We start from the raw sequence: 66,863 nt of genomic DNA, 5'->3' as shown, positions 1-66,863 counted from the left end.
CCAGGTGCACCACCCCCTTTTAAAAAAGATTTATTTATTTATTTTTAGAGAGAGATTTTTTTTTATTCTCACAGTTAGAAATACATTTGCTTTAATTAATTTATTTATTTATAATTTCAAGTTTTTATTTAAATTCTAGTTAGGTAACATATAGTGTAATATTGGTTTCAGGTATGGAATTTAGGGATTCATCACTTACATATAACACCCAGTGCTCATCACAAGTGCCTCCTCTGACATAAGCTCCAAAGTCTTGCTCCCTCGCTTTCCTCAGGTCTCTGCTCAAGAGACAGCTTGTTGGCGAGGACTTCCCTGACTTCCTATCCTGCCTCCCACTCTGTATTTCCTTCTGCTCTATTGTTCTCCATAGCCCTTGTAAGCCCTGACCTAGGAGGTATTCACTAGCTTAATTATTTGTTATCTGTCTTTTTGCCACTAGAGTATGAATTTAATGAGGACTTTGTTTTGTTCGCTCTTCAATCCTCCACATTTAGAGCAATACATGGCACATAGTAGGTCATCAGTTAATATTTGTTGAATGAATAAATACACAATCTCTAGTGTCTTCTGCCTCTTCCATTGTGTGATTTGATTTACTAAAGTAACAACTTAAAATATCTTAGACATCCGTAGGCAAAATGTACTTCAAGCTCAGTAAGTGGCTAACACGTGAATTCTAATTACTGTCTCTCTTGTTAGAAGCCAACAATATTGATCATGTTCAGAAAAGCCAGGCATGTGTTTAGGCCTTTTCTAATTAAAATATCTTGTTTTTAAAAACTATTAGATTAGCCACTGGAGGGAGCTCATGCTTTTTTTTAAAAAACAAGAAAATTCTATCATTTGGCAAAACGACCACATGCAAACTCAACAGCAAAGTTCTTTTCAAGGTTAATATAATTTTTCATTGTTCTTTATTTTCCCCCCTCTTTCATCTTTAGTGTTAGTTTTGCCCAGAATTTCACCTATCCTTCCTTCTTTTTGGACAATGAGACCAGTCGGGTCCGCCCTTGGATAAATCTATCAACCCTGGGCCCAACACAGACTAGCTCCACCATCTTTTTCTGCTTTTTTTTTTTCTCTGAAACAACCACAGCCAAGTTCTTATGTCAGAATGTTCCTCAAGAACCATCTAATGGTTTTTATTTTTATGTCTTTATACTTGAAACTTCCAAGGGTGATAACATTTTAGTTGGTTTCGAAAGATATTCAGTGATTTTGTGATAGTGGGGAAATAGCTCCTTTGAAGATAAATCACTGTACATTATATCAATATTTAATCTCATCAGGGCGCCTGGGTGGCTCAGTTGGTTGGGCAACTGCCTTCGGCTCAGGTCATGATCCTGGAGTCCTGGGATCGAGTCCCACATCGGGCTCCCCGCTCAGCGGGGAGTCTGCTTCTCCCTCTGACCCCCTTCCCTCCTGTGCTCTCTATCTCTCATTCTCTCTCTCTCTCTCAAATAAATAAATAAAATCTTTAAAAAATATTTAATCTCATAAAGGGGAAAGAAACAAAAGCTGGCTCTTATCCTTTTGGCAGATATCTTGGGTGTGCCAGATAAAACCAAGGCAGTCATTGCCTTATTCTCTAAGATCTGCTGTGACTGCTGGATTAATTTAGACAATGTAAAGACTATGAATGTGGTTGAGTCTGGGGTTCCTGCTTTTCATTGTCAGAGGAACCCATTAGGAAAATTCCCATCTTGGACCCAAGATGTCGTGTACCACTTTATAGTTTTTCTATCACATGAGAAATACAATAGGCTATGGCTAGTTTTTTGTTTTGTTGTAGCAAGGTGTATAAACATTTTGGGGTCCCTTTCAAGAAGACAAGTTGCAATAAGGGGAGAGACATGTCATATGTATACATTCTCTTTGCTGATTAATTATCCTTGCTTTTCTTTTCTTTCTCTAAATATTAGGAAAAATCAAATCCTCTGTGGCCCAAATGATACGAAGGTTGTGGTGAGATATCCTCAAGGATCTACAACCTCAGGATCTTATTTATTTTAGGAAATAAATCAAAGTGATGAGAACACTTTTCTCCTTTCCTGTTGAGGAAGGTCATTGAAAGATGAGACTGCCAGGGGACCTGTGAGCTAGACCTGGGAGATCAGAGGCTCCTCGCTCCCTCGCCTGTCCTCGAATGTGGGTTCCACTTTCTTTCTAGCTCCCAGAGGCTGCTCCAAGGGCATAGTCTTGAGATAATGGTGTGATGTTTGAGGACACCTACACAGTGTATGTGACTGAGCTCAGTTAAGGCCTCTTGATAAACTTTTAGGATTTGGTGGGACGGTGTGGGATCCATTCATCTTGCTGTGGCCCAAGACAAACCTAGTGTGTAAGTTCCCTTTGCTTATTAAAACGGCTACCTATCAACCTGGAGTGGCCTGCCTCTTTTGTTGGTCTCTCCCTGACCTCTGCGTGAAGGGGGCTGGGTTTGGATTACACCAGGGATGCTCCAGGGAGAGTTGTGAACCTATACCTCCCCCAGAATGTTCTTCTCAGTTATAAAAGGAATAGCATTGCCTCTGTTGTCTGCCCCCTTCCCCCACCAACCTGAGAGATTCACAGAAAGTAACTGGACAATTGAAAACTCTCACCTTCAGGTAGAGGAATGAAGCAATGTAGAAGTACCTAGACATTACTTAGCATTGTATTTGATAGGAAATAAAGAAATAATGAAGTTCTTTCGGAGTCTTCTAATTTCCATCACGTTGCTATCAAAATAACCGAAGACAAAAGAACCTAAGACCAGAGAAGTCATCTTCTCATATTTTGGCAGTCCTAGATTAGTTCCCTCAGCAGTTTATTTTCAAATATAAATATGTTTAAAGGAGTACAGAGAGCATCTTTGTAAAATGCGGCCAGGTGAAGCCATCGGGTAGCCATTAAGCAAAAACTATGGTGTACTGGACAGAATAGTGAACACTGAATGCTTTGCAAGAAACTTTAGAGATCATAGTCCCTCATGCTTCAGTTTACAGATGAGTAAACTGCTACTCAGAGAGGCCATGAGACTTGTCAGAACTACTTGGCCAATGTGTGGCAGACCAGTATTATCTTCATTTCCAGAATCTTGGTTGTACTTCATCTGTAAGCGTTCTCCCAGTGTGAAAAGTCTGTGTTTGGGGCTGTAAGAGAGAATAATAAAGATAATACAGCTAACACTTAGTGCTCAAAATAAAAAGTATATGTAACCTGTGCCATTTGGGTTCTCTGGGAAGCAGGCATGGAGACAGAATCGGATGTGCCGGAGGTTTACGGGAGGTAACCCTTACAAAAATAAAATAGGGAGGCAGCAGAATTGGGCAGAGACCGCCTCAGACTGTGAGGCAGATCTGACGAAGTCTTAGTCGACCTAGTGGGGAGCTCCCAGTTAAAGACTGCCCAGAAGGGGAGCCCTGCACTTGGCAGACATGGCCATGCCCTAGTATTCTTTCTGTACTCAGTAGTTGGCTAGAAGCTGTCCAGAAAGACCTTGGCCTGAAACCTGATGTGAGCCAAGCTGCGGCTAACTGGCCTGCTTGCAGCTGAACAGCAAGCTCTTTGTTGCACGGTGATTCGAGCAGCAGACCTCCGTGGCTGCCATATAACCCAAGTGGCCTTCTGGAGTTACCTTCAATATCCAAATAGGGTGACGCAAGCCTTTATTCACCAATGAGAAATCCAAAACCTTTCCCGGTATTTCCAGAGTCCTGTGAAGGCTCACATTAACACCGAAAGTCACACAGCATGTTTTAAAGCAGGTCATTCCACCACAGGAAATTTCCCACTGCTCTTCTTTACCTTTACTCCAGCCGGCTGTGCTCCTTCCCATCTCCCTCTCCTTCCTCTCTTTTTGCTGCCCCAGGATCCCCAACACCCTCCCCAGCTGTCAGAGATAATTCCTGTTTCCTTGTTTTTCAGAGAAATTTTGCTCACTCTTGCTTTGATTTCCATTCCATAAAAACTCCTATGCCAATCTGGCCCTAATCCAAGGCTCCAAACCAGAGAGATCTATCTGGCCTTGAAGTAAATTCTGCTGTTGGTAATATTATTGAAATGATTGATCACACTTTTACTGAGTGTAAACTGAGTAGCAGTTTACTCATCTGTAAACTGAAGCATGAGGGATTATGATCTCTAAAGTTTCTTGCAAAGCATTCAGTGTTCACTATTCTGTCCAGTACACCATAGTTTTTGCTTAATAGCTACCTGATGGCTTCACCTGGCCACATTTTACAATGATGCTCCCTGTACTCCTTTATACTTTTAAGTAACAAAATTTTTTCCTGTTATATGGTTTATTTTCACATTTCTCCTCTCATAATTATAGATTTTGGTGTTACGTTCCTCTTGCTGGAGAAAGTTCAGGTTGTCTGATGGTTAAGAAAGGCTGTTGTAGGCAGCTGGGCCTAACTGTCCTGTGCTCTACACAGAAGGCAGAGGCCAAGGCCTTGTTCCCTCGAGATGGGGATACCAGCAACTCCCCCGCCTTTTTAAAGCAAAACAAATTCTTTATGAAAACAGTCAACTTGCAACAGTGTAATAAAATACTATATTTAAAGAATGAAATTTCTTTATTGATTTAGCAAGCTTTTTAAAAAGATTTATTTATTTTAGAGAAAGAGAGAGCATGAGTGGGGGGAGGGGCAGGGGGAGAGGGGAGAGAGAGAGAGAGAGAGAGAAGCAGACTCCCCACTGAGTACGCAGCCTGACACAGGGCTTGATCCTGAGCCGAAATCAAGAGTCCAGTGCTTAACCGACTGGGTCATCCAGGTGCCCCTCATATAGCAAGCTTTTAAAGAAAGCAGATTGTTGGGGCGCATAGGTGGCTCAGTCAAGCGTCTGCCTTCGGCTCAGGTCATGATCCCAGGGTCTTGGGATCGAGCGCCGCGTCGGGCTCCCTGCTCAGCGGGGAGTCTGCTTCTCCCCTCTCCCTCTGCCTCTTCCCTCTGCTGCTCTCTCTCTCTCTGTCAAATAAATAAAGTCTTAAAAAAAAAAGAAAGCAAATAGTTATGGATAATTTGACATCTATCCCTCTAATCTTTTTTCAGTTTTGTCCAGTTCATAATGTTATTCACAGACTTAGATTTGATGGCTCTTTTGTGATTTACTTCCTTCCTTAAAATGTAGGGTCAAAAATCCTCCTGGGAACTTTAAAATAACTTGGTATCAAAATGCCTCAAGTGATCTTGGCCCAGTGACTACCAAGAAGCTAATTAACTCCTCATCAGCAAGGAAGGTTGCTTTTTCCCCCTATCACTTAATTTCATCTTCTCTCTATACAGGCCAAAAAAGAAAGGATCTGTAATTGCAACCTCCCCCTGTATCTTCCTTTCTGTGAAGCAAGCAATTTTCTGTTTTCCCAGGAGTGATAAAGAAATCTCAAACAGCTTTCCCAACGAACTGACCTAGAGATCACTGACATTTAAATTCACAAGTACAGCTTACAGATTAAATATTTTACTGATTTCTTTGCCAATTGTTCTAATACAAAAACTTTGATACAAACTGCTTTCTGGTATAGCAAAATAATTTAAATTTTAAATCAGGGAACAATTCTTACTGTTAAAGTTTACGACAGGGTAGTCATAGTGGAAGGATTTCAGTGTGTCCAGGAACATTCTGGGATGGAGTCCTGGGTGGATTGGGAAAGCAAGATTTGAATCATGAATTGGGTGGGAGTCAGATGGGGGTGAGGGGTGAGGGGAGCCGATGAATAAAAGAGCATCAGCAAAGCTGAAGGCAGAAGTGAGCATGGTAAGTTTAAATGATAGTGGTAAGAGTAGTTGAGATTGATTTGGGAAAGGCCTGGAAGATAATTTAGGGTGAAGCATATGTCATTTAAGTAAAAAAAAAAAATACATATTAAGTACTTCCGAAGTGCCGGACCCTGTGGATGCAGTGGTGAACAAAGTTTTCTGTAGTCAAGAAACTTAAATTAGTGTTTGTGGTAGGGTGGGGCCAGGCAATAACCACATAAATATTTTTAAAGGTAATTTCAGATTGTGATGAAGTTTGACTGACTTATCAGATTGTGATAAAAGAGAATGAAACAGATTATAGTTCCCAGATCTTTAAAATTGTGTGTCCTTCTAGATAAAATTATAACAGGCATCCTCTGCATGTGTGTTTTATTCTTTTGTTAGGTTATGTTTGCATTCTTAGTATTAACTTGCATATGAATTTCTTAGTAGGAATCTTTTAAAGCCACTTGCCCATTTTGTGAAGGTTGGCTCAGTAAGCACTCTATTTTATAATCCTCATAATCCCGGTTCTTGTTCGGAGTTAGCTAGACAAGATCGTGCCCACATGAGTGGCGATCCATTATTGCTATGCTGGAAGTGACTGAGTGAGGGCATGTATCAATGCCTTCCATCCAAAAAGTGGATGTCTCACTTTTTCCACAGGAAATCTCCACGTGACACATGACCACCTGACAAATGCTCTTGAGCGAAGCTGCCAATATCAACTGCTGGGTTCAGATTTAGAGAAAATCTTTAGCTCTTTCTTGTTTTTTTTTTTTTTTAGGAAAAATGTTATGAATATTGTCATTTCATCCATTCCAGAGGGTGTACACGCCTGACTTTGGAAAGCATTACAAAAGAGAGGGTCCCAGGATGGCTATTTCATTAAGATTGAGAAGGGACCGAGACCCTGGGACGTGACATTTGAGCTGAAGCTCAAACAATGAGGCAGGAACAGTCACACAAAGAAGAAGGCACAGGCGATCAGGGAAGCAGAAGCTATCTGAGCATGACGGGGATAAAAGGTTTACTATAGAATCAGATCTCACACAGATGAGGAAGGATCTTTGGAAGTAAAAGTCTGGGAGCATATTCAGGGAATTGGAGAAAGAGTCACTGATCAATCCTTCAGGAGCACTGGTACAGCTAGACAAATCAGAGCTTGTGAGAAAATCCAAGAAGCCCAACCCGTCCAGTGAGACTGCTCGGGGCCCATGGGAAGCTGTCACTTTTGTGTAACCCCTGCTTCTGTGGGTGCACTTCCAAGTATCCGCTGGAGGGTTTGGGACCATTGTTAGTCATAAGGCCAGCAGTCATCGAAGATGAAGGGAACACAGAGGAGAGCAAGGGCAAGCTGGAATCCCCTGGATGCCACTGTGTCTGTCATTATATCTAATCAAGAGTAATGGCCATCCCCTCACTTGCATCTTCCAAATCTCACACAAGTGCCTCTTTGGTTAATTCTGACTTAGAACTACATGGGGAGGAAGATTCCTGGAAAGAGAGTTCCCAGGTTAACCAAGTTGATACAGCACAACCCAGCACGACAGGGAACAGCATGTGCAAGGGCCATGAGAAGAAAATGAACTCAGTGTGCTTGAGAGATGGAAAGGTGAGGCTGAGGCTCAGTAAGCAAAGGGGAGGGTGGAGGGAGATGGTCAGAAAAGCAGGCGGAGCCTAAAGTCATATAGGGCTCTGTAGGCCCTGGTATGTTGGATTTAATTATAAATTACAGTATTTTAAGCAAAGGGGTGGTATCCTAGGAGCTGTGCTTTGAAAGGATCATTCTGGCCATCAGAATGGTAAGGAAGCAAGAGAAAAGTTGATTAAAAGAGACAGGAGGGAAAATAGGAGGCTATTATAGTCCAGGAAAAGGACAATCAATAATGGTCTGGACTATGAGTATAAAAATATAGATACAGAGAACTTGTCAGGTGAGCTTTTTGCCTCATTTTTCCAACATACTTTTTTCAGTCCTGGGAATGTCTCTCTGTGTATGAGATGTGGAACTCTCTGTTGCAAGGAAGGTACAGCAGAAGCGAGTGGTCACAGAAGGCTGGGACTGACATTGAGTACTTTCTATGCATCAGATCTATGCTGGGCCCATTCCTCACAACAATCCTGAATGAGCGAACTGGTGCACGGGGAGGTTAAACAGTATACTTGAACCAAGGTCATATAGATAATAAGTGGTGGGCTTCTGATCTTAACCCAGGTATCTCAGAATCCAGAATCTTAGTTCTTTCCACGGCATCCTGTAGTCTCTCAGGTTAAGGCCCTTGCAGGGAGTCATGTCCATTGTCAGCAGCTGCTACCTGCCCAAACTTCACACCTTTCTGGCTGTCTCTAAAGTGTACCTCAAATGGACAAGGCTGATTATTCTTTGTACATTTTCAACCTTCTTAGTCCACACTGCATAATATCTCCAACTTAGTTTCCTGGACCCTTAAAGAACTTATCCTATGTTTAGATCTCCACTAAAACTACTTGAGGCTTTATAATATTTAAATATATATATACTTTCAGGGCACCTGAATGGCTCAGTGGTTGAGCATCTGCCTTTGGCTCAGGTCATGATCCCAGGGTCCTGGGATTGAGCCCCACATTGGGCTCCCTGCTCAGCAGAGAGCCTGCTTCTCCCTCTCCCCCCACTTGTGCTCTCTGTCTGTCTCTCTGTCAAATAAATAAATGAACAATCTTTAAAAAAAATAAATATATATACTTTCAGAATATGGAAAAGAGGGCATCTTTTGTTTCCTGGGTATATATCTCATTGGAATAGCATTATCTTTCAGGATTAGGAAATAAATTGCATTCTATATAACTCTTCATTGTTGTCATATTTTCAATTGAAGTTTTTCTTCTGTTCCCAAAGAGCTCTTTACAGGGCTTCCATGGGCGCCTGGGTGTCAGTAGTTTAAGCAGCTGCCTTCAGCTCAGGTCATTATCCCAGGGGCCTGGGATCGAGTTCCACATCAGACTCCCCACTCAGTGGGGAGTCTGCTTCTCCCTCTCCCTCTGAACCTCCTCCCTGCTTGTGCTCTCTCTGTCTCAAATAAATGAATAAAATCTTAAAAAAACAAATGAATAAATAAACAAACAAATAAATAAAAATATGTCTTTCTCTCGATTATACCCTATCTTAGATGGAAGAAAGTGAATAAGGACATGTAAGAATTACTGTTAAATGTGTAATAGTTGAGGTACATATTTAAGACACTAAAACATATCAGTATTCGTTTTCTGATCAATGGTCTATTTATTGATACTATTGTCTTTTAATAAAGAAAATATTTGAAAGTACAAGTTATATATGCCAAAACTGCTTTGAACTTATTAATTATTGCTTAGAGAGTATACATGTATATATATAAGTAATGAATGATTATCATGTCATATGTGTCATAGGTACTTAGTCAAAGATGTGGTCTCTGGTTATTTGTTATGTACTATCCACTTTACCTGTGAGACACACGGTAACTGGGTCACAGACTCTCAAACTATGGAATGTTTGGAGTTTTCAGGGGTTACATATTGAAGGAGCTAGAGTTTCACGATTAGACAAGATGCTGTTTGGATGGGATCACCTCTAGGCAGCATTAAAAATCACATGCAGTGTAAGAAGTGACAAAATCTGGCAAAGTAGGTGTAAGTTTAAATTCTGGCCAAAGATGTTCTCTCCTACACAATTCACTGAGCCTCCTCTTCAAGAGGGTTTCCAAGCCCTGTTGAAGCTAACTGGGCACCGGCCATGTCTCCACTAACAGGATTTGCTGCTCCCTCCAGCTCTTGGTATCTTAATACCCACACTTCCTCGTGAGACGTGGTGTGGTAATTGATAATCACAATACTTTACAAACTGAAACAGATTAAATGGACAATGAAATTTATATTTACTTACAATGAGTTTTCAAAAGGCACTTGGTGGCTTTCTTGTCAGACATAGAAAACTGAGGCTTGTCAGAAATGGTACTGAAGGAATTTTTGTACTGGGTGGGGAAAGGTTGGACAATAAAGCTCCTTCCTACTGTAAGATTCTATGATTCTTGGTATCCTGCACTACTTTCTGAAAACAGTTCAGAATATCCTGTGTTTTAAACATTTTCTTCCTATTTGTTGGAAAGGCTAAGTTAACATCCTGTCATAAGGCAAGAATGTTGCATCACCTCTTATTCCTGTAGTGACAATGGCCTGAAGATAATGAGTAAAAGAGGTTACCAGGGGTTAGACAATATGGTGTAGCCAATATAGCCAATTCCTGTTCTGAGGAGATGGTCTGGTTGCCCTCCTACCTGTAAAAACTGCAACTGAGGAATTATTCAAAACCTAGTTCACAGTCTACTAGGCATGGTGACAGAGTCAAGGAAATTAACTGTGGCCCCCTGCCCTCAAGGAGCTGACAATCTGATTGGAGAAATAGAATAAGCATGCAAAAAAAGTATTAGAAAACAGTTAAGTGCTCACCTGTGTGATACAGAACACAAGTGAAACTGGAGTTTTAAGATAATTCAAATGTCCAGAAAGTTTTCTTTAAGAGACAGGATTAAACTGAGCCAAAGACTGGGTCAAACTAGGATGAATTGGGAGAAGAAGGCATTCCTGTGGAGTACTGGGGAAAAAGTGAAGAAGAGTGGACAGGCCCAGGTGAATGAGGACATGACCTGTGTAGCAGAGACAGTGAAGAACAGGCTTGATGGAAGCAAAGGTGAATAGTAAGAAGTACAATGGTGAGCCTGGAGAGGCAAGATGGAGTCCCATGTCCTCCAAAGCTGGATATAAGGTTCTGAAAGCCAAGTGCTAGTGTTCTTCAATGGTGGTCCCCAGAAACAACCAGCATGGGTCTCTCAGATACACTGTGAGGTCTGTAGGCAGATTTGAACACAGATGCTGGATGGCCATGGCAGCTTGGTGAGGTCCAGCTCGATTCCAAACTGCTTGGCTTCCTAGCATGTGGACAGGCTGGGGCTTGCTGACACATGCCTCAGCATATTCTCTGGAGGCTTGAATTTGTGGCCTGGGAAGTACAGGACTGCTCTTCCAGCCAGCTGTTGTGTGTGGAATGTGACTGTACAGGATGTGATCGTGTGCGCATTTGTCCGGATGTGGGTGTTAGGATTGTGGTCTCCAGCGTGATGAAATTCAGTTGGTTAGAGGTGGAAGAAGAAAGTCAAACTATAGCCTTTAACAATTCCTAGCATTTGGATTTTAAAAGCAACTTTCTAGCTTTAATTACAATTTCACAACGATGCTTAAACTTCTCTAGTCAAAAAAAAAACTTATGTATTAAGATGTCATCCCCTTTTGGAATTATTTCAGTATAATTAAAAAGAAGCTTTTTAACACATAGCACTTGTTAGTAAAGTGGTTGCTTATGTGGTCTTCTTTTGATGAGGATGTTGAGATTTTTTAACTTTAAAACTTTCTTGCTTTTTTGATATCTTTTCCCTTTCTTCTGCTTTTTCTTTTGGCTGACCTGTGAGGAGAAAGAAAACAAGAGTAATGTTCCTTTATCTTACCATTTTTCCTTCCTTATATTATATTTGGACTCTCCAGACTGTGTGTGTGGTTTTTTTTTTTTTTTAATCTTCAAAAATGGTTTAAAGTTGCCTCCCTCTCAAAGGGGCTCCTTTTGATTCTCTCTACTTTACTGACTTTGAGGAGGAGGACATTAGCCTCCTAATGGTCTTCTTTTGTTTATTCTCCTGGCTTATTATTGCCCTTACTTCAACTCTGCTTGTCCAAACTACAACCTTCTGAGGCTAGTACTATTATCATCCCACTCTTTACAGAGGAGGAGACTGGGGCTTGGAGAAGGTGGCTTGCCCAAAGTTGCACAGCTATATGTGGCAGAACCACTAGACCATCAGACTCCAGAAGCCAAGCTCCTGGCTTTGTCCTGGGCTGCTTTTCTACCTCAGTCTCTTCATTCCCTTCACACAAACTCCAGCCACATTACTTGCGGCTCTCTGAAGTGAGTAAGCTCTCATGATGCCATGCTTCTTTTTTGTGCTGTCCTTACTCTCTTGGTGAACTACTTATCCTTCAAGACCCTAATCATATGAAAAGTCTTCCTTAACACTTTCTCCCTGCCCCTCCTTCTGGCAAGGAAAAGGATTACTCCTTCTATGATCTTCAAGATTCTGGTACATATCTTTATATTTCTCACATTGTACTATAACTGTTAGCACATCTGCTACAGCAGGAAGGGACCCATAGCTTATTACCTTTCCATCTTCAGTGTCTTCCTTTCAATTCAATACATATATATTTTATTGAATAAGAAAGGTAAGCTCCCTCTCCTCATGGAAAACACTTCTGGTGGGGGATATAGACAAGTGATACTATATGCAGAAATACAATTATACTTCATGGTGATGACATTATTCTAGAAAGTAGGAGCACAATAATATAAAAAAATGTATTCTTAAAGTAACTACATAGATTCTTTGTCTTTGAAAGTTAATTTCTAAAAGAAAGAAAATTTTGTTTGTTCTGGTCACTGACCTGTTTTTCCCACTTTTGAATCAATTGTTTCACATCTGTTGAATCTGGGTTTAGACATGTTTGAACCCCATTCTTCATTGTTGCACTGCCAAAGAAATAGCACGAGATTTTTTTTTTTTTACTTTCAATACTTTCAATGCCTCATCTTACCCCCAGAATTCAATCCCCCAATTAGAATGTATTTGTGTCATCACAATAAGCATCTGAGACTTCCAGTCTTCCTTCCTGCCTTTTTGTTTTATTAGTGAGTGAGGGGACTTAGATAAATTTCTAGAACACACACCCTAAATTATTTAAATTAAAAAAAATCACATGAGCATTTCCAACATCATTAAATATTCTTTGAAAATACACAGTTTTTAAAAAGATTTTATTTATTTATTTGACAGAGAGAGAGAAACAGAGAGAGAGAGCACAAGCAGGGGGAACGGCAGGCAGAGGGAGAGGGAGAAGCAGGCTCCCTGAGGAGCAGGGAGCCCGATGTGGGGCTCGATCCCAGGACCCTGGGATCATGACCTGAGCCAAGGCAGTCGCTTAACCAACTGAGCCACCCAGGCGCCCTGAAAATACACATTTAATGGCTACATAATATTCCGCTGGAAGGCTACATGAGATTTTATCTAATTAGTCCCTGACTGTTACATTTCTAAGACACCAATGTTTTTATTATTATAAAAATAATTAAAGCAATATTTATTATTATAAAAAAATTAAAAATCCAATAGGTACATGCAATGAGAGAGGCTTATAGCTAAAGATAATATTAGTTCTGCTGTGGTGAAAATAGCCATTTATGTTTAAGTGAAGAAGCAAAATAGAAAAGTTGTCAATATACCTTTTTTTTTTCAGAAAATATGAAAATCAGCATGAGGTCTGCTAAACTTTATTTTTTTTTTTAAGATTTATTTATTTGACAGAGAAACACAGTGAGGGAGGGAACACAAGCAGGGGGAGTGGGAGAGGGAGAAGCAGACTTCCTGCGGAGCAGGGAGCCCGATGTGGGGCTCGATCCCAGGACCCTGGGATCATGACCTGAGCCGAAGGCAGATGCTTAACCGACTGAGCCACCCAGGCGCCCCTCTGATAAACTTTCTAATGAAATTCCTTAAAACATAAAATTTTTTTTAAGACATGATTAACAGACTGGTTGACTATTTTAAATTACTTATAGCAGACTGTCCAGGAATAATTAAAAATTTTTTTCTTTAATTTTTCTGTATAATCTGAAAGTAAGAATAGCCATTCTATAGATCAGCCTTAATTTAGGTTTCAAAAGATTGAAACTAGCAATTCTAATCTTTGAAAAGGTTATTATTTTTAAGCTTTTATTTAAATTCCAGTTAACATACAGTGTAATATTAGTTTCAGGTGTACCATGTAGTGATTCAACACTTCCATATAACACCCCATGAAAGTTATTATTAAAGACACAATACTGCCATAGTTACATTTCGATTTCAATAGCAAAAAATTGGAAATAATCTACACTTCTACACTTAGGCATTGCTCATATAGATTATGGTACACCCATATGACGGAATATAATTTGGCCATTAGGAATGACATTATTAGAAAAAATGATATTACAGAAGATTTACTGACGTGGGGAAATGTTCATGATATAGTGTTAATGAAAAAGCGGACTATTTAAAAAGAGTATGTAACATATACTTTTATTTTTATGTTTATATACATTATGTATGTATATGTACATATATGTTGTATCTATATATGTACACAAATGCAAACAAGGGAGATTTGGAAGACTATAGGCCAAGGGGTGACCAGTATTTGTCACTGGTGGTAGAAGTATAAATGATTTCTATTTTCTTCTTTTGAGTTATCTGCATTAAATATTTCTACACACTTGGTGATATATTATCCTTGGTTTAATGTGTACCAGAAATTGCTTGTTGTTTAGAAGAAAAAAAGTAGACCACATTTATGGAGGGGCAACCATCTGAATTTTAAGTGTCTATATGGGGAGGGTCCTAAGGGTAATATCACACATAAATTTAATGTTCCTGCCAATATGGTACATGCGTGTTGGATGAGTTTTTACTTACATGATTTCAGTTTTCTCACAATAAGAGCTTGGGGCAAATTGTTTAAGGTCCTTTAAGAATTTTGACTGGATTGTTCTTTGGCTGGTGGTGATGCAGGAACAGCGTCTATTCCTCATTGTTGGGGTTCCTAAGGGAAAGAAAAACAGTAGAGAAAAAGGGAAGGAAAAGAAAAAAACATTGATTTAAGGCAATGTCTCAATTTAGGTGATCCGTCAAAATAATACATTTGACTTAGTCATGATTATTACTGTCATTTACTGAGTATGTTTGTTGGGGAAGGTGATAAAAAAATAAAGTTACCACCAATTGACCTGTGAGCTGGACCTGGGCCCTTGAAGACTTCTCTTCCTCTCCCCTGTCCTTACAGTGTGGGTTCCACTTGCCTTTCTGGCTCCCAGAGGCTGCTCCTCGGACATAGCCTTGAGATGGTGACATGATGTTGAAAATACCAACCCTGAATACATGACTAAGGCCAGTTAGGGCCTCTTTATAAGTTTTTAAGATTTGGTGGGCAGGAGATCCCCCTCAAATGGGGATCCATTTGTTTTGCTGCTGCTCAAGACAAGTCCATATGTAAGTTTCCTTTGCTATTATTAAAACTGCCACCTACCAACCTGGAGTCACCTCTTTTTTGGTCTCTCCCTGCCCTGTGAGTAAAAGGGCCAGTTTTAGATTACACCAGAAAAGCTCCTGAAAAAAGTTGTGAACCTACACTGTTAATCATTACCACAAACTTTTGAAAGAGGTATTATCTCCATTTTACAGATAAAGAAGCTAAGGTTCAAAGAAGTTATATAAAGAACAAGGTCATTCAGCATTTAGGGGGCAGGTGCAGGGTTTCAGCTCAGGTTTTTTTGAGTCCAAATGCACTGCTCTTAACTATCATATCTTACAATCGTAGGAAAGGAGATTTTCACAGTATATAATAAATGCCTATCACAGGTCAGACACACAGACACTGATTTATGTGTGCAATGTGGGCCACAATTTCTTAAACAACTTCCAAAACCATTTATTATCTGGCCTTAGTGTAATGGAGTTGGTGTGGCTTTGGACAGAAAGCTCTACTTATAATAACCAATTACAACCACCAACCTCATTCTCCCCACTGCCTTGTTTTTTGATAGTACTTTAAACTCTTAAAACCTCTTTGAAATACACTATCTTCATTCCTTAATTCTTTTTTTTTAAAGACTTATTTATTTATTTTATTTGACAGAGAGAGACACAGTGAGAGAGGGAACACAAGGAGGGGGAGCAGAAGAGGGAGAAGCAGGCCTCCTGCTGAGCAGGGAGCCCGATGCAGGGCTCGATCCCAGAACCCTGGGATCATGACCTGAGCCGAAGGCAGAAGCTTAACAACTGAGACACCCAGGTGCCCTCATTCCTTAATTCTTTAATTCATTCAACATATATTAATTCAGCGCTTACTATATGCCACACGTGTGATTGGTAGAAAAAGCGTAACTATAAAGTCTCCATTTTACAGCTGAGGAGACTGAAATCTAGAAAAGTTCGTTAATTTGCCCACAGGTGGTTAGAAAACAGATTTGGGATCTCTCTGATTATTGGACCCTTAATTGGTTAACCACAGGGACATACTTATCAAGAAACAATATCAGGGTTACAAAAATAATTTAAGAGACAAACTCTTTGATCTCATTACCACCCAGTTCAGCAAACATTTACTGAACACTTACTACATGCCAGGAATTCACATACTTAGAAGATTTATGTTTGACTTAGCAGGTCTTAGATATGAACTTTGGATAATGAACTACATCACCGAGAAGTTTTTATGAATGACATATCACTTTCTGACGCATGCAATCAACTTTATTGGGCAAATCAAGACACTTTTATAGCAATTCACATTTCTGACTTTACTAACCTAATATAACTCAGAACCCCTTACCTTGACCTCCAATCAGAGTCAGGAAGATGATACTCAACAAAAGAGGAACACCACCTTTCTTCATAGTGGTAGAATGGAGTTCTACTTAATCACTCCTGTATTGGATTTCACGCCTGAAGATTTCTTTAGAGAACATGCTCTTGCGAATCATATTTATTTGGGAAATCCATTTCCCTCCTAAACTCTGATTGGCTGTTGTTCTTAGCTGACTTTCCTAAACTGACCACAAACCTAACTGTGCTGGGGGAAACCCTACTCTCAGATCCAAGGGAATTTCTGCATGTTTTATTTCCATTTCATATAAATGGGTAGTTTACAGTAAGGATGTGAAATTAGCATCATTGGCAGCCTTTAGCACACTCACAGCTACTCACCTGGGTGAAGAATGGGTTATATAATGAATATAATATTATACAATATGGGTTGGAGATGTTGTTTCTGGATGGAAAATACTAAAGTCCAGAAAAATAATACATTTTTCCCAATTTTCTTACTATTTACAAAATATCCTTCTGTGTAATATAGTTACAATTATTTTTTCTCTATTGTCTACCCAACAATCTTAAACAATCAGCATCTTAATTTCCTCATGGACCAGGTCATTTTCTACTGTAAACTCATTTTTTAAAAAGATTTTATTTATTTATTTGAGAGAGAGAGATTGTGCATGCGCACACATGTTTGGGGACAGAGGGAGAGGGAGAAGCAGACTCCCCACTGAGCAGGGAGCCTGACATGGGGCTTGATCCCACGACCCTGGGATCATGACCCGAGCCAAAGGCAGACGCTCAACTGACTGAGCCACCCAGAAGCCCCCATTTTGTTTTTTATATCACTGCTGCTACAGTTTATTATTATTATTATTTTTTAAAGATTTTATTCATTTATTTGAGAGAGAAAGAGAGAGCACATGAGAGGGGGAAGGGTCAGAGGGAGAAGCAGACTCCCCGCCGAGCAGGGAGCCCGATGCGGGACTTGATCCAGGGACTCCAGGATCATGACCTGAGCTGAAGGCAGTCACTTAACCAACTGAGCCACCCAGGAGCCCTATTTTTTTTTTAAGTGGTTAGACTAGTTAGTATAGGGATCAGTTGAAAAAAGACAAACGGGACTATATCAAACTTAGAAATTTTATACATCAAAGAAAACGATAGACAGTAAAAAAGGAACTTACAGAATGGAAGAAAATAATTTCAAATCACCTGATGAGGAGTTAATATCCCAAACATAAAAGGAACTTCTATGACATAACAACAAAAACCCTAAATAACTGGATTAAAAAGTGGGCAAAGACTTGAATAGACATTGCTCTAAACAGAATTTACAAATGGCCCATAAACACATGAAAAGATGCTCAACATAAAAAAAAAAAGATGCTCAACATCATTAATCGTTAGGGAAATGCAAATCAAAACCACAGCAGGTATCACCTCATACCCATCAGGATGCCACTATCAAAAAAAGCAGAAAACCACAAGTGTTGCATAGGATGTAGAGAAGTTGGAACTCTTGTACACTGTTGGTTGGAATGTAAAATGGTGCAGCCATTATGGAAAACAATATGGAGGTTCCTTAAAAAATTAAAAATGGAATTACCATTTGATCTAGCAATCCCACTTCCAGGAATATGTCCAAAGGAATCCATAGCAGGATCTTGAAGAGATATTTGCACACACATGTTCATTTGACATTATTCAGAATAGTTAAGAGGCACAGCAACCCTAATGTCCATTGACATTTGAATAGATAAATAAAATATAGTATATACATGCAGTAGATTATGTTCTATTTTTTAAACATTTTTTAAAGATTTTATTTATGTATTTGAGAGAGAGTGAGAGTGAGAAGCAGAATCCCTGTTGAGCAGAGACCCTGACACAGGGCTCAATCCTAGGACCCTGAGATCATGACCTGAGCCGAAGGCAGCTGCTTAACTGATTGAGCCACACCGGTGCCACAGATTATGTTCTCCTAAAAAAGGAAATCTTGTCACATGCTACAAAATGGATGAACCTTGAGGATATTATGCTAAGTGAAATAAGTCAGTCACAAAAGGACAAATACTCATATGAAATATCTGAAGTCAAATCTCAGAAACTGAAAGTGGGAAACTGGTTGCAAAGGGCTGGGGGAAAAGAGTGAGGTGAAATTAATCTTTAGTGGGTGTAGGGTTTCAGTGTTACAAGATTTAAAAATTTTTGAGATCTGTTGTACAACAGTGTGAATATACTAAACACTACTGAACTGTACACTTCAAAATGGTTAAGATGGTAAATTTGAAGTTATGTATTTTTTTAAACCACAATAATAAAATAAAAAAGGAGTAAGGGATCTGTTACATGTAATGGAGACCCAAATTAAAAGTGACTAAAACAGAAGTGTATTTCTCCCTGACAAAAGCGGGTAGACTAGGGCTTATACGGTAGTTCGGCTTCATGGAAATCTCACAGGCTCCTTCTATCATTTGCTTTATTGCCACCTCTAGGTTGGTGTCTCCATGCACATGGCTGAAGGGGGCTTGCCACCATGGCCACTTTCTAAGGACAGGATGGTGGGAAAGCAGAGAAAGGGCATGTTCCTCATTTTTAGACCTATCCTGTAAGTTGCACTCATCGCTTTCCAGCACCTTCTGTGGGCCAGAACTTATTCGCATGGCCACAACAAACTGCATGGGAAGTCAGGAAATGTGATGTTTGTTCTGGTTGATCCACTAAGATTTGGAGGTTTCAGTACTGCGAAACAACATTTCTTTTTTTGTTTTGTTTTGTTTTAATTTAAATTCCAGTTAACATACAGTGTGATATTACTTTCCGGTGTACAGTATAGTGATTCCACTATTCCATACAACACCTGGGGCTCATCATAAGTGCACTCCTTAATCCGCATCACCTATTCAACCCATCCCTCACCCACCTTCCTCTGGTAACCATTAGTTTGTTCTCTCTAGTTGAGCCTGTTTCTCAGTTTGCCTCTCTTTCTTTTTTCTCCCTTTGCTCATTTGTTGTTTAAATTCCACATATGAGTGAAATCATATGGTATTTATCTTTCTCTGACTTATTTAGTTTAGCATTATATTCTCTAGTTCCATCCATGTTGTTGCAAATGGCAACATTTCATTCTTTTTTATGGCCGAATAATATTCCATAGTATACATATACCTCATTTTCTTTATTCATCAATTGATGGACGCTTGAACTCAAGACAACATTTTTTTTTCCTTCAGCAAATGTATTTTTTAAAATTAACATATAATGTATTATTTGTTTCAGGGGTACAGGTCTGTGATTCATCAGTCTTACACAATTCACAGCACTTGCCATAGCACATACCCTCCCCAGTCAGGACATTTCTTAACTTTTTTTTTTTTTTTTTTTTTGGTTACTGACTCTCCTGAGATTAAATTGAATTCTAAATTAAATTAAATTTCTCCCTAAAGAGAACGATTAAATATTAATAAATAAGATTTTGTAGGATTGAACTTTAGTAGGCCACTAATCAGTGTATTAACTAAGATTTTTTAATCTCCCCAAGGACCAGTTTTTGTCCCCTGAGAGCAATCTCCAATTCTCAGTGGGGTGAGGACACTGAGAATGCATGCTATAGGATAATGGGGAACATAATAGCATTTTCTGTAACATGGTGCACATTTTTGGGCCAATGCAGAATACTCTTTAAAGAAAACTGTGGTGACCTTTGATACAGCTTGCTCGCTTGGTTATGCTTAAGTTTGGTGATGACTGCAGCCATGCATAGGGTGGAGCTGGGTTTAGGTCCCAGCTTTGCTACTTAACGACTGTGCAAAATACTTCTGCAAGCCTCAGTTCCCTCTTCTGATAAAACTATTACTGTCCCCACAGGTTGTTCAAATTAAAGGCAACAATTCATAGTCAACTGCAAAGTACCACAAAGCTAGAGATCATTCTTTCTAGCAAAGAAAGGGAGATGGAATTTTCTTAGAATAAATACTAAGGTCCAGCATGGCCTGCCTTTGTCCACCTTTCCAAGCTCTTCCTGCATAACTCTGGTCCAACACCCTTTCTTCCCTCTGTTCCTCAAAGGGACACATGCCTCCTTCCCACCGCAGTTTTTGCTCATGCGCTTCCCTGCCTGGAATCCTGTGCCTGTTCTGCCTTCTTACCCTACTAGTAATCCTAACCACCTTACAATCCAAGTTGGCATTTCCCCCGGGAAGACTTTCCTGACCCCCAGACTCGGTCAGGATCCCACATATGCTCTCTCAGCACCGCGTGCTGACATCGAAGGCAACGTTACCCTTGCCTGCAATCCTATGGTCCAATCTCCTTCCACCGCAAGAACAGGGAAGGCTTTCGAGGATCCACGCAAGCGCACAGGACTGAGGGAAAGCTTGAGGGAACCAAGGCTCCCGGCCCGCTTCGACACTGCGCGTGCGTAGCGCTACCTGGGGGGGCGGACCAGCTGACCTCCCTGGGGGCTGAGAGGCGCGCACTGCGCATGCCCAGCTAGCCCGCTTCCAGAACTTTCAGTGCGGAGGCTACGGGCACCGCTCGCGCATCTGGTGCCGCTGCTGGGTTCTCCTGCTGTTCGTGCTGAATCGGCCAGAGGAACACATTGGGAGAAAGGTAGTGGCTGTACCCCTTCGGGACCTCTCCTCCCTGCCCCCTGTCTGGCCGACAGCCTGCTGCCCCGAGAGGCTGCGTTTCTTCGGGGCGGGGGGCGGGGAGGACGCCGGGAACGGGGCCTGTTTTGCAGTTTCCACACGAGGCTTGGGTTGACGCCGGAAGGGTTTGGTTACCGGGTGTGGGGCTACCGGGCGAGGCTTCGGAGGGTCCTACGACTGCAGTTTGTGGTGACTGGGAGAAGGCCTTTTGGACAAGAGAAAAGAGGCACTGGGGTCAGTTAGGAGCCACGGAAGGCCCACCTTGTTTATTACACAGAAGGGGCTACTTTCCTCTGCTAACAAGCTGCATGGGAGGGCTCGTCTGGAGGCGCGGCTGAGTGGCCGGGACGACTCTGTACTAAGCGTGCGCGGGCTGGCGTGACCTGTAGAAATAGACGAAGGCTGGGGCCGCTCCCGGCACCCCAGCGGTGCAGTCACTTGTTTCCCAGGCCGCCTTTTGGAAGTTGTCTTGAAAGCTCTGAGAAAAAACATTTTCCTGTCTGGGCAGGACAGAAAATCCCATCGAAGTGTCATTTATGGCCAGATAGGGCTTTTAGGGGAAAGAGAAACCCAGCGAGAGGATATTGCAGGCATTTCTCTCAGTCCTGGGGAAGGAGCCAAGGATTATCAGCATTTTGGAATCAACGATAAATTCTGTTTCCCTTTGGACATGGTCTTAACCTGTTTTGCTTCCAACAGTTCCTATTCCCCAAGGAACCAAATGCTGATGTAACCCTCAAGAGCCTTGCAGAGGCATGATTATGTTTTCATATGTGCTCCCGGACTTTCCCCTTTCGTCCTTTTTGGTTATGGAATTAGTGTGGTCTGTTTAATTATATACAGTTTTACAGACTGTCACAGTGAAGATAAGTCTTCCTTTTACTTGTGAAAGGGGAAGTTTCTTTCAAAATGAAATCCCCAGGCCTGTTTGAATTTCTTACAGGGTGGACTTCCCCTTCTCTCAGCAGCTATTGCTAGTATTAAAGAATGCTGACTTGAAAAGGGTTTATTTCTTGAAAGTCTCAGAAGCCCCTACTTAGCTTTCTGATTTTTATTTTTTCTTCTTTTTCCCCTATACAGGGAGTTCTTTCTTCCTTCCAAAATATGGTAAGGTGTCTGCAGGCAAATCATAGTTGTGTCCACATCTCAGATAACAAAGAGAAAGGAACAAATTCTTCCTTTACTGATCTTATATCAGGCCTCCTGGCTTATATTTTTTTATCTAAAGTTGAAGGACTAGGTTAAATCTGTTAATAAACTATCCTGAGAGGAAATGTTAGAACATCATTGAAGGAGATAGCAGGAGGGAGGAATGAAGCAGGGGAAATCGGACCGGGAGAGGAACCATGAGAGATGATGGACTCTGAAAAACAAACTGAGGGTTCTAGAGGGGAGGGTCATGGGGGGATGGGTTAGCCTGGTGATGGGTATTAAAGAGGGCACGTCGTGCATGGAGCACTGGGTGTTATACGCAAACAGTGAATCATGGAACACTACATCAAAAACTAATGATGTGATGTATGGTGATTAACATAACAAAAAATTAAAAAAAATAAAGGACAGCTGTGGCTGAATGCTGGCGGTAACACATTTTTGCTCTTTTATTGTCTGATGACATGTTACCATAGTTATTAAGCTGCTGCCTAATTTGAAGAAAAATTATCCTGAAGAGGGAGAAAATATTTTTGTTTAAAAACCCATATTTATTTAAAGTGATTTACATTAAAATTCCTTATCTAGGTAACTTTACAAGAAAAAAGTCCATGCTCTTGAGACCCTTAATTTACTGCTTATCATTCATTTATTTCATTTACCAAGCTTTTATTACAATTCTAGACGCTATGGACACAAATATGAACAATAATCTCTGCCGTGAAAGAGCTCACAGTTTAGTGGGGGGAAAGTGGCATTCAAAGTAGTGATTACTGTAGAGGAAGTGGTATAATAAAGGATTGCACTCAGTTATTAGAGGTACATAAAAAGTCAGCTCTGGTTGAATTAGGTCTGGAAGGGAGAGTTGGTTGGAATTTATTACTAGAAGAAGGTGGATGGGGAGGCATTTTGTGCAGGAAGCATGAGAAAAACGATGCCAAAATTTGGAAACTGTAAGAACTGTGGTAAGGGTGAAGGGTACAGTGATAAAATTGGAGTGGTGAGAAATGAGGCTAGGAATATAGCAGCAACCAGAGGGTGAAGGGCCTTGTAAATCCTTATGCGGTGAGCAAACCTTCAAGAATTTTGACCAAAGGAGTGAGGTGAGGAGATTCACAAACACATAGGTACACCTATATCCACATCTGACCCTTGTCACTAAAAAATATTTTTAAATAATCTTATTTTACACAAACATTATGTTTACATAGTCTATATATTTAAAAATGTTTTTTTATATTTGTAGTCTATTCTCTGAGCACTGGAGTTGTTTCTCTTGGAATTGTTTATATTTCATTAATTTGAAAAAACCTCTTATTTTTTCAAAGATTTTACTTCCTTGGGATAGTTTCCTTTTTTGGAAATATAGAGACAAGGGTTAAAAACATTTTTATATCTCCTATAACATTTTGACTGATTACTTGCCAGAACGATTAGATTAATTTTGTAATGCCCCCATCTGATGTACCAGTTTCCCAATTCCTTTGTCGTTTGTATTTACTTTTATTTAATGTGTGAAACTTGGCACCTGAGATCAGTGTTTATTTAGTTTCTTATTGACCTTTTAGTTTGTCTTGTCTTAATACCTGCATCTTCTGTCTTTTCAAGATCACTTGTCAAGTGGAGTCAAGAGTATTAACTTTATAAATGTATGTCAATTCTTCACATATTCTGAATAGGAAGCTTTAATCCATTTTCAGTTGAAGTATCTGCTTTTTTAATTTCGTTGTTTTCTTAATTTTTATTGAAGTATATTGCATGTTCTTTTTTTTTAATATGTTAGTCACCATACAGTACATCATTAGTTTTTGATGTAGTGTTCCATGATTCATTGTTTGCATGTAACACCCAGTGCTCCATGCAATTCATGCCCTCCTTAATACCCATCACCGGGTTCACCCATCCCCCCACCTCCCTCCCCTCTGAATGAAGTATATTGCATGTTCTAAGCTGAATTGTGTCCTCTCAAAATGGATATGTTGAAGTTCTAACCACCAGTACCTCAGAATGTGACTGTATTTGGGGACAGGGTCTTTAAAGAGGTAACTGAGTTAAAATGAGGTCATTAGGGTGGACCCTAATCCATTATGACTGATGTCCTTATGAGAACAGTTAGGACACAGACATACACAGAGAAGACCATGTGAAGACACAGGGAGAAGAGGGCCACCAACAAGCCAAGGAGAGAGGTCTCACAAAGAAACCAACTCTGTTGATTCCTTGATCTTGGAGTTTTAGTCTCCAGAATTGTGAGAAAATAAATTTGTTGCTAAAGTTGCTCAATCTGTGGTATTTTGTGTGATAGCCTTAGTAACTAATGCAACCTATATACAGGGGAAACATATGTATATATATAGAAACCTGCACCAGCATCATGACTCTGGATTTTCACTGTCACTGGCATGACGGTATCATTCCCTTCTTCCCCAAAGATATATCACAAATGAGTTTGCCTATTTTTGAACTATATAAATGGCATTATATATGTTCTATTTAGTGTCTCGTCCTTATGACTAAATGTTTTTGAGATTCATCCATGTCATGATGGAGTAGTTTCATTTTAATTGCTCTCTTGAATTCTGTTGTATGACCTACCACAAAGTATATATTCAGCTAATGGATATTTTGATTTTTTCCCCTTTTGGGCTAAACTGAAAGTTGCTGTTATGAATGTTGTGTGTATCTTTTGGTGCATATATATATATATGCGTGTTTCTGTTTAGTGTATTAGGAGTGGAATTGCTGGTTCATAGAGTCTATGTATATTCAACTTAATTTATGCTGTTTATGCTTCCACCAGCAGTGAATGAGAGTTTCATTGACCCTACATTGCCATGTGTATTTAATATCATTAGGCTCATTGCCTTTTTATTTTAATTTTTTGCTCTTGAATGTTTAGAAGTTTTTCATTTTTACATAATACTGATTTCTATTTATTTCTGTAATGTATAGGTTTTTTTTCTTTTCCTTTTTTTTCTTTTCTTTTTTAAAGATTTTATTTATTTGATAGAGTGAGAGAACACAGGCAGGGGGAGAGGCAGGGAGAGGGAGAAGCAGGCTTCCCGCCAAGCAGGGAGCCTGATGTGGAACCTGATCCCAGGACCCTGAGATATGACCTGAGCTGAAGGCAGACGATTAACTGACTGAGCCACCCAGGCGCTCTCTTCTCTTCTCTTCTCTTTTCTCGCTCCACACCCAGCCTGGGGCTTGTACTCACAACCCTGAGATCAAGAGCCGCATGCTCTGCTGACTGAGCCAGCTAGGTGCCCCTGTAGTTTATAGGTAATCTATAATTGATTATTTCAAACGATAAATTATTGTCTGATATTGTATATTTTATTTTCAAGTTTTTATCTAAATTCCAGTTAACATGTAGTGTAATATTAGTTTCAGGAGTAGATTTTAGTGATTTATCACTTACATATAATACCAGTGCTCATTACAAGTGCCCTCCTTAATACCCATCATCCATTTAACCCATCCCCCTGCCCACCTCCCTTCCAGCAACCCTCAGTTTGTTCTGTATAGTTAAGAGTCTGTTCTGTGGTTTACCTCTCTTCCCCACCCCATGTTCATATGTTGTTTCTTAAATTCCACATGTGAGTGAAATCATATGGTATTTGTCTTTTTCTGACTTATTTTGCTTAGCATAATACACTCCAGCTCCATCTACGTTGTTACAAATAATAAGATGTCATTCTTTTTTATGACTGAGTAATATCCCACTATTTATATATGTATGTATGTATACCATAATTTCTTTATCCATTCATTAGTGAACATTTGGGCTCTTTCTATTATTTGGCTATTGTCAACAAAACTAAAAGGCAACCTTCAGAATGGGAGAAGATATTTGCAGATGACATATTTGATAAAAGGTTAGTATCCAAAATCTATAAAGAACTTATTGAACTCAACACCCCAAAAACAATCATTAAGAAATGGGCAGAAGACATAAATAGACATTTTTCCAAAGAAGACATACAGATGGCTAGCAGATACATGAAAAGATGGTAAACATCACTCATCATCAGAGAAATACAAGTCAAAACTTCAATGAGATATCACCTCACATCTGGCAGAATGGCTAAAATTAACGCAGGAAACAACAGATGATGAGGATGCGGAGAAAGGGGAGCCCTCTTATACTCTTGATGGGATTGCAAACTTGTGCAGGCACTGTGGAAAACAGTATGGAGGTTCCTTAAGAAGTTAAAAATAGAATCATCCTTTGGTCCAGCATTGCACTACTAGATATTTACCAAAGGATACAAATATGTGGATTTGAAGGGATACATGAACCCCAATGTTTATAGTAGCATTATCAACGGAAGCCAAATTATGGATTTAAGTTTCTTGACCTCCAAATTAATATCTAAGTCTCCCACTAAAGTTTGTTAGTGATTTTTCTCCAGTTGCCATCAGATAGTGGCTGGGTCTGGAGTCATCTGAAGGCTTGGCTGTGCTGGATGACTAAAATAGCATCACAGGCCACCTCCATGGGGCCTCTTTCCCCAGCTGTATAGCCCAGGTATTAATTGGCCCCTGAAGACTTCTCCATGTGGGCTCTCTAATCAGCAGTATAGCTGAGGCAGTGACAGTTCCTCCACCTCCTCCACCTTCACCCTCCATCCTTTCTTCTCCTTTTCCTTTTGCTCTTCGTCCTCTCTCTTCTTCACTGTGTACTTTTACATTTTTCTGTATGTCTTCATACTACTTCAGTTTACTGTCTAGTGTTCTTTCATTTTAGCCTGAAGGACTCCGTTTAACATTTCTTGTAGGCAAGTCTAATGGTATCAAACTCCTTTAACTTCTGTTTATCTGGAAATGTCTTCATTTCTTTTTCATTCTCAAAAGGTAGTTTTGCCAGATACAGAATTTTTGGTTGACAAATTTTTTTTTTCCTTTCTGCATCTTAAATATGTAATCCTATTCTTTCTGGCCTCCATCATTTCTGATGAGAAATTGGCTGTTAATCTTACTGAAGATCTTTTCTATTTGAGGAGTCCCTTCTCTCTTGAATCCTCTTCAGAATTTTCACTTTGTCTCTGAGGTTTTTTTTATTATATTATGTTAATCACCATACATTACATCATTAGTTTATGATGTAGTGTTCCATGATTCACCGTTTGTGTATAACACCCAGTGCTCCATTCAATACGTGCCGTCTTTAATACCCATCACCAGGCTAACCCAACCCTCCACTCCCTCCCCTCTAGAACCCTCAGTTTGTTTCTCAGAGTGCATAGTCTCTCATGGTTCGTCTCCCCCTTCAATTCCTCCTCTTCACTTTTCCCTTCCTGCTATCTTCTTCCTTTCTTTTTTTTTTAATATATATTATTTGTTTAAGAGGTACAGGTCTGTGATTCATCAGTCTTACACAATTCACAGCACTCACCATAGCACATACCCTCCCCAATGTCTATCACGCAGCCACCCCATCCCTCCCACCCCCCACCACTCCAGCAACCCTCAGTTTGTTTCCTGAGATTAAGAATTCCTCATATCAGCGAGGTCATATGATACCTGGCTTTCTCTGATTGACTTATTTCACTCAGCATAACACCCTCCAGTTCCATCCACGTCGTTGCAAATGGCACGATCTCATTCGTTTTGATGGCTGCATAATATTCCATTGTATGTATATACCACATCTTCGTTATCCATTCATCTGTTGATGGACAGCTTGGCTCTTTCCACAGTTTGGCTATTGTGGACATTGCTGCTATAAACATCAGGGTGCAGGTGCCCCTTTGGATCCCTACATTTGTATCTTTGGGGTAAATACCCAGTAGTGCAATTGCTGGGTTGTACGGTGGCTCTATTTTCAACTTTTTGTGGAACGTCCATACTGTTTTCCAGAGTGGTTGCAGCGGCTTGCATTCCCACCAGCAGTGTAGGAGGGTTCCCCTTTCTCTGCATCCTCGCCAACATCTGTCGTTTCCTGACTTGTTAATTTTAGCCATTCTGACTGGTGTGAGGTGGTATCTCATTGAGGTTTTGATTTGGATTTCCCTGATGCCAAGTGATGCTGAACACTTTTTCATGTGTCTGTTGGCTATTTGGATGTCTTCTGTGGAAAAATGTTCATGTCTTCTGCCCATTTCTTTTTTTTTTAATTTTTTATTATGTTAATCACTATACATTACACATTACATTATTAGATTTTGAGGTAGTGTTCCATGATTCATTGTTGGTGCATAACACCCAGTGCTCCATGCAGAATGTGCCCTCTTTAATACCCATCACCAGGCTAACCCATCCTCCCACACACCCCCCCCCCGAACGCTCAGTTTGTTTTTCAGAGTCCATCTTCTCTGATGGTTCGTCTCCCGCTCCGATATCCCCCCCTTCATTCTTCCCCTCCTACTATCTTCTTTTTTTTTTCTTAACATATATTACATTATTTGTTTCAGAGGTACAGATCTGTAATTCAACAGTCTTGCACAATTCACAGCGCTCACTATAGCACACAAACTCCCCAGTGTCTATCACCCAGCCACCCCATCCCTTCACCCCCCCACACACTTCAGCAACCCTCAGTTTGTTTCCTGAGATTAAGAATTCCTCATATCAGTGAGGTCATATGATACATGTCTTTGATCGATTGACTTCGCTCAGCATAACGCCCTCCAGTTCCATCCACGTCGTTGCAAATGGCAAGATCTCATTCCTTTTGAGGCTGCATAATATTCCATTGTGTGTGTGTGTGTGTGTGTGTATATATATATATATGTATATATATACCACATCTTCGTTATCCATTCATCTGTCGATGGACATCTTGGCTCTTTCCACAGTTTGGGTACTGTGGACATTGCTGCTATAAACATCGGGATGCACGTACCCCTTTGGATTCCTACATTTGTATCTTTAGGGTAAATACCCAGTGCAATTGCTGGATCGTATGGTAGCTCTATTTTCAACTTTTTGAGGATCCTCCATACTGTTTTCCAGAGTGGCTGCACCAGCTTGCATTCGCACCAATAGTGTAGAAGGGTTCCCCTTTCTCCACATCCCCACCAACACCTGTCATTTCCTGACTTGTTAACTTTAGCCATTCTGACTGGTGTGAGGTGGTATCTCACTGAGGTTTTGATTTCGATTTCCCTGATGCCAAGTGATGTTGAACACTTTTTCATGTGTCGTTGGCCATTTGGATGTCTTCTTTGGAAAAATGTCTGTTCATGTCTTCTGCCCATTTCTTGATTGGATTATTTGTTCTTTGGGTGTTGAGTTTGATAAGTTCTTTATAGATTTTGGATACTAGCCCTTTATCTGATATGTCATTTGCAAATATTTTCTCCCATTCTGTCAGTTGTCTTTTGGTTTTGTGGACTGTTTCTTTTGCTGTGCAAAAGCTTTTTATCTTGATGAAATCCCAATAGTTCATTTTTGCCCTTGCTTCCCTTTTGGCGATATTTCTAGGAAGAAGTTGTTGTGGCTGAGGTCGAAGAGGTTGCTGCCTGTGTTCTCCTTTAGGATTTTGATGGACTCCTGTCTCACGTTTAGGTCTTTCAACCATTTGGAGTCTATTTTTGTGTGTGGTGTAAGGAAATGGTCCAGTTTCATTCTTCTGCATGTGGCTGTCCAATTTTCCCAACACCATTTGTTGAAGAGACTGTCTTTTTTCCATTGGACATTCTTTCCTGCTTTGTCAAAGATGAGTTGACCATAGAGTTGAGGGTCCATTTCTGGGCTCTCTAGTCTGTTCCAGTGATCTGTGTGTCTGTTTTTGTGCCAGTACCATACTGTTCTGATGATGACAGCTTTGTAATAGAGCTGGGTCCGGAATTGTGATGCCGCCAGCTTTGCTTTTCTTTTTCAACATTCCTCTGGCTTTTCCGGGTCTCTTCTGGTTCCATACAAATTTTAGGATTATTTGTTCCGTTTCTTTGAAAAAAGTGGATGGTATTTTGGTGGGGATTGCGTTGAATGTGTAGATTGCTCTAGGTAGCATTGACATCTTCACAATGTTTGTTCTTCCAATCCATGAGCATGGAACATTTTTCCATTTCTTTGTGTCTTCCTCAATTTCTTTCATGAGTATTTTATAGTTTTCTGAGTACAGATCCTTTGCCTCTTTGGTTAGATTTATTGCTAGGTATCTTATGGTTTTGGGTGCAGTTGTAAATGGGATTGACTCCTTAATTTGTCTCTCTTCTGTCTTGTTGGTGTATAGGAATGCCACTGATTTCTCTGCATCGATTTTATATTCTGCCACTTTATTGAATTCCTGTATGAGTTCTAGCAGTTTTGGGGTGGAGTCTTTTGGGTTTTCCACATACAGTATCATATCATCTACAGACAGTGAGAGTTTGACTTCCTCTTTGCCGATTTGGATGCCTTTGATTTCTTTTTGTTGTCTGATTGCTGTGGCTAGGACTTCTAATACTATGTTGAATAGCAGTGGTGAGAGTGGACATCCCTGCCGCATTCCTGACCTTAGGGGGAAAGCTCTCAGCTTTTCCCCATTGAGAATGATATTCGCTGTAGGTTTTTCCTAGATGGCTTTTATGATATTGAGGTATGTATCCTCTATTCCTAATACTCTGAAGAGTTTTGATGAAGAAAGGATGCTGTACTTTGTCAAATGCTTTTTCTGCATCTACTGAGAGGATCATATGATTCTTGTTCTTTCTTTTGTTAATATATTGTATCACGTTGATTGATTTGAGGATGTTGAACCAACCTTGCAGCCCAGGGATAAATCCCACTTGGTCATGGTGAATAATCCTTTTAATGTACTGTTGGATCCTATTGGCTAGTATTTTGGTGAGAATTTTTGCATCCATGTTCCTCAAGGATATTGGTCTGTAATTCTCCTTTTTGATGGGGTCTTTGTCTGGTTTTGGGATCAAGGTAATGGTGGCCTCATAAAATGAGTTTGGAAGTTTCCCTTCCATTTCTATTTTTTGGAACAGTTTCAGGAGAATAGGTATTAATTCTTCTTTAAATGCTTGGTAGAATTCCCCTGGGAAGCCATCTGGCCCTGGGCTTTTGTTTGTTGGGAGATTTTTGATGACTGCTTCAATTTCCTTAGTGGCTATAGGTCTGTTCAGGTTTTCTTTCTTCCTGGTTCAATTTTCGTAGTTGATACATCTCTAGGAACACATCCATTTCTTCCAGGTTATCTAATTTGCTGGCATATAGTTGCTCATAATATGTTCTTATAATTGTTTGTATGTCTTTGGTGTTGGTTGTGATCTCTCCTCTTTCATTCATGATTTTGTTGATTTGGGTCATTTCTCTTTTCTTTTTGATAAGTCTGGCTAGGGGTTTATCAGTCTTGTTAATTCTTTCAAAGAACCAGCTCCTAGTTTCGTTGATCTGTTCTACTGTTCTTTTGGTTTCTAGTTCATTGATTTCTGCTCTGATCTTTTATTATTTCTCTTCTCCTGCTGGGTTTAGGCTTTATTTGCTGTTTTTTCTCTAGCTCCTTTTTTTTTTTTAAGATTTTGTTTATTTATTTGACAGAGAGACACAGCGAGAGAGAGAACACTTTCTAGCTCCTTTAGGTGTAGGGTTAGGTTGTGTATTTGAGACCTTTCTTGTTTCTTGAGAAAGGCTTGTATTGCTATATACTTTTCTCTTAGGACTGCCTTTGCTGTATCCCAAAGGTTTTGAACAGTTGTGTTTTCATTTTCATTGGTTTCCATGAATTTTTTTAATTCTTCTTTAATTTCCTGGTTGACCCATTCATTCCTTAGTAGGATGCTCTTTAGCCTCCATGTATTTGAGTTCTTTCCGACTTTCCTCTTGTGATTGAGTTCTAGTTTCAAAGCACTGTGGTCTGAAAATATGCAGGGAATAATCCCAGTCTTTTGGTACCGGTTGAGACCTGATTTGTGACCTAGGATGTGATCTATTCTGGAGAATGTTGTATGGGCACTAGAGAAGAATGTGTATTCCGTTGCTTTGGGATGGAATGTTCTGAATATGTCTGTGAAGTCCATTTGGTCCAGTGTGTCATTTAAAGTCTTTATTTTCTTGTTGATCTTTTGCTTAGATGATCTGTCCATTTCAGTCAGGGGGGTGTTAAAGTCCCCCACTATTACTGTATTGTTGTCAATGTGTTTCTTTGCTTTTGTTATTAATTGCCTTATATAATTGGTTGCTCCTCTGTTAGGGGCATAGATATTTACAATTGTTAGATCTTCTTGTTGGATAGACCCTTTAAGTAGGATATAGTGTCCTTCCTCGTCTCTTATTACAGTTTTTGTTTTAAAATCTAATTTGTCTGATAATAAGGATTGCCACCCCAGCTTTCTTTTGGTGTCCATTAGCATGGTAAATGGTTTTCAACCCCCTCACTTTCAATCTGGGGGTGTCTTTGAGTCTAAAATGAGTCTCTTGCAGACAACATATCGATGGGTCTTGTTTTTTAATCCAATCTGATAGCCTGTGTCTTTTGATTGGGGCATTTAGCCCATTTACATTCAGGGTAACTGTTGAAAGGTATGAATTTAGTGCCATTGTATTGCCCATAAGGTGACTGTTACTGTATGTTGTCTGTGTTCCTTTCTGGTCTCTGCTGCTTTTAGGGTCTCTCTTTGCTTAGAGGACCCCTTTCAATATTTCTTGGAGGGCTGGTTTCGTGTTTGCAAATTCCTTTAGTTTTTGTTTGTCCTGGAAGATTTTTATCTCTCCTTCAATTTTCAGTGACAGCCTAGGTAGATGTAGTATTCTTGGCTGCGTATTTTTCTCGTTTAGTGCTCTGAAGATATCATGCCAGTCCTTTCTCACCTGCCAGGTCTCTGTGGATAGGTCTGTTGCCAATCTAATGTTTCTACCATTGTAGGTTACATGTCTCTTCTCCCGAGCTGCTTTCAGGATTTTCTCTTTGTCTCTGAGACTCGTAAGTTTTACTATTAGATGTCGGGGTGTTGACCTATTTTTATTGATTTTGAGAGGGATTCTCTGTGCCTCCTGGATTTTGATGCCTTTTCCTTCCCCACATTAGGGAAGTTCTCTGCTATAATTTGCTCCAATATACCTTCTGCCCCTCTCTCTCTTTCTTCTTCTTCTGGGATCCCAATTATTTTAATGTTTCGTCTTACCGTATCGCTTATCTCTTGAATTCTGCCCTCGTGATCCAGTAGTTGTTTCTCTCTTTTTCTCAGCTTCTTTATTTTCCCTCATTTGGTCTTCTATATCGCTGATTCTCTCTTCTGCCTCATTTATCCTAGCAGTTAGTGTCCCCATTTTTTATTGCACTTCATTTATAGCCTTTTTGATTGTGATTTGGTTAGATTTTCGTTCTTTTATTTCTCCCGGAAGGGTTTCTCTAATAACTTCTATGCTTTTTTCAAGCCCAGCTAGTATCTTTAAAATCATGATTCTGAACTCTAGGTCCGACATCATACTAATGTCTGTATTGAGTAGGTCCCTGGCAGACGGTACTACCTCTTGGTCTTTTTACTTAGGTTTTTTTTTTCGTCTTGTCATTTTGTCCAGAGGAGAATAGATGACAAGAGAACAAAATGGTAACAGGTTAACAACGTCTCCAGCAAATATACTCTAAACATATCGGAAAAGACCTGAAACCAGGGGAAAAGAAAGGGAAAGAAAGAAAAAAGAAAGAGGAAAAACATAAAAACAAACAAAAACAGAACAAAACAAAAAAAACCAATATGATCAAATATGATCAGGCTACTGCATAGATCAGTGCCACACACTAGATTTTGGGTTTATTTTGGTCTGTTAGAAGAAAGTGCCTCCTAAAATTTTAAAGAAAGAAAGATTTATATATGTCCAAAATAAGGGTTGATACAATGAAGGGTTGGAAGATGACTGTAAAGATGAAAATTATAAAAGATTTTATAAAAGGAATTGATAAGAAGTTGTTTGAAAAAAGAAGGAAGAAGGTTTAAAAAAAAAAAGAATGTGATCAGGCAGGAGACTAGAACAAAGCCATACAGTAGTGATTTAGGGTATATTTTGATCTGTTAGAAGAAACTATCTCAAAATTTTAAAGAGAGAACGACATATATGCCAAAAATAAAGGTATCTACTATGAAGGGATAGAATATGACTACAAATGAAAAATAAAAAAGTTTTTTTTTCCAAAAAGGAATTGATAAGATGGTTGAAAAAGGGAAAAAGAAAAATTTTAAAAAAAGTTAAAAAAAATTAACTTTGAAAAACTAATGAATCATGGTAAAAAAGCCATGAATTCTATGTGCAGTATTCCCCTAGCCCTGGAGTTCTCCTGTTCTCCTTGATCGGTAAACTTGGTCTTGGCTGGCTGTTCTTGCTGATCTTCTGGGGGAGGGGCCTGTTGCCGTGGTTCCCAAATGTCTTTGCTGGAGGTGGAATTGCCCCGCCCTTGCCGGTTGGGGCTAAGCAGTCTGCTCGGGTTTGCTCTCGGGAGCTTTTGTTCCCTGCAAGCTTTCCGTACAGCTTTGGAGGACAAGAGTGAAAATGGTGACCTCCCAATCTCCACCTGGAGGAGCCGAGAACTTTGGGCCCAGCTCCTCTGCGTCCCCAGAGAAAAGCAGTCAGTCACTCCCGTGTCCCCGGTTCCCGCCCGCACTCCGTGCTCACCTGGCCTGTGACCAAGCATTTTTGTCTCTGGCACCCGACCCCGTGTGGAGTCTCCAAACCCAGCAGATCCCTGTGGTGTGTTCCTACACCGCTCCTTCTGGGGGAGGAAGGGGAGTCTCCCTGGATCTGCCACTTGTTGGGTCCCTGCTGGAGGAGCAGTGGCCCCACTGGGCCGCATATCACGGTTTATGGCAACCCCGAGCTGAGAGCCCGCACCTCGGCTCTGTCCCTGCAGCCAGCTTCCCTGCTCTGATACCTGGGAGCTCTGCCGCACTCAGGTGTCTTTCTGTGACCCCAAGGGTCCTGAGACCACACTGTCCCGTGAGGGTTCCACCCCCCGCTTAGCCCCTGGAGCGACGTCCCTCAGCAGAGCAGACTTCTAAAAGTTCCGCTTTTGTGCTGGGAGGCTCTATCACTTGCCAGAAGCGGCCAACGGAGGCCCCTTCCCCCGCCGTCTATTCTCCCGAATATCGCCTCAAATTCACTTCTCCGCACGTTTTACTTTCCAGTAAGTGGTCGCTTTTCTGTTAAGAGAGTTGTTGCTATTCTTCTCTTCCATCTCCTGTTGAGTTCGTAGGTGTTCAGAATGGTTTGATCCCTATTCAGCTGAATTCCTGAGACCAGATGAAATCCAGGTCTTCTACTCCTCCGCCATCTTGCTCCGCCCCTCCATTCAAAAAAAATTTTTTTTTAAAAAGGGATTGATAAAATGTTGGTTGAAAAGGGGAAAAAGAAAAATTCAAAAAAATTAAAAAAATTAACTTTGAAAGACTAAAGAATGGGGGGGGGGGAAGCCATGAATTCCATGTGTAGTATTTCCCTAGTGCTGGAGTTGTGCCGTTCTCATTGATCGGTAAACTCGGTCTTGGCTGGCTGTTCTTGCTGATCTTCTGGCTGAACGGCCTGTTGCCGTGGTTCCTAGATGTCTTTGCTGGAGGCAGAATTGCTCTGCCCTTGCCGGTCCGGGCTAAGTAATCTGCTCGGGTTTGCTCTTGGGAGCTTTTGTTCCCTGCAAGCTTTCAGTACAGCTTTGGAGGAGAGTGAAAATGGCGGCTTCCCAATCTCTGCCCCAGAGGAGCCAGAACTCGGGTCTCCACCCCTCAGTGAGCCCCTAGAGAAAAGCAATCACTCTTCTCTCCCCAGGCTCCGGCCGCACTCTGTGCTCACCCGGCCTGTGACCGAACATTTCTGTTTCTGGCACCTGACCCCGTCTGGGGTCTCCAAACCCAGCAGATCCATGTGGTACGCTCCCGCGCCACTCCTCCCCGGGGGAGGAAGGGGAGTCTCCCCGGATCTGCCGCTTGTTGGGTCCCTGCTGGAAGAGCAGTGGCCCGACTGGGCCGCGGATTACGGTTTATGGCAACCCCTGAGCTGAGAGCCCACTCCTCGGCTCCGTCTCTGCAGCCGGCTTCCCTGCTCTGATACCTGGGAGCTCTGCCGCACTCAGGCACCCCCGGTCTTTCTGTGACCCTGAGGGTCCTGAGACCACACTGTCCCGTGAGGGTTCCACCCCCTGCTTAGCCCCTGGAGCGACGTCCCTCAGCAGAGCCGACTTCTAAAAGTTCTGCTTTTGTGCTCCGCTGCTTTGTCACTTGCCAGTAGTGGCTTACAGAGGCTCCCACTGGCTCTCTTCCCGAATATCACCTCGGATTCACTTCTCTGCAGTCCTACCTTCCAGAAAGTGTTCGCTTTTTTGTTCAGAGAGTTGTTGCTAATCTTTTCTTTGATCTCCTCTTGAGTTCGTAGGTGTTCAGAATGGTTTGATCCCTATTCAGCTGAATTCCTGGGACCAGACGAAATTTAGGTCTCTTACTCCTCCACCATCTTGCTAGGCAGAATGTCTCTGAGTTTTGATCATATAGCTATCCTGTGGCTCTTTGGGTTTATCCTCTTTGTAGTTCAGTGAACTTCTTGGATGTGTGGATTCATGTAGTCCATCATATTTGGGATATTTTCTGTCATTATTTTTGCAGGTATTCTCTCAGCTTTTTTATTTTTTTCTGGGACTTGCATTATGAGTATATTGGTTCATTTGATGGTATTATAAGTCCCTTAGGCTCTGTTCACTTTTCTTCATTTTTTTTCTTTCTGCTCCGCAGACTTAATAATTTGAGTGTCCTATTTTCAAGTTGCTGATTCTTTGGCTGGCTCACAACTGCTGATGAATCCCTCCAGTGAATTTTTCATTTCGGTTTTTTACTTAGCAGCTCCAGAATTTCTATTTGGTTCTTTTTTATAATTTGTGTCTATTTATTGATGTCATTTTGTTCACACATCATATTCCCAGTTTCTTTCTATTCTTTGTACATGGTTTCCTTTAGCTCTTTGAGCATATTTAATGCAGTTGATTTAATATCTTTGTCTAGTAAGTCCAGTGAATGGGCTTCCTCAGGAATGATTTTCTGTCACTTCTTTCCCTTTGATTGGGCTGTATTTTTCTGTTTCATTGTATGGTTTGTGAGTTTTTGTTGCTGAAAACTGGACATTGACTATTGTGGTAACTCTAGAAATCTGATTCAGTCTTCAGGGATTGTTGATTTTGCTTGTTGACTGCTGGAACCATCCATTGGTGACTTTCCCAAGTATTTTTGTAAAGTAGGTATTCTTTGTTGTGTGTGGCTAATGAAGTTTTCATTTCATTGTCTCTGTGGTCAGCCAATGACTTGACATATCTCTATAAATATAGGTCAAGAAAAGTGGAATGACACAAAGCCTGCTTATGTGTGTTAGGATAAAATTTATTTGAAGTAAATTTCAGATAGTTATCTTTGAGACCTGAATCAGAGTTGAATTCCAAAAGTTACTTTTGTATATCTTCTCTTAAAATGAGCACATTACATCTCAGGCTTTGCAATATATACTTAATTCTTACCTGAAATACGTAAAGATTTTGTTCCCTTTTCTACATATCCATGTTTACAACCTACTTAAACCATCCCCTTCTAATCTCACCACTCAACGGTACTTCAAGTTAGAATTAAATGGTGTTATTTTGGAAAATGCGCTTATTTTCTACCTTTTAGAGTCCCAGGAGATCTGCAAGTCATGAAATAGAGGAAATAGCAATGGAAAAAAGTTACCTTTTGGGAACTAAAAGCCTCTTTTGTATTGTACTCTAGTACCACAAAAATCAAACTTGATTTTAAAATAAAACATTATCTCACACCTGTGTCCTGTATTTACATTGTCATCTCACTTGATTTGACCCCCCCACAAGCTTGGTGCTCAGAAAACAGGTAATAGTGGTGTCTGGGTGGCTCAGCCAGTTAAGTGTCTGCCTTTGGCTCAGTTCATGAGCCCAGGGTCCTGGGATGGAGCCCCATGTCACGCTCCCTGCTCGGCAGGAGTCTGCTTGTCCTTTTCCCTCTGCCCCTCCCCCCTCCACTCATGTGCACGTCAGTGCCCTCTAACTCAGTCTTGCTCTCTCTCAAATAAATAAAATCTCTTTAAAAAAAGGCAGATAATAAACTTTGTGATGAAGAAAGTGAGGTCCAAAAATTCAGTCACTTTTTTTTTTCAGGGACATACATGTAGTAAAAGCAGAGTTAACAATCAACTGTAGTTCTTTCTTAAACCATTTTCTCAACTTAGGCTTCCCAGATCACTAAATAGGTATCCTCTTAATTTCACTCAAGCCATTCCTGACCTGCAGTTATTTTGGCTCTCTAGCACTCATCCCCACAATCTTTCTGGTTACAGACTTTGCGGCCACAGGGTTTCTTCTCATTGGAGCTGGAGGGAAATTTCTTTTAAGTGCTTTTATGAAAGAATGCCTAGGGTTGCAAGTAGCTATGGTTCCAGTTTTCCCAAGAAAATTAAATTAACTTCCTTGAGACAGAAAGACTGCAGAGTTAAGAGGAGAGGAGAAAAAGGCAAAGACCTGAGGATGTTTGAACTTTTCAGTCCTGCTGTCCCTGACACAGGCTCTCCACCGCCCCTCTCCCAGCTTTCTGCAGTTTAGTTACATGCAAGATAATTCCCTGTTTTTGCTTAAACTGGCTTAAGTAGGGTTTCTGTATCTTGCAACTGAAAGAACCCTAATAAAACCATGTTCTTCATACATTTTTTTCCTGTACAATTAAAAAAAAGGCGGGGGCAGTTTAGGACCCTTTCTCTTGCACTTTTTCCTTTTTAGGCATTGAGCATCCTAACTTCTACACATGTGTATGTATAGAATGTTATTGTGAATGGGGGAGAGATGTGGAAGGATCTCAACATTGGTTACAATAAAAGGAGAGATGAATTTTTTCTTTATAAATTTTTTCATTGTTTCACGTTATTTTCTGACAGTTTTAATAAGGAAGGGGTGCCTGGGTGGCTCAGTCTGTTAAGTGTCTAACTTTTGGTTCTGGCTCAGGTGGTGATCAGGGTCATGGGATTAAGGCTCGCATCAGGCTCTGTGCTCAGTGCAGAGTCTGCTGGAGATTCTCTCTCCCTTTTCCTCTGCCCCTCTCCATCTTGAGCACACACGTGTGTGTGCTCTCTCCAAATCAATGAATGTAATTGTTAAAAAGTTTTTTAATAAAGAAAATAAAGCATTTAAAATAAAATGTACTTCTTTTGAGTTCAGATGTGCCTGTTATGTTTGTAGCAAATGCTAATGTATAGCATTAATAACAGTTTATTCTAAACCCTTTTCATCTTATTTTCTGAGACTCTGTCAGTCATGAGGATTGTATATGCTTTATTTTTTTGTAGTTCTCAGTTACAAAAATAGTTATTGTTTTTCAAATTACAGAATTGAATGTGCATTTTCAAACTATATTTGCCACTCACTGCGAGATTCAGTGTACTTCTGGTAGGAATTGTGGTAGTGCTCCCAGTTGAAAATTGTGCTCTAACATTTTCAATTCATGTTATGATGTCTGCCATTGTGGATATGTTCTATTTTACTTTTTTCTTTGGTTTTGTGGTATTTGTTAATTAGACTTTGTGGTTTCTTGCGTGTCATTTGTTGAAAGTAATTTGTTCTTTGTTTTTGAGTGATTTAGTTAGAGGTAGACATGATACTAGTACTCATATTGCTGTTTACTAAAAATGTATAATTCCAATTTAGTTTTTGTTTACTTAGTCCAAAAATATATATAGTGTATACTTTTAATGTGTGAGGTCTGTGACTTGAGATTTTGATGTTTCTAGTATTTTTTTTCTCAGTCCTTCTTTCTCTCCAAGCTAAATAATTATCTTAGTGTCACAGGTGTGTTAAGCTATGTATAGAAATCTGCATGTGTACAGGGATGGTGTATGTCTATAATGCTGATTTTGCGATGCTTGCTCCCTGGCTAAGCTGAAGTTCTGCATGCTCCTTAATAAGAGTTTCACTTAGATTACTTTGAACAGACAGCTACACATTCTGCTTCCTTTGTCAAATCTTCTCTGAATACACTACAGTTGTAGGTCATCCATCCTTTTCATGAATAATTTTACACTTATTTCAGCATTTATAATGTTGACTGTCTTACCCTATTCCCATTAGTGTTCCTTCTGGGTAATGACTGAGCATTGACAAGACTAGAGACAACATGTATCCATATAAATTTCATTTATTTGTAGTGATTACCCATCATCAGGAGATATAATTGCTCTTCAAGACCTAAATTCATAAGCAATATGTTTACTATAATTTCTTATAACTTGTAATTGAAAATTTCGTTATGGATTGTTGAAGTGAATAAACAAGGAGGTTGTTACATTGATGTTGCTTGGAAGCCTATGCAACCAAACCAAAATCTGAGCCAGAGTCAATGCACTTGAATCTGAGAAAATGAACCTTAAGAACAATTAATCACAGACAGGCAACGAGGCTTTCCCAAATAAGGCAGTTGCAAAAGCCAATCAGATAATTTCCTTGATTTGTCTCTATGTGTTCTCTATAAAAACCTCTCTCTGAGCTCCTGTCTATGGAGTGTTCCTAACCATTTTGGTTTGGTGCTGCCCAGTTTGAATTGATGTATGCCCAGATCAACTCTTAACAATTTCAGTGTGCCTCAGTTTGCCTTTTAGCAGGATTATTCTTGTTGATTGCCCAGAAGTCTTCCAAGCTCCTCTCTAGAACTACTAAGGTGGAGCTAAGTAGATCACATATTATTTCCTCCCTACTTATGGTTGACTTCATTGCTGCATGGAATTTTCTTTTTTTTTTCTAAAAAATTTTATTTATTTGAAGGGGGGGACAAGCAGGGGGAGGGGCAGATGGAGAGGGAGAGGGGAAGCAGACTCCCTGCTGATTGGGGAGCCCGTTGCAGGGCTTGATCCCAGGACACCGAGATCACGACCTGAGCTGAGGTCAAAGGCTTAACTGACTGAGCCACCCAGGTGTCCCTGAAATTTTCTTATAATATCATTGACAAGATGAGAAGTTCTATTACCTACACAGTGTAGAGTGGTATATTCATGGTTTAGTCTCAATTTTATCCTTTATTCCATTTAGGCAAGTTATAACTTTGATTTCTGTTCATTTCACTCTCATGATTGCAAGAATATAAGCATTGTTTAATTTTATCTTTAATACTTTACCTTGTTTTATATCCTTATAGGGTTTTTTTAAATATTTATTTATTTGACAGAGAGAGAGAGACATCGAGAGAGGGAACACAAGCAGGGGCAGAGAGAGAGGGAGAAAGCTGGCTTCCTGCTGAGCAGGGAGCCTGATGCGGGGCTCAATCCCAGGACCCTGGGATCATGACCTGAGCCGAAGGCAGACGCTTAACGACTGAGCTACCCAGGTGCCCCTATCCTTATAGGGTTTTAGTGATATTTACGTGGTCGTCTGATTTAACACCTATTTCTACTAATTATATTCAACACAATACTATTATTTCCAACATATTAGAATTCTTTTTTGATCAGTTTTATTTACACATATGACTTCCACTTATGTGAATGTTGGTATTTATTATCTTTTGTTGGTGGTGACATTTGTTTTATATATATGTTTTGTTTTTTCAGCTGGATTATAATTTTGAGGTCAGGCACCATGTCTTGATTGTCTTTGCGCCATTGGATCTTGAAGTTAGTAGGTGCCTAGTAATTATTAAGTTGAACTTAATTGCAATTGAGAATATTCTAGGCATATTTCTCTTTCACCTCATATAATGATTTAAAGGAGGTCTTTAATTTCTAACCACAGAGAAGTTTTTGCCTCAGTGGTCCTAGAGGTAAAAAGGGGGGATGTCATTTTGATTAATAAAATAGGCCAGGTGGTCTTGGAAATTTTAGCAATACCTTGGAAATAACCATTGATGTCTCCTTTAGGACCCAGATCTTTGAGGTCAGTTTAGGTTTCTTAAATAAATCCCCACACTGACCAAGTATTTTCAAGTAATAAAATTGGTATCCCTATGGCTGAGATGAATGCTCTGCAAACTGTTAATGGTCGAGGTTATAGAACTCTTGAGAATCTAGTAGAAACTATGAATACATGTATATTAATTTTCCTTATAATTTTAGGGAAGTTGTTGATCCCTAAATATGGCACGTCCCAAGATAATCAGGAATAACAGCCTTGCAGATTCTATAATTCTTCTTAAATTCAGATTGATGTTAAGCTTTTTTCAACTCCCCTTTTTGTTTTCTCCCCCTTTCCCATTCTAAAGTTAACTAAGGGAGTTTCCTGCATCTGAGTCTAGGAAATGAGATAGCCATGCTATTCTGGCTTTAATTAGATTTGAGTGTCCTGGGAAAATGTTGTATAACATGTAAACATGGTCTTCTCTATGTCAAGTGAAAATAACACAAGTTTTTTTTGAAAGATCTTTCAGGATGAAACTTGGGGTGGGAGAGATTTTCCCTTCCTCTGAACAGCTGTTGCTGCTATTAGAACATTAAACTTAGCTTTGAAACATTTTTATTTTTTAAAGTCATTTACGCCCCTGCTTAAAACCTTAATTCTCTTCCCACGGGGTTTTCATAGTCCAGTAAACAGTTTGCCAATGCACATGTTTCATATTGTAATGGAAGAAGGTCATCATTCCCTCTGTGCTTGTATGGTGAATCAACAAAACTAGTAAGCATCTCTTTATTTTCAAGTTTACTTTCTCCTAAGATTCAAGAAGTACCTAAGGCCTTTGGAAAGTTGTCCTGTCCTTGGAGTGAGTACTAGTTTCCAAAGGATTCTAGCTATGGCAAATGCCAGTAACTTGTTTATTCATTCAGTGAGTATTGAGCATTATTATGTGTCTAGTACTCTTGTAGGTACCAACAATAAGTGGCAAATAAGACAGGTACAGTTTCTGCTCGCATAGACATTTATGCGGATAAAGAACAAAGGCATGAAAAAATATGTAATATATTTAGAGATGGTGATAGATCAAGAATGATAGAAGTAGTGCTATTTTTTTTTCTTTTTTTTTTTTTAAAGATTTTATTTATTTATTTGAGAGAGAGAATGAGAGCCAGAGAGCACGAGAGGGAAGAGGGTCAGAGGGAGAAGCAGACTCCCCGCCGAACAGGGAGCCCGACGCGGGACTCGATCCCGGGACTCCAGGATCATGACCCGAGCCGAAGGCAGTCGCCCAACCAACTGAGCCACCCAGGCGCCCAGAAGTAGTGCTATTTTCAATAGGTTGGTGAGGAAAGCTTTCTCTGAGAAGGTATATTTGAGTAGAGACCTGGATAAAGTGAAGGAATAAGTTATGGGAATGTGTTTACTGCGCTTGAGAAGCAATAGGAGGCTGTATAGCTGGAATGGAAACATGGGAGGGAGAATGATCCGAATGAGGTGGGAGAATTATGTAGAACTTTACAGACTATATGCTATTGGAAGGCTGAGACCAGGGGATCCATAATCTCATTTATATTTTAAAAGTACTACCCTGGCTGTTGTGTAGAGAATAAATGATAGCAGGCAAGAGGGTAAGCAGGGAGACTAATAATGAAATACTATTATTTGGTGACCTGAAATATATCCAGTAGTGGTTTAATGATTTTTTAATACAAGCAATTAAATTATAGTCTAGCATTGGACAAAGAAGTTTTGGTATATATATATATATATACACACACATACATATGTATACACATGTACATATACATACATATATATACATGTACATATATGTATATGTATATATATATGGCTCTCTTCAGTTCAGATTTTTCTCAGAGATGGGTAACTTCAGGGTCACTGAGAACATAAATCCTAGCCCTTTAAGATTAACACTTAGTGTCTTTGACAGTTGGTTTTCATTTGCTTAATTTTTTTTCTTATTAGTGAAAATATTCTTTGTAGAAAATATTGAAAATAAAGTAAAAAGTGAAAACCATCTATAATTCTTTTATCTAGATATAGTATTTTAGCTGACTCTTGACAGTTATTTTGCTCACATTTCTGGAGGATTTCTATTTCTGCTTATATAGGTGAGAAAACAGAGGTTCAGGCAGACTTTAATTACTTGTTCAGAATTACCAGAGTAATTACTTTCATATTCTTAGTGCTTTATTGAGGTTCTTAGCCAGCCCCTGAATGTCATGAAAATGGTGTTATCAAGTTCTAGATATGAACAGTGAATAACTAAATACTGTGACAAAGAAAATTAAGAGACACAATTACAATCATTTTTTCCCTTATCCTTAAGGCCAGTGTTCTCAGATGATGTTGCAGTTTATAAGATCATTGTGGACCATGTATTTCCCTAGAAAAAAGAGATTCTCCCTCTCAGATTTATAACATGACTATACAGGAGCACCTGGGTGGCTCAGTCGGTTGGAAGACCAACTCTTGATTTCGGCTCAGGTCAATGATCTCAGGGTCCTGGGCCTGAGCCTCACATAGGGCTCCCTGCTTACTCAGGGGTGTGTGGGGGATCTGCTTCTATCTCTCTCTCCCTCTACCCCTCCCCATACTCGTGTGTGCATACACGTGCTCTCTGTCTTCTCAAATAAAATCTTAAAAAAAATGCAACAGGTTTCTGTTGATTTTGTATTCTGTGACTTTACTGAATTCATGTATCAATTTTAGCAGTTTTTTCATGGAGTCTTTCCAGTTTTTGGTATAGAGTATTATGTTATCTACAAATAGTGAAAGTTTGACTTCTTCCTTGCCAATTTGGATGCCTTTTATTTCTTTTTGTTGTCTGATTGCTGTGGCTAGGACTTCTAGTACTGTGTTGAATAAAAGTGGTGAGAGTGGACATCCCTGTCTTGTTCCTGACCATAGAAGAAAAGCTTTTAGTTTTTCCCCATGGAGGATGATCTTAGCTGTGGGTTTTTCATATAAGGCCTTTATTATGTTAAGGTATGTTCCTTCTGACTCTACTTTGTTGAGGGTTTTTATCTTGAGTAGAGGTATTTTGTCAAATGCTTTTTCTGCATCTATCAGAATGTTCATATAGTTCTTTTTATTTTGTGGTGTATCACATGGATTGATTTGCAGATTTTTTGTTTTTTAATTAGGCTCCACCCCTAGCGTGGAGCCCAGTGTGGGGCTTGAACCCATGACTCTGAGATCAAGACCTGAGCAGAGATCAAGAGTTGGATGCTTAACTGACTGAGCCACCCAGGCACCCTGATTGATTTGCAAATATTGCAACACCCTCGCAATCCAGGAATACGTCCCACTTGATCGTGTCGAATGATTTTTTTAATGTATTGTTGGATTTGGTTTGCTAGTATTTTATTGAGAATTTTTGCATCTGCGTTCATCAGGGATATTGGCCTGTAATTCTTTTTTTAGTGATGTCTTTTTTTTTTTTTTTTTAAAGATTTTATTTATTAGAGAGAGAGAGAGAGCGTGCTCATGTGCACAAAAGAGCGGGGTGAGGGGCAGAGGGAGAAGCAGACTCCTGAGCAGGGAGCCTGATGTAGGGCTCAATCCCTGAACTTTGGGATCATGACCTGAGCCGAAGGCAGATGCTTACCGAACTGAGCCACCCAGGTACCCTCTTTAGTGATGTCTTTATTTGGTTTTGGTATCAGGATATTGTTGGCCTTACAGAATGAATTTGGAAGTTTTCCTTTGTTTTCTATTTTTTTGGGGTAGTTTGAGAAAAATAGGTATTCTTCTTTACATGTTTTGTAGAATTCGCCTATGAAGGTATCTGGACTTCTGTTAGTTGGGAGATTTTTGATTACTGATTCAGTTTCCTTGCAGGTTATGGATTTGTTTCTTCCTGTTTCAGTTTTGGTAGTTTATGGATGTCTAGTTATTTATACATTTTTTTCTGGGTTGTCCAATGTGTTGGCATACAGTTTGCATAATATTTTCTTATAATTGTATTTCTGTTGGTTGTTATTTGTCCTCTCTCATTTGTGATTTTATTTGGGTCCTTTCTCTTTTCTTTTTGATAAGTCTCGTTAGAGGTTTATCAATTTTATTAAATTTTCCAAAGAAGCAGCTCCTTATTTCATTAATCTGTTCTCTATTGTTTTTTTAATTCCTATAATCATTTATTTCTGCTCTAGTCTGTTATTTCTTTTTACTGACATTAGGCTTCATTTGTTGTTCTTTTTCTATCTCCTTTAGGTGTAAGGTTAGGCTTTTTATTTTTATTTGAGGTTTTTCTTGCTTCTTGAGGTAAGCCTCTATTGCTATATACTTACCTCTTAGGACCACTTTTGCTGCATCCCTAAGGTTTTGCACTTTGTATTTTCATTTGTTTCCATTTATTTTTTTATTTCTTTTTTGATTTCTTGGTTGACCCATTCATTGGTAGCATGTTGTTTAATCTCCATGTATTTGTGGTCTTTCATGTATTCAAAAAAATTAAAATTTGTAGATACAGATTAAAGAACAAATTCTTATGTACTCACCACCTAAGCTAGCCATCTAAGTTTGCCATCTATTAAAAAATAGAACTTTACCATAATTCAGAAGCCTCCTATGTGTCCCTCCCTCACTGCATTCCTTTCTCACCTTCTGAAGTAGTTAACCATCCTGAATTTAATGGACATCATTCCTTTGTTTTTTATTGTTTTCATCATATATGTCTTCACTCCTAAATCCAATGTTTAATGCCTGTTTTAAAATTTCATCATAGAGTTATGCTGCATATATTTTTCTGTGACATGCTTCTTTTGTGCAAGATTATTTTTGAGATTCATCCATGTTGATGTATGGAGTTATATTTTATTTCCACTGTTGTATTCCATGGAATTAATATACTCTAATTTATTTCTCCATTCTATTTATGGACATTTGGACTGTGTCCAGAGTTTTGCTGTTATAAACAGTGTTGCCATAACTTTCTCTGGCATATGTCATATGCAAGAATATATCTATGGTGTATTTATAGTAGTAGAACTACTAGGATATAGAGTGTGCACATGTTAAATTTTATAAGATAGTACCAGCATGGCTTCAAAAGTAGTTAAAGCTATTTCCTCTTTCACCAGCAGTAGAGTGGTATTCCTCATTGCTGTAGAACCTTCCTGTTACTTGGCATTTGTCCACCTTAAAGAGTTTTGCCAGTCTGGTGGTGTCAAGTGGTATCCCAAAATGATTTGAATGTAGATGTCCCTGATTACTAGTGATGTTAAATATTTTTTATATTCAACTTGTGCATTATGTATTTTCTTCTTTCTTCGTTTCTATTTCCCGTTTTTCATTTAGTTTTTTATCCTTTCCTATTTGATTCATAGGAATTCTTTATATATTCTAGATGCTACTAATTTGCCAACTATAAATGCATTGCAAATATTTTCTTAGTGACTAATTGGATATGGGAGGTGAGAGAGAAGGCATATAGAATTACTCCCAGGTTTCTGGTTTGGGGAACTGAGTGGTTGCTAGTATTGTTAAACTAGGACATCGAATATAGGAGGAGAACTAGATCTGGAGGAGGGGAATTTGAGATATTTTGGAGTTTGATGTTTCTGTGGGATATTCAGATGTCTATGAGACATCTCCATATGAGGGTCTGAAGCTCAGGCGAAATCTGTTAGGCTATATCAGTCCAAAGGAGTCTTGTATGATGGGCCTTTCAGAATACTGCAGTTGGAAGGAATATGATAATTCTCAAACTCATTTGTCTTCTACCCATTGGATACTTCTATGAAATACATGTCCCAGTCAAATGACCCACTGGACACTTCATTTTAGTTATTATTTTATTACTTTTTTGATCTGCTAACAGTTATATAATCTATCTTAACATCTCCAAGAGAGCACAGCATTTTTATTTTGAAACACATCCAGCATATTTGTCTTACATAACATGCAGAGTATATATCTAGATTTTAAGATTTTTCATTGCACAGTCATGTGTGGTATTTAGTTACAGAAGTTACTCCATAAACACTGAAAACAAGAAATATATATATCTAAGAATCCTATTTTATGTAGCTTTTCGTTAAAAATAGTATTTTCACATACATTTTCAGGTATTTCTAGGTTCTTCTATGTATTTGGAGTTTCATATATATATATATATATAACCACTGGAAGAATATGGGCCCCTTGGGAGGATAGCAGTAGAAGCTCGTGGAGTAAAGTTCTTTCTTAAAAAAGGAGATTGTATTATGGGTACTTTGTGAAGTTCTGAGAACTCTGATAAGTCCAGAGGTGGAAATATCCCTTAATAATGGTTAGAAGATAGGACAGGTGAGGAAAGTGTCAGTAGTAGGGCTAGGATCTGGTACATTCACTGAAAATGTAGTACCTCAGCATAGCTTATAGTGCCAGGACAGGGTGATGAACCATCCACCTCCCTCAAGGAGTAGTAGCAGCTAATTTGGTGACAGTGGTTGGTCACCTTTTAAGAGAACTGCAATCCAGGGACAATAATGGCTTGCATATATTGTGTGCAGGGAAATGATGGCAGAGGTAGTCTCTTTCTGGTCTGTCTTTATCAGTATTACAGTGATTATCCTTCTCTGTTCAAGGAGATGTTTTAGATCTGTAAGAAAAGAAAGGAGGTGTAAAAGTGTGATACTCAACTTTGGCTTCAGCCTGGGTTCTGCTTGGAACATTCTGAGTCCCCAGGTAAAATATTTGGTGAGCTTTCTTGCTGCTATATCATCATTGTGGATTACAGGGGCTGCTTTTTTAAGGCCAGGAAAGGCTTGGGGGAAATTCAGTAGCTTTGCTTGAATAGTCAAAGCTCTGCCACAAGGTTGACATTTCTAGATAGGTAGGTTAACCTTTAATACCACACAAGATGAGATCTCAGTATAAAATAAATAGAGGTAGAGGCAGGCATGATGGTAAACACCTTCAACCAAGGCCACAGGAAAGCTCAATGCAAATATTTCTGACTTCCCAAAATTGACATTTCTTAAAGAACAGTTCTGCAAAGAGCAGCAAACCTACCTTTCCTTGCTAATTGCTCTCAATAAAATCTTGATTTTCTTAGACTCTGGATTCAGACATCTTTTCTCCCCATTCTTTTTCAGTGTGGCACTGTAGAAGTAAGAAAGGGTGAAAATATTTAAAACAGTCTTGGGCCAATAAAACAGATGAAATATAGATTTTAGATCAGACGTTTATGTTTCATTCTAGATATTTCCCTTTGTTATACAGAGGTCTTAGAATCATTACAGATCTTTTAATGATTTTGTGATCATGCTTACATATTTAATATATGATTATGATTAGGGAAGTGATATTCAGACGGCATTTTACTCACATGATCTCAACACGTGGACAAGATTGACTTGCAGGAATCACTTCAAGTTTTTCTAAGGACTTTAGATTTACAGATCCATCACTAATCTTGATACAGGTACAGCGTGTAGTTCTAGAGAGAGGTATTCCTGTAGGAAAAAGAGGTACAGAGAGCAGGGGAGGTTAGTGCAGTTTTCAATTTAGGCATTGAAAGGGGAATTGGTTACTGCTTAGCAGAACCAATATCCCCATATCATTTGAGTCCGTCGGAGAAAGAATAATACCATTTTAACACAGCTCTGAATGATTAATTAGTTGGTTATATGAAAGAATGGAATTGCAACTTGTGAAATGTAAATTCATACCCTTGAATGGTTTGAATGGTTAATTAAGCTGAGTTGACTAAGGAGGTATCTGTGTCATCCTCTCTTTCCTCATTCCCTTACATTTTTTCTGTATTCTGTTACGCTTCCTCTTCTGCTCCTCCTCTGTTTTAGTCCATTTGCTTTTCTGACTGTACACTCTGTGGCCAGAGGGAATCTCTGCTTATTTACCCTTCATTTATAGGCAGGCTGTAAAACTTTTGCGAATACACTCTTCCTATTATAGAATTTATACCCAGTTCTATTTCTGACCTTACAAATTAAATATCCCTTCGTGTTCCTTACCTTGAGTTCCAGTCAGAGTCAGAAAGATAAGGCAGAAAATAAGAACAGCACTTTGGTTCATGATGCTGTGACTGGAGGTTCCTCTGCAGTAGGCTCAGAAAGTCTAAGCAATTGAGTGTCTCAGAAAGTGTGGGGCTAGGATGCAGTATTTATTTGCAAAGGCACTTTCCCTCTCTAACTCTGATTGGATAACATTATAGTTGACTCAGCAAAACCTGCTGTCTGTTCCTTGGGGAAGTCCCATGTTGCAGAATCAAAGATATTGTTAGTATTTATTGTGACTCTGAGTTGTGGAATTTCCCTCCACCTTCTTTTTTCACTAAGAGTGAGTTAGGTTTCACTTTCCAAAATATGAATGGTTTCTTGAAAAACAGAAGTTTATTGCATGTAAGTTTTTTTAATGAAAAACATTTTAATGAACCTTTTTAAATGAAACTTTGATTCTCATCTTTTGCTTCCTGCAAAATAAAGATGTCAACTTAATCCTCAAGTCAGAGTCCTAAATACAGTTTTTTTTCAAGATTTTGTTTAAATTCCAGTTAGTTAACATAGTGTAATATTAGTTTCAGGTGTAGAATTTACTGATTCAATACTTACATACAACACCCGCTGCTCATCACAAGTGCCCTCCTTAATCCCTATCACCTTTTTAACCCACCCCCCTGCTCATCTCTCCTCTAGCAATCCTCAGTTTGTTAGTCTCTGTAGTTAAGAGTCTGTTTCTTGTTTTGCCTCTCTTTTTCCCCCATGTCCATTTGTTTTGTTTCTTAAATTCCACATATAAGTGAAATCATATGGTATTTGTCTTTCTCTGACTGATTTTGCTTAGCATAATACCGTTTAGCGCTGTCCACACCATTGCAGATGGCAAGATTTCATTTTTTTTTATGGCTGAGTAACACAGTTTTAAAATGAGTATATCTATGCTGTGTTTTGAATCTATTTTAATTTGCAGCATTAAGTCATGAATATAAATATATTTATTCCTTTATGGGTTCCAGGGATGTCATATATTTTTTCTTTTTATCTCTACAGTAACCTGTAAGAAAATGGGAACGCTGTTATCTTCATTTTATATATGGAAGAAAATTGTTAGGTCATACAAAGGTTGTTATCTATCTAATCTACTTACTATGCTTTTTCTCAACATTTGTCTTAAACTTTTGTAATTACTTTCAGAGGCTAAGAAATTTTTTTTTTAAAGATTTCATTTATTTATTTGACAGAGTAAGAGGGAGAGTGCGCACGAGTGGCAGGGAGGGGCAGAGGGAGAAGCCGACTCCCAGCTGAGCAGGGAGCCCATGTGGGGCTCTACCCCAGGGCTCTGAGATCATGACCCGAGCTGAAGGCAGACGCCTAACCGACTGAGCCACCGAGGCACCCCAGAGGCTAAGAAAAATTTTAAAAGTTCTTTAGTAATAGCAATTTTTCATCCTTTGTAGGTAGATCTAATTTTTGGAAGTAATTTAGCCAAGCATTGTCTTTTGATCAAATACTATAATTAATAGGTTTGGTCGTCTTGGACAAGGTCAAAGATCTGGAACTGGCAAGTTTCAAAGAATTCCAGAAATGTTTTGAACAGTCATGACATCATTAGAATAACTGAATAGTCTTCTACATATAACTGTTGTGAGGGAAAACACTACTTATTTGGATATCTGGTTTGTTAGTGTTGGTAAGCAATTTTTGTGTATTTCAGAAAAGTCCCTGAATGAAACATCATAAGGTAATATCTAGAATGGCATAAAAAAGGATTAATAGCTATGATAAGATTATTGCAAAAAACAAAGTATTTCCTTTTTGAAGAAAATTTATTTCTGTTTTTTTTTTTTTAAATTTTAAAAGATTTTATTTATTTGAGAGAGGGAGGGAGGGAGGGAGAGGGAGAGTGCTCGTGCACAAGCAGGGGGAGCGCAGACAGAGGGAGAGGGAGGAAGCAGGCTCCCTGCTGAAAAGAGAGCCTACCAACAGCATGGGGCTCAATCCCAGGACCCTGGTATCATGACCTGAGCTGAAGGCAGACACTTAATCGACTGAGCCATCCAGGTGCCCCTGAACTGAAGGCAAACGTTTAACTGTCTGAGCCACCCAAGTGCCCTGAGCATCTTTTTGTGCGTTTGCTCACCATTTGTATGTGTTCTTTGGAGAAATGTCTGTTGATGTCTTCTGCCTATTTTATTTATTTATTATTTTTTAAAAAGATTATAGAGAGAAATTACTGCCTGTGTTCTCTTCTAGGATTTTTATGGTTTCAGGTCTCACCTTTAGGTTCTCAATCTGTTTTGAGTTTATTTTTGTATATGGTGTAAGAAAGTGGCCTACTTTCACTCTTTTGCATGTAGCTGTCCAATTTTCCCATCACCATTTGTTGAAGAGACTCTTTTTCCCATTGCATATTCTTTCCTCCTCTGCTGAAGATTAATTGACCATATAATTGTTGGTTTATTTCTGGGTGTTCTGTTCTATTGATGTGTGTGTCTTTGTGCTGTACTATTCTGTTTCAATTACCACAGCTTTGTAATATAACTTATATATTATAAGTTATATAATATAACTGAAGTCTGGAATTGTGAAGTTATATAATATAACTGAAGTCTGGAATTGTGATGCCACCAGTTTTCTTCTGCTTTTTCAAAATTGGTTTGGCTTTTTTGGGGTCTTTTGTGGTTCCATACAAATTTTAGGATTATTTTTTCCAGTTCTATGAAAATACTAGTATATTGATAGGGAGTGTATTAAATGTGTAGATTGTTCTGGGTAGTATAGACATTTTAATGGTATTTTTTCTTACAGTCCATGAGCATGGAATGTCTTTTTGTCGTCTTGAATTTCTTTCGTCAGTGTTTTATAGTTTTCGAGTACAGATCTTTAATCTCCTAAGTTTCTTAGAAATTTTATTTTTGGTGCAGTTGTAATTGGGATTGTTTTCTTAATTTCATTTTCTGCTGCTTGATTATTAGTGTATAGGAATGCAACAGATTACAGTGATTTTGTATCCTGAATTCATTTATCAGCTGTAGTCATATTTTGGTGGTGTCTTTAGGATTTTCTATCTATAGTACCACATCATCTGCAAACAGTGAAAGCTTTACTTCTTCCTTGCCAATTTGGGGGCCTCTTATTTCTTTTTGTTGTCTGATTACTGTGGCTAGGACTTCCAGTACTATGTTGAATAAAATTGATGAGAGTACACATCCTGGTCTTGTTTCTTTCTTTCTTTTTTTCTCTTGTTTCTGACATTATAGGGAAACGCTCTCAGTTTTTCATCATACGTATGACGTTGGCTGTAGATTTTTCATGTTAGGCTTGTATTATATCGAGGTATGTTCTCTCTAGACTGGTTTTGTTGAGGGTTCTCTTATGAATGGTTGTTGTACTATGTCATATGGTTCTTTTCCTTCATCTTATTGATGTGTGATGTATCCCATTGATTTGTGAATATTGATCCACACTTGCATCTCATGAATAGATCCAACTTGATCATGGTGAATAATTGTTTTAATGTATTGTTAGATTTGGCTTGCTAGTGTTTTGTTGAGGATTTTTTGAATCTATGTTCATCAGACATATTAGCCCATGGTTCTCTTTTTTTGTGGTGTGTTTATCTGGTTTTAGTATCAGGATGATACTGATTTCATAGAATGAATTTCGAAGTTTTCCTTTCTCTTTTTTTTTTGGAATCGTTTGGGAAGAATGGGTATTAACTCTTTAAGTGATAGAATTTGTGAAGCCCTTTGGTGCTGGACTTTTGTATTTTTGGAGTTTTTTTTTTAATTTAAATTCAATTAGCCAACATATAGTACATCATTAGTTTCAGATGTAGAGTTCAGTAATTCATCAGTTACGTATTAACACCCAGTGCTCAGCACATCATGTGCCCTCCTTCATGTGCATCATCCAGTTACCCCACCCCCCTACCCACCTCCCCTCCAGCAACCCTCAGTTTCTTTCCCATAGTTAAGAGTCTCTCATTGTTTGTCTACCTCTCTGATTTCTTCCCATTCATTTTCCCTCCCTTCCCCTATGATCCTCTGCGCTTGTTCTTATATTCTTCATATGAGTGAAACCATAGTGATAATTGTCTTTCTGTGATTCATTTATTTCGTTCAGCATAATACCCTCCAGTTCCATACATGTCAATGTACATGGTAAGATTTCATCCTTTCTGATGGCTCAGTAATGGAGTTTTTAAAAATTATTTATTTATTTATTTGTTTTTAAAGATATATTTATTTGACAGAGAGAGACATGGCGAGAGAGGGAACACAAGCAGGGGGAGTGGGAGAGGGAGAAGCAGGCTTCCTGCTGAGCAGGGAGCCCGATGCAGGGCTCGATCTCAGGACCCTGGGATCGTGACCTTAGCCAAAGGCAGATGCTTAACCGACTGAGCCATCCAGGTGCTCTAGTAATGTAGTTTTTTTTTTTTTTTTAATTACTGATTCAGTTCCATTGCTGGTAATCCATCTGTTCAAATTTCTATTTCTTCCCGATTGAGTTTTGGTAGATTATGTTTCCAGGAAGTTAGCTATTTCTTCTAGGTTGTACAGTTTTTTCACATGTAAATTTTCATAACAATCTCTTAAAATGGTTCATATTTCTTTGATGTTGGTTGTTATTTCTTCTTTTTCATTAGTGATTTTGTTTGGGTCTGCTCTCTCTCTTTTTGATGAGTGTGGCTATACATTTATTGATTTTATTGATGTTTTCAAAGAACCAGCTGCTGGTTTCATTGATCTGTTCTATTTTTTTTCTTTTGGTGTCTATATCATTTATTTCTGCTCTAATTTTTATTATTCTTTTCTGGTTTTGGATTTTGTTATTTTTTGAGATTCTTTAGGTATAAGGTTAGGTTGTTTGAGTTTTTTCTTTTTTCTAGATGTAGATCTGGATTGGTATTAACTTCCTTCTTTGAACTGCTTTTGCTGCATCCCAAGGATTTTGAATCATTGTGGTTTCATTTTCATTTGTTTCCATGTAATTTTTGATTTCTTCTTTGATTTTTTTTGGTAGACCCATTCATTATTTTAATAGCATGTTATTTCACTTCCATGTACTTTTGGGCCCTTTACAGATTTTTTCTTGTGGTTGATTTCTAGTTTCATAGCATTGTAGTCAGAAAAGATGCATGTTATGACTTTGATCTTTTTGAATTTAAGATTTGTTTTGTGGCCTAACGTGATCTTTTTTCGAGACTGTTCCATGTGCACTTGAGAAGGACATGAATTCTGCTTTTTTAAGTTGGAATGTTCAGAATATATCTCTTAAATTCATCTGGTCCAGTATGTCATTCAGAGCAAATATTCTCTTGTTGATTTCCTGTTTGGATGATCTGTCCATCGATGTAAGTGGAGTGTTCAAATCCCCTACTATTACTGTTGATTATTTTCTTTATGTTTGTTATTACCTACTTTATGTATTTCGGTCCTCCCATGTTGGGTGCATAAATATTTTCAATTATATCTTGTTGGATTATCCTCTTTATGATTGTATAGTGTACTTTTTTTTGTCTCATTACAGTTTTTATTTTAAAGTCTGTTCTATTATAAGGATTGCTACTCTGGCTTTTTTTTTTTTTAAGATTATTTATTAGAGAGAAAGAGAGAGAGCATGAGATGGGGGAGGGTTGGAGGGAGAAGCAGACTTCCTGCTGAGGGGGGAGCCCAATGCAGGGGCTGGATCCTGGGACTCTGGGATCATGACCTGAGCTGAAGACAGATGCTTAACCGACTGAGCCACCCAGGTGCCCTATACTCTGGGTTTCTTTTGACATCCATTTCCATGATCAGTATTTCTCCACCCTCTCACTTTAAATCTGCAGGTGTCTTTAGATCTGAAATGACTCTCTTGTAGGGAGCATATAAATAGGTCTTGTTTTTTAATCTACTTTGTCATTCTCTGTCTTTTGATTTGAATGTTCATTTACATTCAAAATAATTACTGATAGACGCATATTTATTGAAATTTTGATACTTGTTTTATGGTTGTTTTTGTTGTGTTTTTCTTTTTTTTTTTTTTAAGATTTTATTTATTTATTTGAGAGAGAATGAGAGATAGAGAGCACGAGAGGGAAGAGGGTCAGAGGGAGAAGCAGACTCCCCGCCGAGCAGGGAGCCCAATGTGGGACTCGATCCCGGGACTCCAGGATCATGACCTGAGCCGAAGGCAGTCGCTTAACCAACTGAGCCACCCAGGCGCCCTTGTTGTGTTTTTCTGATCCTTTGTTCTCTTTCATGGTTTTTTTTTTTTTTTTAAAGATTTTATTTATTTATTTGACAGAGAGACACAGCAAGAGAGGGAACACAAGTAGGGGGAGTGGGAGAGGGAGAAGCAGGCCTCCCGCGGAGCAGGGATCCTGATGTGGGGCTTGATCCCAGGACCCTGGGATCATGACCTGAGCCGAAGGCAGACGCTTAACAACTGAGCCACACCGGTTTTTGGTTTTCTTTAGTGATATGCTTGGATTTCCGTTTTTTCTTTGTATATCTATTACTCGTTTTTGATTTATGGTTACTACTGGGTTTGTATATAATGTTTTCTGCATAGAGCAGTCTATATTAAGTTGATTGTCTCTCAAGTTTGAACCTATTCTTTTTTCCTCTCTCCCCCACATTTTAGGTTTATCTGTCTGTCTGATCAGGTTTTTGGTGTCATATTCTACATCCTTTTATTTTATGAGTTCCTTGGCTGATTTTTACAGAAATACCTACTTTTATAGCATTTGTGTTTTTCAACTTTTTATTCTCCCACTTATGGTCTTTCCACTCAAAGAGTCCCCCTTAATAGGGTTGGTTTTGTGGTCATGAACTCCTTTAGTTTTTGTTTGTCTGACAAACGTTTTAGCTGTCTCCTTTCCTAAATGATAGCCTTGCTGGATAGACTATTTTTGGCTGTAGATTTTTCCATTTTAGCACTTTGAATATATCATGCCTCTTTCTTCTGGCCGGTTAAATTTCTGAAAAATCTGCAGATTTATGGTGTTCTCTCCCTCCCCCGTTCCTGCTTGTGTGTTTGTGTGCATGTGCACACACGCATGCATGTGCGGTCTCTCTCTCTCTCTCTCTCTCAAATAAAATCTTAAAAAAAATTTTTTTATACATTTTTTGCCATTTCAATTACTGCATGTCTTGGTGTGGACCTCCTTAGTTTGGATCTTGTTGGGGGGAAGTTTCTGTGCCTCTTGGATCTGGATAGCTGTTTCCTTCCCCAGATTATTTCTTCTCAAATTCTGACATCTATATTCTAATAGTTAAAATACGTAATTTTGTGTTTCTTTAAGAAACAGATGTTAGTGTAGTTTAAAAAAAAATACTCCAAATGGATCTTATCATTTAGCATCTTATTTCTGTTACTAGACAACTCTTAGGTTTTATTCATCAGCCTACTGAATTGTTCTTTTATAAGAAATTCATGTAACTTCTGTAACTTCCAAAGTTTTTTGTTATTTTTATTTTTAACCATTGGCTTGTTGAATCATTATGAAATGTCATTCTTTATCTCTACTAACAATTTTTGATTAGTTATTCCAGCTCTCTTGGTTATTGTTAGCATATTTTTCTGTTCTTTAACTTTTAACCTGTTTTTGTCTTTGAATCTAAATTATGTTTCTTGCAAAAAGTGTGCAGTTGGATCAGGTTTCTTTAAAAATCCATTCTGCCAATCTCTGACCTGTGATTGGAGTGTTTAGTCCAAACACATACAGTGTTTGTTTTCTGTATGTGTTGTCTTTTTTCTTTAAATTTTTTATTGTTATGTTAATCGCCATACATTACATCATTAGTTTTTGATGTAGCGTTCATTGTTTGTGTATAACACCCAGTGCTCCACTCAGAATGTGCCCTCCTTAATACCCATCACCAGGCTAACCCATCCTCCCACCCCCTCCCCTCTAGAACCCTCAGTTTGGTTTTCAGAGTCTATTGTCTCTCATGGTTTGTCTCCCCCTCTGATTTCCCCCCCTTCATTCTTTCCCTCCTGCTATCTTCTTTTTTTTTTTTCTTCTTAACATATATTGCATTATTTGTTTCAGAGGTACAGATCTGTGATTCAACAGTCTTGCACAATTCACAGCGCTCACCATAGCACATACCCTCCCCAATGTCTATCACGCAGCCACCCCGTCTCTCCCACCACCCCCCACACTCCTGCAACCCTCAGTTTGTTTCCTGAGATTAAGAATTCCTCATATCAGTGAGGTCATATGATACCTGGCTTTCTCTGATTGACTTATTTTACTCAGCATAACACCCTCCAGTTCCATCCACGTCATTGCAAATGGCAAGATCTCATTCCTTTTGATGGCTGCATAATATTCCATTGTGTGTGTGTGTGTGTGTGTGTGTGTGTGTGTGTGTGTGTGTGTGTATACACACACACACACACACCCCACTTCTTCTTTATCCATTCATCTGTTGATGGACATCTTGGCTCTTTCCACAGTTTGGTTACTGTGGACTGTGTTGTCTTTTTTACTTCTCTGTTACTGCCACCTTTTGTATTATACAGATATTTTTTAGTTTATCATTTAATTTAGTTTTATCATTTTAATTTGCTTTTTTAAAAAATGGCTTATTTAGATACAATTTACACATATACAATTAACCCATTTAAGGTGTACAGTTCAGTATATTCAGAGAGTTGTGCAACCAACGGCATGGTCAATTTAAAAATATTTTTATCACTCCAAAAAGAAAACTCCATATCCCTTAGCTATTACCCTCCAACCACACACCCTTTTCACTCCTAGGTAACCACTAATTTACTTTCTCTTTTTAAAAATTTGCCTATTTTGGACATTTCATATGACTGGAATCTTTGTCATTTCTTTTACTGTGTTTTTTTTTAAGATTTTATTTGAGAAAGAGTGAGAGAGAGCATGTGCGCACAAGCAGGAGGAGTGGCAGACAGAGGGAGAGGGAGAAGCAGGCTCCCTGCCAAGCAAAGAGCCTGATGCAGGGCTTGATCCCAGGACCCTGGGATCATGACCCGAGCTGGACGCTTAACTGACTGAGCCACCGTGCACACACAGAAAAGAACTAAAATGGCCCTAATTTCTCCCTTCAAGCTGACCTTTTGGGCAGTTCCAAACCCATTCTGCCCCTCCATTGGCTTTTAGGCAGCTTTTCAGAGCTACATAGTTGTGGGGCTGTTATTTTTCAAGACTACTGTGTAGAGCATGGGAAAGGGGAATGAGAACAGGGCAGTGAAAAGTGCCACAGAGTTCTGTTCTTACTGAGATAAGCTGTGTCTTAGATGTTTTCCATACTGCTGCAGACTTTTGGCTAATTTGAAGAGTTCTGAAAAAGTTGGTTTTGACAGATTTTTTTTCCAGTGCTCTTTTCGCTTTTACAGAGGAGATTTTCAGAGGTCATATTACTCCATCATCCTAGCGTGCTTTCTATCGAGTTAGTTTTTATGGTTATTGTTATTATTGTTAGATTTTATTTATTTGAGAGAGAGTGCACATACATGAGCAGGGCTGAGGGAGAAGAAGGAGAAAAAGACTTCCTGCTGAGCAGGGAGCCTGATGCGGGGCTTGATCCCAGGACCCTGGGATTATGACCTGAGCTGAGGGCAGATGCTTAACTGACCCAGGTGCCCCTTACTTTCTTTTTTTTTTTGAGGTAAAATTTACATATATTGAAATGTTCGGGTCTTCATTGTACCATTAAATGAGTCTCACATATGCATACACTTGTATAATCCAAATCCCTGTCAGGTTATAGAATATCACTACCACACCAGAAAGTCCCTTCATGCCACTTGCCAGTCTGTCCTCATCCCATCTCCTCTACTCCTGACACTTACTCTTCTGAATTTTTTTAACTATAGATTTGTTTTTTCCTTTCTAGAACTTCATATAAATAGGACCATTTCAGTATGTGCTCCTTAGTGCAAGCCTTCTTTTTCTCAGCATATGGTTTAGATTCATCGGTGTAGTTGCATGAATCAGTATTTTGTCTTTATTTTTTTTTTAAAGATTTTATTTATTTATTTGACACAGAGAGACAGCCAGAGAGGGAACACAAGCAGGGGGAGTGGGAGAGGGAGAAGCAGGCCTGCCGTGGAGCAGGGAGCCCGATGCGGGGCCTGAACCCAGGACCGTGGGATCATGACCTGAGCTGAAGGCAGACGATTAACAACTGAGCCAGCCAGGCGCCCCAGTATTTTGTCTTATTGCTGCATAGTGTTCCATTGCACAAATACACCAGTTGGTTTATCCATTCTCTTGTTGATGGACACCTCAACTGTTTCCACATTTTAGTAGTTAGTATAAAGCTGTTAAAAGCATTTCTGCTTAAATCTTTTTCTAGACATATGCTTTTTTCTTTTTCATTGCTGTAGTAGAACAGAGTGATATTTTTAAAACGTAAGTGACCATGTCACTCCCCTGCTTATGATCCTCCAGCAACTTCCAGTTCTACTTAGAATTAAATCCAATTTTGTAACTAACTTGTTTTATTAAGGCCTCTGTCGTCTAACTGCTATCTATCTGTCTAACCTCATCTCAATTTTTTTTTCTCTCAACCACTACACTCCAGTCACTGTGGCCTTTACATTAGCTGTTTTCTTTATCTGGAATGCTTTACCTGTTTTATGCATATGTGATTCCTTCTGGACATTTGGATTTTAGCGAAATAGTATTTTCTTTTAGCATACAATTTAAGCACCCATGATCTTTTAATTCTCTGGTATTTGTATCTGATATTTGGTTATTTTTTACTGGTTTAATGTCTATTTCTCCATGCTAAAATATAAGCCATAAAAAAGCAGGGACCTTATCAGTCTTATTCACAGCTGCATCCATGGCCACTAGAATATCACCTGGCATATGGAAGTATTCAGTAAATACTGGATGGGAGGATGGATAGATAGATAAATCTATACAGATCTGAAGAAACAGCATAAATAAGAATTGTACATCTTCAAAAAGAAATTCTGTTGACTCATATTTCTACATTAGGACATGGTTGTTATTGATTTTTCTAGATTGAGGAACCAAGTTTAATTTAAGACTGTAATTTCCTCAGAAGTTAGTATGGATTCAAGTAGGTAGAATTAATCCAGATATTCTTAGTGAGCTATAGTCCAGAATCTTCATTCCAAGGACTATGGGGTAGATATGCAAAGTGTGATGCTCCTAAAAAGCTTCTTAATTATTCATTGGAAGTTCTCTTTAATTATGCATTGAATGAATGAAGTAATGTAAGTATTTTCAGTGTACGTTACATATATGGCCATAGATGGTGTTGGAAGAATGAGGAGAGTTGTGCTTGTTCTCATAACTGTTTGTGTACTTTGTGTTGGGAACCAAGCTAATCTCAGGGGAAATGATCTGATGTTGGTCCTTGATGGCTTGCATTCTAATTGGAAACAGCAAAAATTATGAAACAATATCAATAAAAGAAACTATGATCAGTGCCAAATGAGTGGTTCAGACAATAAATAATATGGATGTTCATAGAAGAAAGTACTCATAAAGACCAGGAGCATTCAGATGAACATTATTGTGCTTATTTAGACAAATGGCCAGGAAGGGAAAGCATACACAATTAGAGAAGTGTCGTAACAAATGGTATAGAAGGAAGCCAGCCAACCAGTCAGGCAGGTTGGTAGAGTTTCAAAAGGATGGTAATACTTTTTTAGGATTCTGTGTCTGGTTCTCAGTTTTACAGTCCAGAAACTCCTATTTGTTCTAATCATCCAGAGTAAAAAAATTAATGTTCTTAAAGAATTAATTCTGCTGGCCAAATCTTCAAGAGACTAAGATGCAAATAAAAAAGATAGTTTATTCATTTATAATGAGGACCTTCCAATGACTGGGGATATTGAGTCTGGTATCCAAATCACCCTTTTCCAGTATCACAGTATCTGGGAAGTTGAATAAGTAACCTGAAGTTGTCTGGGGAGCATAGAATCAAAACAAAGGATACCTCTATTCTTGTTTTGAATGGGGATTTGCTTAAGGGGAGAAACTTTGTGTTATCAATATGGAGAAGAATTTGGGAAAAAAATCAACCTTTCAGGGATAATAGAAGGCCAACTATTACTTATTATATCCACAGGCAATCCTAGGTGGATCATTTGAATAAAAATCTAAATTACAACTCTTCTTAAATTTATATTCTAATTTTTTCAAAGCTCTGACATATTTCCTTTCTTTGTATTCACTGATCTGAGTTTAGTTTTGAAAGAAAAGAAGAGTTAAGGAAATATTCTGTCTTTAGTTTCAGTTTCAGATGCTGCTGGTTTATCTTTAAGCCTTTAATTATGGCATCAGGCCAAAAGAAACAGTCTGCCCTGATTCATTATGGGCCAAGAAAAAAAGTGCTTTCCGAGAAACCAGTGTGCTTAAAAGAAGTTTCCTAAAAAGTGAGCTGGAGGAGTTCATTGATTTCTGTGAACTGGGAAGTCCTTCAGCTGATGTACAGTACACCTTGGAGAGTGTAGGAGAGGAGGGCATAGCTTTCCCTTTCATAGGTTTGTTTTGTTTTGTTTTTTTGTTTGTGTTTTGTTTTTTTTCCAGTAGCCTCCATGCCCAGTGTGAACCCAATACAGGGCTTGAATTCACAACCCTGAGATCAAGACCTGAGCTGAGATCAAGAGTTGGTTGCTTAACCTACTGAGCCACCCAGGTGCCCCTTCCTTTCATAGTTTTGATTGAACTCCCACAAGATTCCCTTAGCTGACATTGTTTGGTGATACTGGTTACATACTTTAAAATTTTTGATATGTTTCATCATTCACAGCCAGTCCGAGCAAAATGCAAAGTGGACAGTAGACCCTTAAAATCATCATGATTGGGAGAACTGAGAATAGCTTCTGTTTGGATGCATTTTAGCCCATACAGTGTTTTGCTTTCCTCACTTGATGGGATGATGGGATGGGCTGGGCATCTAGAGATACAGTGTTGTCTGTCACTTGCTCTGTGATCCTAGATGTTAGGTGTGTCTGTGCTTCAGTCTTCTTAAAATTAGGTGCTCATTTTTTTTATTTCAATTTAAAAAATTTTTTTATTGTTATGTTAATCACCATACAGTGCATCATTAGTTTTTGATGTAGTGTTCCATGATTCGTTGTTTGTCCATAACACCCAGTGCTCCATGCAGATTGTGCCCTCTTTAATACCCATCACCAGGCTAACCCATCCCCCCACCCCCCACCCCTCTAGATCCCTCAGTTTGTTTTTCAGAGTCCATAGTCTCTCATGGTTCGTCTAGGTGCTCATTTTAACACCCAACCCATCCACTTTTCAGGTTGTTCAAAAGATGACAGGGGATTAGAAGGGTATTTTTAACAAATCTAAATGAATTTTTTACCAGCTAACATTTCACAAATAGAGCCAGATCTCTGGCCAGATTTTAGCTTTTCTCCTACATGCAACAAATAGTGTTTTCTCTCTGGATGATGAAGTTATTTGTGTTATCAGATGTTTCTGTTACTCTATTGCCATAGGTGTGAGTCTCTGGGTAGAACTGAGGGTTGGATCGTGCAGCATTTACTCTTAGGAAAGGGCTTATTTAGATAACTTGGCTTACCTATGATAAAATATACTGGGGATGGACAGAACAAGACAAAGATGCCCATTTTTCACTTCATTTTCATTGTGCTGTAATCCCTAGCCTGAAAAATAAAACAAAAAAAAAAAAAAAAGAGAGGGCGCCTGGGTGGCTCAGTCATTAAGCGTCTGTCTTCGGCTCAGGTCATGATCCCAGGGTTCTGGGATCGAGTCCCGTATCAGGCTCCCTGCTTGGCGGGGAGCCTGCTTCTCCCTCTGCCTCTCTCTCTCTCTCTCTGTCTCCTATGAATAAATAAATAAAATCTTAAAAAAAAAAAAGTAATCCACAAGAATTGGAAGGGAAGAATAAAACTTTGTAGAAATTATCTGCATAGAAAACCCAAAAGAATTTACTAAGTGTTAAAGTGATATGAGAATTTATCAAAGTGGATAGCTAGATCAGTATATCATGTTTTCTACATCAGTAACAAATAATTAAAATGTCATTTTAAAAGAAAAATTTACACTGGCAACAATAAATATTTAAAAACATGAATTAGGAATAAAACTGACAAAGACAAGTAAGACTTGTTTGCAGGAAATGTAGATGAGTTTTTCTAGAATAGGATCAAGTAAAATAGTGTTGAGATTAAATACAGAATGATTACCTTTTTTAAGTTTTTTTTTTTTTTTTAATTCATTTGAGACAGAGAGATAGAGCATGAGCAGGGAGAGAGGCAGAGGGAGAGGGAGAAACAGGCTCCCCACTGAGCCAGGAGCCAGACATGGGACTCGATCCCAGGAACCTGGGGTCATGACCTGAGCTGAAGGCAGATGCTTAACCATCCTGAGCCACCCAGGTGCCCCCAGAATGATTACTCTTTTTATAAAGTTCAGTGTAACTAAAGTTTAATATTTTATTTAGGTATGTTTACATAAGTCTTTTTAAAAAACGAGAGCAGTGGTTGCATAACATTGTGAATGTATTTAATGCCACTGAACTGTACACTTCAAAATGATTAAGATAGCAAAATGTTATGTTTCCTTTACCGCAATTTTAAAAAACAAGGCAATAATAAACACAGAACTCAGGATATTAATTATCTTGGTGTGGAGGAGGCAAGGGAACATGATAGGGAAGGAACATAGTTATAGGTATATTTTAAGTGATTGTTAATGTTCTAATGAATTCATGGGTGTTCATTATATTACATATGTATACATAATGTGTGCATGGATCAGAGATGATAGTGTATGTATCATCAACTAAAATGATTAATCCAAATCTGTACACCTGAGACTCATTAAAAAATTAATTTACCATAAAGTCGTCACTTCAGGGAAATAGTTTTAGATCCCTTGTTTCTCCTTTGAAGAGGAGCCAAAGAAATGTGGCATAATTATGCCACTACTTTTTTGAGTCATTTTATATCTTAAGCATTGGAGAGTTTCCAAGAATTTCTGTTAAATTATGGCAGTATTTTGGCTTAAATCAGCATCCTGTCCAGAGAGGGTCAATGAGTTGTTAATCCAGACATTAAAGAACTGAAGAGGGAGAGATGGAAAGACTATGGTTAGTAAATTAAACTGAATAAATGTGACAGTAGGAGATAAAATTAGAGGATCGGCGAAGAAGACAAGGAGATGGGAGTTGGTTTCCTTTTTGTTTCCTTTCGCCTTCTCTCTTCCTCTCTGTCTCTATTTTTTTAAGTTTTTTCTTGATTTTTCTCTTTAACTGCCTTCATTTTTCTCTTTTCTCTCTGTCTCTGTCTTTTTCTTCATAGCTCTAGAAGGGCTGGAAGACTGTGGATTAAGATGTATTGGTGATGGGGCTCCCGGGGGGCTCATTCGTTGGGCATCTGCCTTTGGCTCAGGTCGTGATCCCGGGGTTCTGGGACCGAGCCCCACATCGGGTTCCCTGCTCAGCAGGAGGCCTGCTTCTCCCTCTCCCACTCTCCCCGTTTGTGTTCCCTCTCTCTCTGTCTCTCTCTGTCAAATAAATAAATAAATAAAATCTTTTAATTAAATAAAAGATGCATTGGTGAATCCCAATACAGGGGCTCTCAAGGTAGGCATGGTTCCTAATATAAGGAATCTGAAGGATGGCTGATTTATGTATTAACTGCCTGAATAAACTGCTTAGTGTTAGAATTTATTTAATTAATAATATATCAAAATTAATACCATATGTTTTGTGCTAAGCTGTGCTGTTTTTTAAATTTATCACATTTAATCTTAATGATCACTTTATAAGGAGTACAAATATCCCTTGTATTTTGGAAGTTTGTGTTACGCCACTTCACTTTTTTTTTTAATTTTTAAAATTTTTTTGTCTTCTATCTTTTTTTTTAAGATTTTATTCATTCATTTGAGAGAGAGAGAATGAGAGATAGAGAGCATGAGAGGGGGGAGGGTCAGAGGGAGAAGCAGACTCCCCGCCGAGCAGGGAGCCCAATGCGGGCCTCGATCCCGGGACTCCAGGACCATGACCTGAGCCGAAGGCAGTCGCCCAACCATCTGAGCCACCCAGGCGCCCTCACTTTTTTTTTTTTTTAAAGATTTTATTTACTTGAGCGAGAGAGAGTGTGTATGTATGAGTGAGAGGAGGGGCAGAGGGACAAATAGAGCCCGACACGCATGGCTCCATCCTAGGAGTCTGAGATCATGACCTGAATCGAAGTCAGACACTTAACCAACTGAGCCACCCAGGTGCCCCATGCCACTTCACTTTTACAGACATATGTTAGTATCTTTTTGACAACTGAAAGAAATCCAAAGAGGATTTTAGCTTTTATGGAAAAAGGTGAAAAATGAAAAGGGTGTTCAGTGTTTGTTTTGCAGAGCCATTATAGAGATAGTACACACCCAGAACAGCAAGCATGGCCCACCAAGCTCCTTCCCCTGGAACTACACTGAGTATCTCAGCATCAGGTTGCCATAGCTTTGAACTGTGTCTGTGAGCATCTGTGCTTCATCTTTATTTATTTTGTGCATCTGTTAGCAAGATGTGTCCTAAGTTATCAGAAAAACCTAAGAGAGGTTATTTTTTGGGTCTGGGAAAACTCAAAAATTTTTCCATATAAATTAATGGTTATTATTTCTTTGCCTTATGACATTTGACTTAAGAAAGTTTTCATAGGAGGGCACATGGGTGGCTCAGTCGGTTAAGTGTCTGCCTTAGGCTCAGGTCATGATCCCGGGGTCCTGGGATCGAGCCCCACATTGGGCTCCCTGCTCAGCAGGGAGCCTGCTTCTCCCTGTACCTGCCGCTCCTTCTGCTTGTGTTCTCTCTCTCTCTCTCTGTCAAATAAATAAATAAAATCTAATTAAAAAAAAGTTTTCATAGGAATGCTCTACTTTCAGATATCGGAGGAAACCTGTACCTGTTTTATAATAAGCCAAAATAGGATTCTTTATTTTTTCTTTTCTTTATTTATTTTTGAAGATTTTATTTATTTGTCAGAGAGAGAGGGAGAGACAGCAAGCACAAGCAGGGGAGCAGCAGGCTCCCCACATAACAAGGAGCCTGATGTGGGACTCAGTCCTGGTACCCTGGGATCATGACCTGAGCCGAAGGCGGCTGCTTAACCGACTGAGCCACTCAGGC

At 39.1% G+C, this 66,863-nt stretch overlaps 2 protein-coding genes across 2 annotated transcripts; both read right to left on the bottom strand.

Moving 5' to 3' along the window:
* Nucleotides 1-11,055: 11,055 nt before the first annotated feature.
* Nucleotides 11,056-16,322, bottom strand: CXCL9 (C-X-C motif chemokine ligand 9). Its single transcript, XM_028100766.2, is given in 5 exon segments — nucleotides 11,056-11,146; nucleotides 11,149-11,205; nucleotides 12,237-12,321; nucleotides 14,303-14,429; nucleotides 16,218-16,322. Coding segments are annotated over 5 exon segments (378 nt in total). The 5' UTR covers nucleotides 16,282-16,322; the 3' UTR covers nucleotides 11,056-11,101.
* Nucleotides 16,323-47,584: 31,262 nt separating this feature from the next.
* Nucleotides 47,585-49,871, bottom strand: CXCL10 (C-X-C motif chemokine ligand 10). The gene is made up of 4 exons (XM_028100767.2): nucleotides 49,762-49,871; nucleotides 49,116-49,242; nucleotides 48,800-48,889; nucleotides 47,585-48,386 (listed from the first exon to the last, which is right to left on the bottom strand). The coding sequence occupies exons 1-4, from the start codon at nucleotides 49,820-49,822 to the stop codon at nucleotides 48,368-48,370; spliced, it is 297 nt and encodes a 98-aa protein (XP_027956568.1). The 5' UTR covers nucleotides 49,823-49,871; the 3' UTR covers nucleotides 47,585-48,367.
* Between the last annotated feature and the right edge of the window lie 16,992 nt (nucleotides 49,872-66,863).

This window comes from Eumetopias jubatus, unplaced genomic scaffold, assembly GCF_037043125.1.
Source record: "Eumetopias jubatus isolate StellerSeaLion01/CBP00866 unplaced genomic scaffold, mEumJub1_p1.0 scaffold_2, whole genome shotgun sequence".
In the NCBI taxonomy this organism is placed as follows: domain Eukaryota; kingdom Metazoa; phylum Chordata; class Mammalia; order Carnivora; family Otariidae; genus Eumetopias; species Eumetopias jubatus.
Note: the sequence above shows the minus strand (reverse complement) of the source record. Positions and strands in the feature narration are given on the sequence as shown.

Coding starts and splice junctions, on each gene's coding strand:
- CXCL10 (XM_028100767.2), bottom strand. CDS start 49,822: ATGAACCAAAGTGCTGTTCTTATTTTCTGCCTTATCTTTCTGACTCTG. Junction 49,243..49,761: donor GACTCTGACTGGAACTCAAG/GTAAGGAACACG, acceptor TTTTTCCTACAG/GAATACCTCTCTCTAGAACT. Junction 48,890..49,115: donor TGTCCACGTGTTGAGATCAT/GTGAGTAAAATG, acceptor TTACTTCTACAG/TGCCACACTGAAAAAGAATG.